This window comes from Meriones unguiculatus, chromosome 6 (assembly GCF_030254825.1).
Source record: "Meriones unguiculatus strain TT.TT164.6M chromosome 6, Bangor_MerUng_6.1, whole genome shotgun sequence".
Taxonomy (NCBI): domain Eukaryota; kingdom Metazoa; phylum Chordata; class Mammalia; order Rodentia; family Muridae; genus Meriones; species Meriones unguiculatus.
Genome location: NC_083354.1, coordinates 96,767,320 through 96,839,408, shown reverse-complemented (window position 1 = coordinate 96,839,408; position 72,089 = coordinate 96,767,320). Strand labels below are relative to the sequence as shown.

The 72,089-nt window shown below is 40.3% G+C and overlaps 2 protein-coding genes across 4 annotated transcripts; both read left to right on the top strand.

Moving 5' to 3' along the window:
• Positions 1-11,546: 11,546 nt before the first annotated feature.
• On the top strand, positions 11,547-20,993 carry Ca3 (carbonic anhydrase 3). Of its 2 annotated transcripts, none has more exons than XM_021663647.2 (8): positions 11,547-11,829; positions 12,256-12,352; positions 13,003-13,200; positions 15,351-15,469; positions 16,785-16,877; positions 17,674-17,736; positions 18,522-18,677; positions 20,165-20,993. In XM_021663647.2, exons 2-8 carry the CDS (start codon positions 12,319-12,321, stop codon positions 20,282-20,284), a joined length of 783 nt encoding a protein of 260 aa, XP_021519322.1. In that variant the 5' UTR covers positions 11,547-11,829; positions 12,256-12,318; the 3' UTR covers positions 20,285-20,993. The 2 variants fall into 2 exon arrangements, with proteins under 2 accessions (XP_021519322.1, XP_060241737.1); XM_060385754.1 differs by lacking the exon at positions 11,547-11,829 and adding an exon at positions 12,491-12,564 and having other exon boundaries at positions 12,260-12,352.
• Positions 20,994-35,788: 14,795 nt separating this feature from the next.
• Positions 35,789-50,025, top strand: LOC110565873 (carbonic anhydrase 2). Of its 2 annotated transcripts, XM_021663646.2 has the most exons (7): positions 35,789-35,929; positions 37,016-37,213; positions 43,630-43,748; positions 44,542-44,634; positions 45,709-45,771; positions 46,923-47,078; positions 49,247-50,025. In XM_021663646.2, the coding sequence occupies exons 1-7, from the start codon at positions 35,896-35,898 to the stop codon at positions 49,364-49,366; spliced, it is 783 nt and encodes a 260-aa protein (XP_021519321.1). In that variant the 5' UTR covers positions 35,789-35,895; the 3' UTR covers positions 49,367-50,025. The 2 variants fall into 2 exon arrangements, with proteins under 2 accessions (XP_021519321.1, XP_060241736.1); XM_060385753.1 differs by lacking the exons at positions 35,789-35,929; positions 37,016-37,213 and adding an exon at positions 39,570-39,761.
• Positions 50,026-72,089: the final 22,064 nt, after the last annotated feature.

Sequence of the window (72,089 nt, the reverse complement as noted above, 5' to 3'; positions counted from 1 at the left end):
TTGCTTTCTATTTCTTTGATAAAATATTCTGATCAAAAGTAATTTGGGATAAAAGGGGTTTATTTGGATTATACATTCCAGTCACAGCCCCTCATGCAGGGAAGCCAGGAAGGAACTGAAGCAGAGGCCATGGAGGAATGTGAATTCTTGGCTTGATCTTCTTGGCTTGCTCATCCTACTTTTGTATACAACCCATGACCACTTAACCAGGGGTGGATTTCCCTGAGGGAGTTGGGGGTCTCCCACATCAATCATTAATTAAAAAAAATCCCAGAGACTTTCCTACAGGCCAGTCTTATGGAAGCATTTTCTCAAATGAGGTTCCCCTTACCTAGATGACCTTAGTTTGCATTAAGCTGAAAATAAGTAAAATTAGTCAGTACATTCACATACACATATAGTGAAATGATAAATAAATAACCACAGCATAGCATTTTTACACACAGTTACTCCTTTTATACTATTTGACAACTATCATCCTACATCTCCTCCATTCAGCAATTCCCTACCTTTGTGGGTTTAAATATTGGTGCTTGCTCATATAAATGAAATATGCAATATCTCTGTTTTTATGTCTTGCTTATTCGGCTTAACACAGTTATACTGACTCCACTCAGTGTGTCTGCAGGTGGTAAAATTTTTCTCTTCTGTTAAAGCTGCATAATTTGAATTCTTTCTCTGTCTGTCTCTCTGTCCACCCACTCCTTGATTCCTGATTACATTTTCAAAGTAACCAACTAAATACATAAAGGAAACTAGTCACATGAACAAATAAACACTCTTTCTAGCATTCCTGTGTCTTGCTATAGCTGAAGTTCTGAGCTGGGCAGGCTCTGGAGAGTTTTCTGACTGTCCATCTCTGTATGCTCTGATCTATAACTTACAGACATCATAAAATGAAGATGATGAGGACTGTCAGTGGTTTCTTAGTTAACTATGTGTTACTGATAGCCACTCCTAATCTCCAAATGAGGAGAAAACCAAGACAGCTTTCAGCATTTCTATTACCTTGTTTTACTGTTATCCATATTGAAATCTTGAACAGGAGTTTTGTTTTTGCATTCTTCCTCTTTGTGTAGCCATATGAACCTTCTCAATGATCTATGAAATTGTTAACTTACTCATATAGAGAAAATATTTTATTAGAGCCTTTGTAATGCAAACTGTTATGTCCTTACTTGCTTTCTGCTGCACCTCCACTCATTCCCTCATTCAGCAACAGTCATTAACAGATGTCAATCAGGCTGTGTCTTTCCTCTCCATTACATTATCCAGCTCACCAGTGCACCAAACTGAAAGCCCAGCTCCTCACTATGACCATTAGAGCTTCCATGACCTGTGCTATCTATTCTCCCTAAGCTTGCCTTACATCACCTTCTCTCTGGATCATCACCCTTCAGCTATAGCATTCTTGGAGTTCCTGTCACTGTGGAGGCTCTTCGTTGAACTCCTCAAATGATTAATGCCTTTCCCAAGTGTTAGTTCTTTGACTTTGTCTCTTCTGGAAGCTGTCCATACTATATTTAAGGGGGATCTCTCTTTTCTGGTCTCCCCAGTACAAAAAAAAAAGAGTCTTTTATTCTAGCATGAATCACAAAGCACTATCTGTCTGTCTGTGTGGGTTTTTTTCCCACTTGTTCCTTGATAGATTGTGGGTGCCTACAACAGAGACTGATACATATGAGTGAAGAGTAAATGTGCTGTATGCATGAAAAATGATTATAATTTTTTCATTAGTATTCTTTAAATATATCTTTTGAGTGTATTTATTTTGTTAAAATATTATTGTATTTGGAATTGATTGAATGTGATATGACGAGGGAAACATAGAATCTCCTGTAATAATAAGCACACTGTAAGTCTCACATGTCACTGGATTTGTCCATCGACATAGAGTGGAGTTAAAGAGATTAAGGATTTATGATAAGATTTGTGACAGCTATGTCTACCAAAAATATCTAAGTTAAGATATCTGCTCAACACAGGGGTCTTTCCTGAGACTGATACTCCAACCAAAGACTATGCATGGAGATAACCTAAGACCCCTGCACAGATGTAGCCCATGGCAGTTCAGTATCCAAGTGGGTTCCATTGTAATAAGAACAGGGACTGTCTCTGACATGAACTGATTGGCTCTTTGATCACCTCCCCCTGAGGGGGAAGCAGCATTACCAGGCCACAGAAGAAGACACTGCAGCCACTTCTGATGAGACCTAATTGACTAGGATCCAAAGGAAGGAAAAGAAGACCTCCTCTATCAGTGGACTTGGGGAATGGCATGCATGCAGAGGGTAGAGGAAGGGAGGGATTGGGACAGGAGAAGGGAGGGAACCACAGGGGGGATACAAAGTGAATAAAATGTAATTAATAAAGAATTAAAAAAATAAAAGATATTTGCTCAAGTCAAAATACATTAAAATTATAAATATATTAAATTTATAAAATAGTTTTTGCACTTTGTGTTTGTGGTAAAACAAATAATTTTATTTTCAGATTTTTTTCTTAAATTTTCACTGCCAAAGAGAGGAATTCTTCCATTTTATTCCATAAGAGACCTTGAGAAAATCCACAAAGGCTTAAGTAACAGCATTTTAGCAGTGGGAAAATGTGGGGATTGCACTTAAATCAGAACTACTACATTTTTTTTTAAATTAAGTTTTGAGATTATGCCAATTCTTATTTGTGCCTAGAAAAATTGGCCAAGTGGCTATTTCTTTCTCTCATTACCCTGGTAGAAAAGGCAGTATTATTCGTTGCAGAGTACTGAGTCCTGGTCAACAGAGGCCATCACTCATTCTCTCAGTTAGATATCAAGGTGGGAAGTCTTTGACTTAAGCCAAAGATGAAAGCTTTGACCAGCTGTGGCTCTCAGCTTTGAGTCAGATCCTTGTGTGAAAGAAAGAATACCCCAGGAAAGTACTGTGAGTCTGAATACAATGACTGCCAAACAGGGAGTCTAGCCTTGTTTATCTCGGAAACCCTCGTGCATCAGTCTGGCTGTGAGCAAGGAATTCTTATGTGAACTTCTGCCCATATGGCCAGCCAGGTTCATTCATCTCATCAGAGTGGGAATTTCTTTGTGAATTGTTTGAGTTCTGTACCTGAAACTTTCTGAAAAGAAGAATACCTATAAGGTCAAAAACAAATGACTACATTTGTGAAACAAAAACCTTTGATTTGATCAGATATGGAATATCTGCCCTCTAATATGGGATAAACTGGCCTTAAGGTTAATATCAACAGAACCTAGAGTTTAATGAGGGACTAAGGGGGAGAGGTAGCAGGATAGAGATGTTTCAGGCCAGCACGAGATACTCTGGTCTTTGCAGCAGGGTCCCACTACCCACTGCTGAACTCACCCACCTGTCTCACGGGTTCTATTTGTCTGCTTGATACTTTCTTGGTGGACATGCTTCCCAATGGTCCCATTTGTTGACCATTTATAAATATTATCTAACTGTATTTAGGTGTTCTGTCCCTGGAAAATGACAGTGTGTTCTTTGCCCTGAGCCTCATTAGGCCTGGCTGTCTGTCCCAAGGACAGCAATTTACTTCTGCATGCCACACAAGTACTTCTCATTCACTTTAATAGGGCATTCCGGTAAGTTAACATTATAGAAATATAAAAAGCAGCTTTTGTTTCTGTCAACTGATATTATATTTCAAGGTTAAAACATATTGATATAAGGAAAGATTTATTTAGTTTCGACTTTAACTTCATCAAAGTCTTCATAATTCACCAGATACTTCCAATACATGAAAATACCAACAAAACAAACAGAACATTCTAGTATAGCTAATTCAGATATGGACCTATGATTCCAAAGACCACAAATTCTAGTCCCACACTGTATTGGCTCCAATGGAATATTTATTCTTGTGTGTATTTTAGATAATGGCATTCATAGAGACGTCTGTGTAAATATTCATGCTGTATGGTGTTTTTCAAGGTCATAAGAAAATGATACTGTATCACTGGGAAATGATGACCTGGACAGCTGAAAGAAGCTGACTAGTTAAAGGCCAGTGGTGCAGCTTGGTCTCACAGCAGACTCTATTGCTCTCAGTTATGTGTTCTGTGCCTTTAAGTATATGTTGCAGTTGCCTTTGTGACTGCATAGCTTAACTCCATTGTGTGCCGCAGTTGCATTTTTATAGTGGTGCTTTTCTAACAAACATGTCTGGCTTAAGGAAATTCACTGAGATTTCATATTAGTTTATTGAAATATCAAATACCAAATCATATGCTAATATGTAACTAAGATTTCAAATGCTTGTAATTTGTAGCCATGGCTAATATTACAATAATTAATTTCTCCAAAAACATATGTCTGGAAGGAAACTATACAGAATAAAACAAAATAACATAGTTATTAAGAACAATGATTCTCAAAAAAAAAAAAACTTGTTTCTTATTATGTCAATATAAAGTTAAAAAAATGTCCACATAGCCTGAGGTTCAGAATGGCCAGATAAAAGATAGCCAAGTGCCTAGCCTGGCCAGGTGGACCTGGAAGAAAAACACCCAAGTGCCTGTTGCGGTGCCTACATGATGGAGAGAGAGGAGAGAAAGCCAAGCACAACGAAGGGAGAGAGGTGGAACTGGAGACTCCATGACCGTGAGGAACAGGCAGGTATGAGGAGCCTGAGCAACCACCTGACACCATGGTGATGTCCTGGCCCAGGCTACCACCGAGGCCCATGTATGTTCCTGCTGCAGGTGACTCTGCGTTGATGTCCAAGACCAGTGTTACCACCAAAGGCCTTTCCAATGTTGTTGGTCTGTGTTGCCGCCTGAGGCCATGTTGCTGTGCTCGGACTGTGCTGAGTTGGCCCTGCACCTGGCTTTTGGCAGGAGAGCTGGCCTGCCTCTCATCTGCTGTTGGGAAGGGTGATATGATTTCCTGCCACCCTAGCTGCAGCAGGAGAGAGTGCTGGTTCTGGGGTCATGAGAGTGGAGAGCTAGTCCTGCTCCTTACTGGCTGCAATTGGGAAAGCTGGTCCTGTATCTTGTCTGGGTAGCACAATAGAGCTGGTCCTGATGTCATGGGGGCAGAAGAGCTGGCAGGCTGGCCAGCTCAGCTACCACCCAGGCTCAGAGTCAGGACTTTGAGTTGACCCACCCCAACATCTACCCATCTATGAACTGCTGGAGGGAATGAAAGGGCTGGTCCTGCATACCCAAAGCTTCAGGATCTCATTGACACAGGGCAACAACAGGATAACCGACAGGAGTCCTCGTGAGGATCCAGTATTGATGGTGTGACAGAAGCCAGAGACCAATCAGACCAATGACTCATTGCAATGAACATTTGAAAGTAAAAATGCTCTACACTATGGAATATTACTCAGCAATGAAAAATAAGGAAATCATGAAATTTGCAGGTAAATGGTGGGACCTGGAAAGAATCATCCTGAGCGAGCTGTCCCAGAAGCAGAAAGACACACACGGTATATACTCACTCATATAGACATGTAATATAGGATAAACTTACTAAAATCTGTACTTCTAAAGAAACTAATCAAGAGAGAGGACCCTGACTAAAATGCTCAATCCCTATCCTGAAAGGCAAAGAGGATGGACATCAGAAGAGAAAAAAACAGGGAACAAGCTAGAAACCTGCCAAGGAGGGCCTCTGAAAGGCTCTGCCCTACAGACTATCAAAGCAGATGCTGAGACTTATGGCCAACTGTCAGGCAATATGCATGGAATCTTATGTAAGAAGTGGGAAATAGCAAGATTGGAGAGGACAGGAACTCCACAAGGAGAGCAACAGAACCAGAAAATTTGAACACAGGGGTCTTCCAAGAGACTCATACTCCAACCAAGTACCAGGCATGGAGATAACCTAGAACCCCTGCACAGATGTAGCCCATGGCAGTTTAGTGTTCAAGTGGGTTACATAGTAATGGGAAGAGGGACTGCCTCTGACATATTCTGACTGGCCTGCTCTTTGATCACCTCCCCCTGAGGGGGGAGCAGCCTTACCAGGCCACAGAAGATGACAATGTAGCCACTCCTGATGAGATCTGATAGACTAAGATCAGAAGGAAGGAGAGGAGGACCTCCCCTATCAGTGGACCTGGGGAGGAGTATGTGTGAAGAAGAGAGAGGGAGGGGAGGAGGGAGGGGCTTATGGGGGGATACAAAGTGAATAAAGTGTAATTAATAAAAAAAAAACCCATTCTTGCAAAAACAAAACAAAAGAAACAAAAGAACCACTTGTTGCTTTCTTTCTTTCTGCCTTTACCAAATTCAGAGGAAGCCCCCTCACTCCCTGCTGCGGTAATTAATCCTTCTGGAGTAATAAATCTCCTTTGTGCTGAGAAAAAAAAAGTAAAAATGCATGGACAAAAATACAGCTTCCATTACAAGCTGATTTTGTTTTTTTTTTTTTTTTTTGTTGATTTGTTTTTATTTTAGAGAAAGTTTTAAAGGGCAGAGGGCAAATATTAAGGAATGAGGAGATGATTGGGATTGGGGTGCATAATGTGAAATTCACAAAGAATCAATAAAGATGTCCAAATAACTTTTCTTAAGTCAATGAATTATAATTAATCATAATTTTGTCTAACAGGTATAGGAAATACTAGTACATGATCGATAGTATTTTTAAAGCTTGGGTTATAGTTTGATTGAAATTATTTTTTTTTCTTGTGGAACATAAAATAATTGTTTATCTTAAACTAAATATGGTAAAATAAAGAAAAAACATAAAAATTTATATTGCATAAAATTTCTTTAAAAACTGTTTTTGCTCTAAAATATTTAAGTTTTTCACATTACTACTCAATATTTAAAACATTTAAGAATAGACTTTAAATTTAATTATTTAGATAAGGAGGGTAAAATAGTAATAAGATGCATTATCCCAATTGAAAAAGTCATCTTATTGTGGGTTAGAATTTTAGAAAAATAAGTAATGGCATTTCAGAATGGTTAATGAAGACGATTTTGTGCCCTGAAATATGGAAGTTGAAAAAAAAATACAGTCTTGGTGTTTGTAACATAAAGCTGTTTTGATGCAGTTTGCGTTCTAAAGCTTCTTGCACTGGGAGCTTCATCTCCAGTGTGATGGTGCTGGGTGGTGGAACCTTTAAAAAGTGTGGCGTGGGAGAAGCTGACTTGGTTCTGGGACTCTCTGCTTTTGCACAGACTAATGCTGCCTCTTGAGAGTGGGTCAGGTTTCACAGGACAAGACTAACTCTCTGGAGGATGACTGTGTTGTCTGGCAAGCACCTAAACAATTGTTCTGTGTGCACTGTTCGTCATTGCCACATGTCCTCCTCTTCCCACATTCTGTCCTCCCAAGGGCCCCTGCAGAACCAAGGCTTTGCAGCAGCTTGTTTTTAAGCCTCTAGAATGCCAGCTGGAGATGTGGGGCCCACCTAGGTACATCTTGAAAAGTGGCATTTAAAATTTAAAAGCCAATCTTTTTCATTTCTTCCTTAATTACATATTTAATTAAATTCATAACATGCAGGTAAGAATTAGCTCCTATAGAAGTGAGGTTGCTGTACTTTTCTTCCCAGGAAGCAAAGCATTTTATAAAATTATGGAAGACAGTAATACTTCTTCTCCCCAGTCATGAGTCATTAAAACTCCAGAAAGTAGCTTAGCCTTGAATTAAGATGGCAGCCTGCTTCTGGGTTGCCTAGTAACCTATGATGTCATCGTGTGTAGCCAGGTAGACATACCTGACAGGAGCCATTCAGTTGCACAGGAGCTATAATTGGTCCTTTGCCTCTTACTCTGTATCTTGCTTTCTTGTGTTCTCTTGCTCTCTCCTCTTTCTCTGTTGGAGGACCCCTCCCATACCCCTATCATGTCTCTCTTTTTCTTCTCTCTCTCCATCTACATCCAATAAACCTTTTTCATATAATATATGTTGTGTGCATCCTTTTTAATATCAATGATTAAATGATTACACCTACTTTCTTCTGTCCAGCTGCCATACTGTTTCAAGTGGCATGACAAGTTTTAAGCCTTCTAAGATGATTTTTAGATATTATTGGAGTGCAGAGAGTTTCATTTTGCTCTGTTAGATTAATGCATTTTGTACATAACTGGTCCTCTGTGGATGAAAGGTTTGTTATGATTCCTGTGATGAAAAGGGCCAAAACATGATTATTCCAAGCAGTCAAAGTAGGTAAGGGGGAAGGCTGCATGTATCAATTTTTATTTCATAAACCCAAGATATGTTTATCGTGTAATGATGCCTGTGGGTTAACACCTACCCTTTGCTACATGCAAGAAAGGCACTCTTTCTTGCCAAATAGGAACAGGAATTATTTGGGGTAGACAGCTTTCCAGAGAGATGTTAAATGTAGAGAGCAAGGAAAGACACTAATTTTGATGAGTGATCACTCTACTACCCTAAACTACATTAACTACATTAACATATTGTCATGGAAGTTTTACAAGAACCTTGTAAGACAGAAACTCATATCCTCCATTTTCTGTAGGAGGTACCTAATCAAAGAAAAATGCAGGAAAACAGCCACCTAAATCCTTCTGAAATTCTATAAACAAACATCATCATTAAATTATTAGAAACAAGGTTTAAGGGTCCATGTTTGATCCTAAGAAACATATTATAAAATTCAATCATTTTCTTTTATTTAATAGCCTCTTACTATATTTTAAAATAACAATTTAGATCTGGAAGAAACCAGTTTGAATTTACGGAACTTGATCAGATCTCACTGGGTGGGGCTGGGAGGACTCCATCCTGGGACTCTGACTCCTAGCGTCAAGTAAAGTGAACAGCCTGACATATCCTGGTTAGGGTAGGCGCTCAGGCAGCTCTCCCCCAGCCTTGCCAAGAACAACTACCAAATATAAGATCTGGTCCAAATACCTCAGCTGTCACTAGTGGCGAACTCAGGAACCAAACTTGCATAGCATTCCCTTAGCCAAGCCTCAGCTGACACTGGTAAGGAGAAAAGTCAAAGTCAGGCTATGCATCACAGTCAGATAACTTTATTAAAATTTTCGTTCTTGCTGTCTATGTTTACATTTCTGTCCTAAAACTTATTCCATAAAAATAAAAAGGAGTAAAAAGTTTATGCTCCTGAATACAATCTTTGAGCTAAATTATTAAATTGCTTCAAATTCTAATTTCTGGTTTTATTTTTTCTAACTGATTTTTTTTTAATTTTTATTATTAGTTAACATTTTATTAACTCTGTATCCCAGCTATATCCTGCTCCCTCATTCCCTCTCAATCCCATCTTCCCTCCCTCATCTCCTCCCTGTCCCTTTCCAAGTCCACGGATTGGGGAGGACCTCCTCCCCTTTCATCTGACCCTGTTTTATCAGGTATCTTCAGGACCGGGCTGCAAAGTCCTCCTCTGTGGCCTAGCAGGACTGCTCCTTTCTTGGGGGGTGGGGAGGTCAAAGAGCCTGCCATTGAGTTGTTGTCAGAAATAGTTCCTGTTCCCCTTACTATGGGAAACCAATTGGTTACTGAGCTACCATGGGCTACATCCGAGCAGAGGTTCTAGGCTATATCCATACATGGTCCTTGGTGGAGTATAATGCAATATATATGGCAATGACTTCAGTTTGTGGAAGATTTGAGTTAATGTATTGCATGATATATTTGCAAAACAGAATGGGTAAATCACGGATAAAATATATCTAAAAGTTATCACTTTCTAAATTCATCTAATAATATCTAGTTGACCTTGCAAGGCACCCCTTTGCCTAGTTTTCTCTCTCTCTATCTCTCCTCATCTCTTTCTCTGTTTACACACTATCATTTGGGGAGAAAAATCCAGAAAATTGCTCACTGCATCAACTTTCCCATGATTCTGCTGGGAGAATGGGAGGAGTTAAGTCTGTAGTTAATAGCTCTTTTAGTTTTCTCCTAGTTTTTTTTTTTTTTTTCTCTTCTACCTGTGTTCTCCTAACAGTCTTTCTTTCCAAGCCAACTCCAAAAGCCTAAAAGCCCTGGGCCCATTTTAGAAGCATGTTTTTTATTCCCCTGTGGACAATTTTGAAGTCTATAGTTAAGTAAGCTGGAATAACTTAGTATGATGCAGATGATAAGGTTGCAGATGGATTTAAAAATTATTTGCAGATGATTTCAGATGAGGTATAATCACAACTTTCTTTCTTTCTTTCTCTTTCTTCCTTTCTTCCTTTCTTTGAGACAGGGTCTTGTTATGTAGCCTTGGCTGCTCTTGAGCTCACTGCGTAGACCAAGCTGGCCTAGAATTTACAGAGAAATAAGCTTGTCTTCATTCCTGATGCTGGTACTAAAGGCGTGAGCCACTGCTCCTGGCTTATAATTACACAGTTTGTTATAAATTATGTTAAGTTATAGTTTTCACTAATTTCCTTCAAGAAAATAAAATAAAAATCCAAAGTATTGTTTTCAAACTTATCATATATAAAGCGACTAGATATTTCACTTTTCAAATTCTACCTAGATTTTTTCTTGTGTGTGTGTGTGTTTTGTTTGTTTTTTAAATTTGCTCCACATTGTTAAGGTGCAAATAAAGCATTTAAAAAGAAACTCTGGGCATAAACAGTAGCGTCATGTTGGATGTTTTAGATTGGGCATTTATAATTCCTTATTTGTCTTACCTCACTACTCAGTATCAAATAACTCTTGGTAACTGTAAGATTTAGCTGTCAGTCTCCTGATCTCAGAGAAGGACTAGAGTCACACCTGATGGCTTACCCCTACCAGCAGTCATGCAGCAATAACTTTACCTATTAACACCAAACACAGCAGCTATCACAGCGAGTTAGAAAGCCAGCCGCTCGTGTGACCCCTTAGCTTATAGCAAAGGGCATTCATTTCCTTGTGTTTGCTAGAATTTTCCAAACTAACTGAGGCTTCCTGATTCCACAGTACTATTGTGTGGATCAAGTGATCCCTGGTCACAAAAATACCCTGGAGACTGACTCCCCTGGCGTCCAGGTTCTGAGCATGGTCAGTCATTCCACATGCCTGGCTGATGAGCTGTCTTTGCCATGATGAGAGATTTCCTTCTCAGGTTTTGTAACCCCCAAAGGAAAAGTAAAATGGAAAAGTCAAGTTTTTAAAAAGTTATAAGAAAAATGCATGCAGAAATCTTGTGCAAGACATTTTCTAGATGAGGTGTATCTTTCTGGTCTTTTAAAAAGATATTCTTGTCCGAACAATATTTTTTTTTATAACAGATGCTTAGAATTGCAAACATTTATTATACTGTATTCTTTTGTGTAAACCATAGCCAGATATTTCTAATTATACCTTTCCCATGCACGCGTAGGATAAGCCAGTTTTAGTCTCCTTTTATGTGGTTTATTGTATTACAAAACACAGTAGGACTGAAAGAAAACACGCGTCCCCTCAAAAACGATTTCGTAGACTCCCCCCCTGCCCCGTTTTGCCTAGTCTCTCATTATGTGTTGGATAGTGAAATTTTTAGATAGCCTACTCATTTTTTGACGGTGCCCTTCCAAAGCTTCGGTTATCGGTTATCATTGGCGTCAGCTCATAGTGTAGCTCAGTCCCAGACTGCTGTACGGTGAGGCAGAGTCCCCTGGGAGCCGGTGCTGTGCTCTCTGAGTCCTGGACAAACTACTCTAGGCTGGATATGAAGCCCAGGGCGGTCTGCCTCGGAGGCTCATTTCCTTAAGGATATCGGGACTGGAGAGCATGCAGTCCCAGCCTCCTCCTCATCTCTGTTCTCAGGATTTTACACTTTTTCTCTGCAGGAGAATCATGCAGGATCAGAGGATCACAGAGTTCTTTCCTGCCACCCTCACCGGATTCTTGCAGTGAAAGGAACCGTAGCGCCCAGAGACTGCAGCGGGTCCTATAGTCGGAGGTAAAAGCAGAGTCTTTTCAGGGAGGCTGCAAGAGCCGCGGGTGGTTGCTGACACAGGACTGCAGCCTGACCCCGCGGCTCCCCCAGATCCCCAAGTGAGTGAGAGCTGGATAGAACCCACACCGGCAACGCCACTGCGGCTCTTAGAAAGCTTGGTCTCTCGGGAGCCTCCAAAGGGAGTAGGAGATGGAGCCAGGGCTCTCGCAAGAGGCAAAAGGGGGGCTTCTGTTCCCCTCCCTCCCCCCTCCCTGCCCCCTCCTGCCACCCTCTCACCCGGACAGCTGTCCAGCTCTTGTAATTCATTGGCTTCCCCTGCCCCGCCTTCCAAATCCAGTTTAGCCCCCTACCTCACCCCGCTGACCTAATAAGGCCATGCAGACTGCGGGAGACCTATATAAAAGGGAGAACTCTTGGGGCACTTTGCAGGACAACGAGAGCAAGAAAAGGCAGGAGCTGTCCAGCGCTGAGAAACACGAAGGGAAGGTGACCATGGCTAAGGAGTGGGGCTATGCCAGTCACAATGGTGAGTGGAGCCAGGCCCCTAGGTGGTGGCCCTTGGAGTTGCGCAGGTGTGTTGGAAAACACGCGCGTAGGAGTAGTTACGAGCTAGCATATGTTAGTTCCATAGGCATTCCATGCTGCTTTTTCCTTTCCTCCCAAGGAGCCTGAAGCTCCGATACACACCATAACCAGCTCTGGGTCTGACGATGTGTCTGAGAAGTCACTCAGCCCGAGGTCAGGTATAGTTGGACCTTAGTTTGTGAAACTGAGCAGCGAGGACTCGGCCTTTTTGAGCATGGGATCCCTTAACAAATTTTGCTTTGATTATGTCAGCCTCAGCCGTAGGTTAAGAGAAGAAAAGTGTCTCTTGAGAGTTCCAAAAACTTGTGATCAACCTATGATTAATTTCAAAGATAACTGTTTTGGGCTACATAATCCCCAAGCCAGGGGAGGGAATGCAGAGACTGCGATACTCTTTGAGCATAGATAAACAAGGTCCAAAATAGGTTTGAAATCAAAGTGCGCTGTTGCTCCATCTGAACTCAAGACCTTTCTGTAACCACTCTTTGATCTCTGTGTATTTTGCTGGTATAAGCCACTAGAAAGAGGCCATGAGTTGTACTTTAAATAAATGTGGGGGTTTTGTTTGTTTGTTTGTTTTTTACTTCCTAGGTCCTGAGCACTGGCACGAACTTTATCCAATTGCCAAGGGGGACAACCAGTCACCCATTGAACTGCACACTAAAGACATCAAGCATGACCCCTCTCTGCAGCCCTGGTCAGCATCTTATGATCCTGGCTCTGCTAAGACCATCCTGAACAATGGGAAGACCTGCAGAGTTGTGTTTGATGATACTTATGACAGGTCTAGTAAGTACAGCATTTTGGAAGGGTCTGTGGGTGTTTTCAGTATCTATTGGCAAGATGCAATTTGAGACACAGTCGAGTTAGCAGGAAGAGGGAGAAGTTTTTCCCTGAACAGGATCAGTTTGTAAAGAATGATATCATGCAATGAAGAATGTCACACTCTCTAGCTGTAGTCACACTGTTGCTGCAAAATGGCCATGTGCCAAAGCTAAAAGATAGCAACATGCTCCAGAGACAGAGTGTGGATAGGGAGGGCAAGGCAGGGAATCCATGAGAACTTTAGACCACTGAAGGACCACATTCTTATGTTTCCTGATAGTATGGAGAACAGGCTCCCCAACACAGTCAAGTAATAAAATGGGCCTTTTTTTTTACCTGGGTGGCTGGAAGGAGGCAGTTAATGGAAGACAGTCAGGCTGCTTTGTGAGTTTAAGTGACCTGGTTTCCATACTACCTCACTGGAGTTAATCCAAAGAATCTCTGTGGTGTTTCTGAATATATGAATGTCCACTTCTTCTTGAGTGTATGTTAGCGTGAACTTGGAAAATTCATGTGATTAAAAAAGACAATCTGTGAAATAAAATAAAAATAATTCGAAATACTTTATTTCAGACAGGCTTAATGGCTCACACCTATAATCCCAGTACCCAAGAGGCAGAGACAGGAGGATTGCCACATATATGAGGATAACCTAATGAGTGCTTCCAAATGAGTTCTAGGCCAGCTTGAGTTACAGAGTGAAACTTTCTTTCCAAAAAAAAAAAAAAAAAAGCAAGCTTTATTTCACTTTCACTGCAAGTAACTCTAAATAAGAATTATTCTTTAGTCATCAAGAATGAAATTTCTTAGAGCCACATTTCTCATAAAGCTAAAATTTCCTTTGTTGATAAATGTGAATGAACATCCTGGTGATGTCATAAGAAATAATGATAGAGTTAGAACTCCCCCCTCCCAGGCAAGGAAGGAAGAGGACAGAAATGTACTGCTTCTTGAGCAATTGCTTCATGTGGTGCTTTCCTAGTTTTCCTTTGCCTTGAAAGCTGAAGTTCCATTAGGAAGGAAAAACAAAAGAAACAAAATTAAAGACCTCTTGTCACATAAAAGCACACAAAATACTATTTTTAAAACAAAAATAGGGGAATTTTAGAGATTTAATATAGTCTATCCAAATAAATTAGACTCATATCTAAATCGTAGCTGTTTTCAGTGGTTGGACAGGAAAAATACAACAAATCAAACAACTTCTTTCCCATTTGATCAAGCCTGTTCAAGTCTAGCATTGTTGCTTTAAGTCTGCACTGTGAGTTTCCTGTGTCAGCGAGAGAAACCAAGCCTTTCCAAAACAGTTGCCAGTATGATACTATTTGCACCTAACTTAGACTGCTGAATCTTGACTTTAGGGTTTCTGTACAGTTGTCATCATCTTTGGAATATATTTGAGCCTTTTAATTACTCTGTAGGCACAATCAATTGAGACCTAAATACAATCAATTGGGTCTGCTGTACAAACCCAAACCAAAAATGCTCATATATACCAGTCCACCCTGACTAGCTTCCTGGGAAAGTTCTGAACTTTTGTTTCATCTGATGTGAGTACACATAGTTTAAAGTAGATGTGCATGAGAGTTCTCTCTTACAATCTAAGAAAAAACATAACTACAAGTAGGACACAAAGAAGGAATTCCTGCTTGCTCAGTGATCCCTGACAGGGCACTGTGAGATGAGCACCATTTCAGTGCTTAATCTCAGTTAATCCTCACAGCAGCTTGCAAAGTGTGGAATTATTATCACCTTCTTAGGGAGTCAAAGACCAGTTCAGAAAAGTTGAGTGTCTTGCCTGAGATCACACAACTATGCAGGAGTGGACTCGGAAGTGGTACCAAAATGGTGTCAGATGTCCAGCAATTCCCTACAGTACTGAACTACTAACCTGTTCTCAGGGTCCTCACAGTATCTCTGATACTCTAATTTGGTTTCTAAAGTCTTAAAATGACAAGGCATTAATATATTCTGACTGCAGGTTACAAGATGGGATGGCGTTGTCTTCCCAGAAGGGGACATCTTTTACTCATGGAGTCTTCTGTAGAGTTCTTGTTTCAGATGGCGCTTTGCAGAGGCAGGCTGAACTCACAAGTCACCTTATTATCTTACAGTGCTGAGAGGTGGTCCTCTCTCTGGACCCTACCGACTCCGCCAGTTCCATCTTCACTGGGGCTCCTCAGATGACCATGGCTCTGAGCACACAGTGGATGGAGTGAAGTATGCTGCTGAGGTAGGAGGAACTGCCCAATCTACTCTAGGTCTCCAACAGCCAAAACTGGGAAATTAGAAACAAATGCAGAACTCTTTCTGCTTCCCGTGTCTCACTGAAGATATTGTAGCTTTAACACAAAGGGAAGCCACCAAATATCCTAGGTCAGAGAGAAGCGGACAAGTGGGTGAGCATCCTCCATGAATATTTCTCAAATTGCATTGAGAAATGGCCATGGTCTGGAATAAAACCAGAGCAGTAAGGCCGCTAATGCATGCGAAGTGCCTATGTGCATCACTTGCTCATTTGATCCCCACCACCATATGTACAAGGTTACAGATAGGCAACCGACACACATAAGGGTTATATAGCAGAGGCAGGGTGCCTGGACTGGTATTTTTGGTACAGGCTGGTTTCAGATAACTCTTTTATGAGTATATATAGTGCTTCAAAGACAGCGTTTAACAATTACAAACAATTTTACTTTCTGTTTGATTAAGAAAGTATGCTTGTACTTGTATGAATCTCATTTGAGGGCATAGTTTGTATATGGAACAAGACAAGCCCCCTCCCATTTTCACTGGAAAGCCAAGTTTGTATAGCATTACACTAGAAGTGAGCAAAAATCCTTCTTTCTGCTCCACCCTTTCTCAAGTCAGATGCTGGTGAGCCCCGAGATGGGATGGCAATGTGGCTGTGACAGCATACCATAGCTGATCCCTTTGGGACCACAGTGGATACTTAACTGCTGGCTAAATAAAAGTCAGAGAAACTCCAAGTACTAACCAGGCCTGGCCCTGGCTGGCTTACAGATTAAATGAGATCACATTTAGGGTAGGATGCCTATTTCTCTACAGCCCAATCTAGGGAGCTGGATTATTAGGATTGTCTTACTGCTAGACATTTCCTCCACCACTGGAGAAAGTTCAGGCAATTTTTTTTTCCAAATGTGGGAAAGGCTTTGAGTGTGATGTTTGTGTATGAGATTACCTCACATTTTTTGAACTTGAATATAAAATTTAAGCAGCTATAAACTAGTCACTTGCCATTCTACATAACTCAATATCGATAACTTGGTTACTGAAGCTGTACTCACGTCCTAAATTAAAATAACCCAGACCCTGGAGCTCAAGTGGAGGCAGATGCCTTCATACACTTTTTATTTGAACTATTGAAATTTCACCAAATTGCTTATTAATGTTCAGAATCTCATCAACTTCCATGAAAATGTTCAGCAACGACCTTCAGACTGCATACATTCGGGTCTCCTGTGTATAATTATGCTCCTTTCCATATCCCAAGGGTTTATCTCACAGTCTGTGTTTGGTGATTGCAGCTTCACCTGGTTCACTGGAATCCAAAGTATAACACCTTCGGAGAAGCATTGAAGCAGCCCGATGGAATTGCTGTTGTTGGCATTTTTCTGAAGGTGAAGTAGACATTGATAGTTTTTTTTTCTTAGTCAGAATGTAGTCCCTTACTAAAGGTTAGGAGACAACGCACTCCATTCCGTCCTTATATTTGAGGCATGTGGCTTACAGCTTCTGAAGAGCAAAGGCTGACATGCGTTCATTTTCCTTCCCCACTACTCTATTTTCATCACACTGGAAACCAGAAAGCCAGTGCTGGAAACTTCGGTGATGCCAAGTGCCTGGCTAGACCTTTCCTTGGCTTGTAGTGGCCACCACCCACAGGATCTCAGGCTAGGGTGGCAGAAGGAATGTGTGTGTTGTTCGGCCAACCCTGGTTTAAAGTGGACTTAGTGTCGTTAACACATGAACTTCACGGTAACCCAATCTGGAGTTTAAGCCAGCAGTGAAAATACGGCTTTTGTTTTTCTCATTCCAAGTGACCTGGTTTGTTCTGGGTTCTGAATTCACCGGGCGCACGGATAGGAAAGACAATAAGTTTGGTTGTAGATACAAAGTCGGCTCTAGCTTTTGCTCTTAAAAAATGAAATGACTTTGCAGAGAGGGTCAAGGACATAGAGTTGGTACAACATGTAATTTTGTGGTTTTGTACTTCAGAGGACTCAAATCCAAATTTAGAGCTGAAAATATATACTGTACAATCTTTCAGGGTGAATAAACTTACATTCGGCTTAGCCTGAGACTGTGGAAGAATTATAAATACCGTTTCTGTGTGGATGGGTCAAATCAGTTTTAAAGATGATCTTCAATTATGGAGAGGGGAAAATACCTCATTGGACACCCATTTTCTTACAGATAGGACGGGAGAAAGGCGAGTTCCAAATTTTCCTTGATGCCCTGGACAAAATTAAGACTAAGGTAAGAGTGAATCATTTCCCCTATGCAAACATGAGACAGTATAAATTGTCTTTTCGGACTTTGGGAAAAGCTGCCACTGCCTGACGGATGATCTGCGCTTGCGTACAAAAGTAAACGCCCTGGCATTTGTTTAGTGTTGAGATCTTAGAGCACTGTCACACCTGTTATTTCATGTGTCAGTCAGAAGGTCAAATAAGAGCTTTTCGGAGGAAGAAGGTGAAAGGTTCTGGGTTCTCCTCTCCTCTCCGTACGACCCCTGTGGCGAGCACAGGATCGCTCAGGTTCTCCATGCCAGCCACCCACCGTCACTCTTTCAATCCTGGTATTGCCCTTTTCTGGTAGCCCTATAAATATTCAGTGTAAACAGTAAGCTCTTAGTTAAAGCTGACAGGCACATTTTCGTTGTCTTTGAGGTTATCGCAAGTAGCTACTTTTAGGAGTGAACACTAGAAGTAAGTATTTTGAGCACGGAGTGTACTGAGGTGAACGTCTTCAAACCAAGCTTCCAAGAAGAAATTCTACTCCAGCCTGTTTCTTCTGTGAGAAAAGACAGAATCGCAGCCCCATCAACCGTTAAAAACAAGGAATAAAAAACTGCAGTGACCATGACAGATAAAGTCGGAACATAATGCAGATTCCTGTCATCTTTGGTTTACTAGTGAAGGGCCTGAACCTGTTCAATTATCTGGTGCTATTGAAATCAGTTCTCATGAATGACCAGGTGAGGCCTCTAGGGGGCGCTGGGTGCACGTGCCCGCTTAGAGCGCTTGCTCTGTGTCTTCCAGGGCAAAGAGGCTCCTTTCACGCACTTCGACCCATCATGCCTGTTCCCTGCTTGCCGCGACTACTGGACCTACCATGGCTCCTTTACCACGCCGCCCTGTGAAGAGTGCATCGTGTGGCTGCTGCTGAAGGAGCCCATGACCGTGAGCTCAGACCAGGTGAGGGAAACTGCAGGGCCCCGAGTGTGAACTGTGGACTATAGACCCACGCTAAAGCTGGAGCACACAGATGCTGAATGCCAGAGCGCTGGTGTGGTCCTCAGACGGCTCACAGTTCGCCCTGTAGGAATGCCCTCAGCCTGTTTACTTCAGTCCAGGGAAGCTTCCCAAGGGTAGCGAGACAGTGCGATCCCTTAAGAGCTGGTGGCGCCCTGAACAATGACTGGGTTTGTGCTCAGTTTGAACTAACATGGCTAGGAGACAGGGTGGCAAACTCAGGCCTGAGGAGGAGAGAGGTTCGGAAGTGACTTAGCAAGACACCTTTTGAGCTTTTACCAATAAAGAAATCGAGGCTCAGAAACAAAACAGTTTCCCCACAAGGACAACCAAGTGCAAAATCCGCATCCTCGTCCGAGCCTGTCTACTGTCCCTGGCCACTTCTCAGTCCTGCCTTATTTCCGTTCATCTAAAGAATGGCCTGTCAATATTTACAAGGCAGGATTTCAGGGAAAGCTAAGTGGATGTGGACATGGAGAACATAGTTACATGGGCTCATAGCCTGGAACACGGATGCCTCACAGTGAACTCAGTTTACCAGTCAGACTGCTTGGCTTAAGATCGGAGCTTGTATGTTTCTTCCATGGTGGACCCAAGAATAAACCAACATTAAAAAAATAATAATAAAATAAAATAAGTATCAACTTTAAGAGTCTCGTCCATTGGTAGAAAGATTTAAAAAGTGGATGGCGACTTTTAAAGCAGGAAAGCTAAAAAGCATTGTGATACCCAAGTTCATATATTTTAACTTTAAAAGTACATGTGTGAGCTGGGTGTGGTGGCGCACACCTTTAATCCCAGGGCTCAGGGAGGCAGAGGCAGGCCGATCTCTGTGAGTTTGAGGCCACCCGGGACTACAAAGAAAGTCCAGGACAGCCAAGCCTACAAAACAAAACAAAACAAAAAACAAAATACGTGTGTGTGCGTGGGCACATGTACATGATGGCCAGAGGACAACTTGCAGCCCTAGGCCATAAGCACCTTTACACACTGAAACATCATGACTACCAAGGCATAATTTTTCTATGAGAATTTTTTATTTTCTGATCCTTTAAGGAAAAAGAATTTCACATTTTAATACATAGACCCATTTTAATTTCTCTCTGGTCCTTTAAAAAGTAGTTCCCTAAATACTTGACTTTATTGCAAAGCGCCAGCCTATTAAGGATTTTTCTTATTTGCAGGCATATGATAAATCCTCATCCCCTTCTAGATAAAGTGTACACTTCATGTTGACCCCTCAATTTAAAACTGAGGAGAAATTCGGGCAGGGAAATGTATTATCCAGAGAGCGGGGAATGCTGGATGTGAGGAAATGTTCATGTTACGAGCTGGTGCTTGCCAAGTCAGGACCTATCCCGGGAGCCTGGGTTTGTGGTTTGCCTGGCTTAGAAAGCCGGTGGTTTCTGACTGTAGGCTTCTTCTTGCAGATGGCCAAGCTGCGCAGCCTCTTTGCCAGCGCAGAGAACGAGCCCCCGGTGCCTCTGGTGGGGAACTGGCGCCCTCCGCAGCCGATCAAGGGCAGGGTGGTGAAGGCCTCCTTCAAGTGAGGCTCTGGGCTTGCCCTCTTCAGGAAAGGAACCTGCCCCTGAAGAGTCAGCTTGCCTCATCCTGGTGCTCCCTGCTTTTCCACACCTATTGGAAAAAGAGACGCACTCACGTGAAAGCACAGTGCCTTTTGACAGGTTCTAACCCAGCCGCATGCATTTCACACCTAACCTTTGTAATAACCACCTTTTCTATAAACGTAGTATTTCTAGTATGGCTTCAGTGAAGAAGAAACAGATGGAAAAGACAGAGACACAGAGTAGTGTGTTGCTGAGCATATTAAATTTCTCAGAACCTCAGCGCTCCTGTTTTCCTGCGGAGTACTGATACTACGGAAGGGATGGCTTAGGCTATGTATATGGGTGCGGAGGTGTGCGCCGGCCCTACCACAGTTAAATCGAAAGCACACGTTAAGAACATCGTGAACTTCAAAAGCTGAATTGAAAATGCGTTTTTACCTCAGACAATACCAGCCAAACGCCATCACTCATTAAAATTTTTGCCTACTACCAAGTTCTTCTGGTTTTAGTTATCTGTAAAACATACACCCGCGAGACCAGGTGTTTGAAAATTTTTGCTCCAGCATTTAAATGTCTTCTTCATAATGATGATTTTCTTTGCCCAAAGCAGGGTCATTTGTTTTTTTATTTCACTACTTTTATCTGTGCATGCCTATTAAAAACAAAATAAACAAACAAACAAAAAAACTTATCTCTGGTGTCTTTTGGATTAGAGGCTGGAATGAATGGTTCCTAGAACAGGAAGGAGTGAACGAGGACACTGAAGACAAGAGTTGGCACTGATCACAGAAACAATACACAGGGTGCAAATGCAAGTGTGTATATTTTCTATTTAAATTGAAATTTTAGATTAAAATATTTGTTTTAAGGTTGCACATGAAGTGACAAGTTCCAGTGTGGCATTTTCATGCCATGAGTCTTTATACTTTCTTATAATTCAGCCCCTCCATCAATACCCTTTCCTTTCCACAGCTGCCCACCAAAAGTCCCCTCTTCTGCTTCAATGCACATGAACTCCATTGTCCTTCCCCTTTTAGATTTATCTCTTCCTCCCCACATAATTCCCTTTCTAGTTTCCTTGCATTTCCACACACATATATAATTTTAAACCGAGGTTTTATGTATGAAAGAAAATATTCAGTGTCTGTCTTTTTGAGTCTGGCTCATTTTCTCTAATAAAATTGTGTTGTGTGTGTGCAATTAGTGGAAAAGCAGTACAAATGACAAAAATGGATGAAAGCCAGAAGGACAAACTTCTCAAGTGTGTTTTTTGTAAGCGATGTAGCAATGAAAGACTCAAGTTCTGAATTCAGATGCTATGAGACTCGGGAAAGGAGCAAGGAAATTCGCAAAGGCGTCTGACCAAATTGCAGACCTGAGCAATGGGTGTTGATCTATCTCATCATGTGAATATTCCCAGAGGGTCAAGTCAAGGTTGACTAAGAGTTCGGGACATGGGTTAGTGCAACAAGCTTTTAGGCTTGACAGAACTTTTTATATCAATTTTTTTAAAAAATGTACCTCAACATGACATGTCCCAACAGGGCAGAAATGTGTATACTTGACCTTTGGTACATTTAATGCCTCTAGAAACAAAGTCCAGTTATACAGCCAGGTTTTTAGGTTATCTTTCATCGCTTCAGTGGTCCGTATGTTAGATACAGTAGAATAGGTCAGCAATAAGCACATTACCTCGAGGAGTGAAAACAGTCCTAGGTCAGGGGAGCCCTGAGACACTGGAAGTCAAATCATGTGACAAAGTCCTGTGAGGCTAAAGTTATTTAATAGATTACCACTTGGGTGAGGTAAAACCAGGTTGGTCAGTGTGAAGAGGATGTGTTAATTAAATCCCTTGAAATTAGGAGGTGTGGAGCTCTGATCATTAGTGGTAATACACAAACCGTTGGTCTCAGGGCATTTAGCCTGTAATGTTCAGAGCCTGTAAAGAATACATTCATTATTTACGCTGTGTGCAGGAGGCACATGCTCTCACGTGGTTAGAAATGGTTATTTTTCTAGTACGCAGGCTGGACAAGGCTGGAGGAGGCTGTCTTCCTGGACCCTAAGCTGCAGGAGGGCATAGCCACTGTTCATAGCACTGTCATTTGCCTTGTTATCTAAGACTGTGTCCAGCAGAAAATAATGACTTGCTAAGTTTTAGGTGAACAGATAAATGTAGAGGGGTCCAAGGAAGGCTCAGCCTCTGGAACCTCATAGCACTGTGAATATTAATACTAGTACTGCTTTTATTCACCTTATTTTACATCTTCCTTGGGAAATAATTTCATTGACTTGAGGTAGAAAGTTTACAGGACCCAGTCTGCTGTCACTGTCAGTGATCAACAGTGCAGGCAATAATCACCTATCTTAAGCTCCCTCCCAGCTTCTCACTGCTCCTAAAGTGTGGTGCCTTAATAAACTTCTTTTGGAGCATTGAAGAAAGAAAGGCATGATTATGCACTCAAGGGACCATCATTTTCCAGAACAGCTCCAGGTCTCCAAACAATTGCCCTTGAGGCTTCTGTAGCTTTCAGAGCAGTGTGCCAAGAGCTGCCATCTGAAAAAGATTCTGGAACCTGCCAACCTTATTCTTCAGGCTGTAATTGCAGGTATCCTAACATTTCAAAGTAGGGAGAAGCCAATGTAAATTAAGTGTTTCATAATGTTCAGATAATGATATGCTTAAAAGCCTATATAGAGGGTGATGCTGGCCAGGGGTGTTAGGCTGAGCGGTACAAATAAATTTTAGTCCTTATATTTGTAAAATGGAGAAATACTGTATTCTGAGAAGGCAAGTAATAATTGAGCAATCCGATGTAAAATGTTTCAAAATGTAAAATGAGTGAATCATTTTGCAGATGAATGAGAAAGAACTATTCTGCATAGATAGTATAAAACTCTAGTTCTCAGCATCTAACTGTGGCCACTTCTGTCCAGTGGGGATGAGCCAGCCATAAATACGTGGAAACATTTGAAATGGTATTACACCAGATACCAGAATAACAACTGACACAAGCAAAATTGACCTTAAAATCCGTATGGTCCAAAACCACATTAACTGCATCTACTGAAAATTAGTTTTCTATTTTCTTCTAAGGCTTTATTCAATATAGGAATGACTCTGAACATACATAGTATATTATTTAGTATAAGAATAATAAAAGGGGTAAGAAAAAAACAATGACTCTGTGTGTTTGACTTCAGTTCATATTTAGTGTATGTAAATTAATGATTTTTAATAAGTGACTTCCTGGGTAGTAAGAGTTGACCCAGCCATGTTTACATGTTATTTTCATTTTGAACACTAGATGGCAATAAAATCTGTAACAAAAATGTCTCTTAAAAGCCATCTTGTGTTTCAATCATGTTGATGTCTAAATTGCCAAGTTATTCAAAGGTTTTTTTTTTTTGTACTGACATTTTGTTTCTTTTGCTTACATGTTTGCTATTATCTAGTAATAGTGATCGACCAAGAAGATGAAGAATGTTTACTTATTCTTAAGAGTCTTAGCTGAAAAAGGAGGACTGAAGGCTAACAGGAAAGCACTGAGCTAAGAGTGAGACCAATATGCACTGAGCATTTTAATGTGTAGAATGACGAGAAAATCACACAGCATCTTCTGGACAAGAGACCATAAAGGTCTGGAATCTGTGTGCCTGTGTAACAATCCATCTACTGAATCCATCTAGTGAAGGCTATTTTAAGAATTAAATCAATTCACTTAAAATACAATGAAGTGTCTTTCTGAAAAATTGCTCAGTAAGGGTTAACCCTAACCTTTTTAACATTTATTTTACTTAAACCTAGAAAAAAATTAATGGCTTATTACAATCCCAAAGGTTATGTTTTTTTCTTTTTCTTTTATTTTTTTTTATAATTTATTCATTTTATATCCCAATTGTATCCCCTGCCTCCCCCTTTCTCCCATCCTCTTCCCCTAGTCCACTGAAAGAGGATTCTCCTAAGAGAAGCGTTCTCCTCTGCCATCTGTCCATAGCTTATCAAGTCTCATCAGGGCTGTCTGGATCTTCTTCCTTTGTGTCCTGGCAAGACCACATGGCCAGGGGCAAATGATCAACGAGTAGGCAACCTGTCTCTCATGACAGAGACAGCCCCTGCTCCTCTTACTTGGGGGACCTACATGGAGTCTGATTTGCCAATAGAGCAGGGCGTCTAAGTCCTCTCTCCATGCATGGTCAAAGGTCATGTCTTAATGTAACTTTGCAGTGTCAAGAATCTACATCTCATTTGTTCAGACTATAGGAAGAGATATGAGAATTCCCATTTACTTCTGCTTATTATTTGATGAATTTCTTTTAAATTTATGTTTATGTATGTATATAGGTAGGTAGGTAATTATGTGTTGTGTGTGTGCACACAGGAATTCATGCATGTGCTGTGTATATGTTAGAGTGTTCTCATGAATGTCAAAGAATAACTTTTGGGCAGTTGGTTCTTTACTTTCACCACATGGGCTTTGGAGGATCAAACTCATGGTCTTTAAACTTGGCAGCAGGATACTTTTCCTTCAGAGCCATCTTGCTGGCCCAATGATGATATTTAAAAGCAATAATTCATGTGCCAAATATTCAGTGAAGAAAGATGTGGTCACACTGAACCAACACATCACCTAAAGAGGTGGTTTCTAAAAAGACTTAATAATTTTCCTGGAGAAGTTTCTGTGAAGGAACTGTGTTTTTACTGGAGGAGGTGAATAATCAGTGAGACATCCAGAAAATCAAGCAGGGAACAGAGGCTACAGAATTATAATTTTCATTTCTGTTTGACACTGGCTTTTCAAATGTCATGAAATAGGGTCCCCTACAGTGCTGCATGAGGTGGAAAAAAATCCATCTTAATAACAAAGGCAGAAAGCCTCCTGGGGTGAAATTAATTTTGAGCATGCCTGGGCATGTCCTAAAGTGAGGATGCCAAATATAATTTACAAAAGTGAAGAAGGGCTTAATGCTTTGAGGGGTTTCAAGTCCAATGGAATGAAATGAAGCCAGGCAGTCTAAGCATAACACCTATGAGCAAGGGGTTGTCCAGTGCTAATGAGCTATCTTCTGCTGATGTGAGGGTGCTTAGCAGGTGGAACCTGTGAATGCCTGGCCAGGTAGATAATCACAGGTGATCAGCCAGAGTAAAAGGAGTTTAACAGCACAGCCCCAGGGGAGAGTGCACTGCGGCAGCATGAGCCCAGTGATCTAAAAGCTAATTTTAGCCAGTTGAGAAGCCGCTCTGTTGTAAACAGGAACCAGGTTCTCCCTTGTATTTGAATCAGTCCCAGGCAGAGGAGCCCGAAACGTTAGGGAAAGTATGTTTTACCATAAAGTAAGGAATTTATCTGTTCCATCTTGCCTGTAAATTTCTACCGCACTCATGTGCTCATTTGAAATTTGGATGGTTCCAAACACATTTGTTAAAGGGAAGTCATTCCCTAAGGGCCTCTCAATTCCCATGGAAGTATAATACAAATGGAAATGCTGCAAAGTACAAAGTTCTCAGAAATCATACTTCTGCCTCTCTGTGATCAGTTTAGAGCAGGACCTCAGGTTACTAGGGGCATACCCGGATGGCACTAGAGCCCCAGAGAGACCGGCAAGGGTGAAGTAATTGTGCAAGCCAAGCAGAACTGATGTTAGAGCAGGGCTCAGTGCTGGGTAAAGAGGACAGAGAAAGGCTATATGCAGTTCAGTGAACATAAAGGCCTCAAGTTCTTGCTGTCTGTACTAGTTTGCGAATAGCAAATGTAATTGAAATCTCTATGCGAAATAAAGGTCGGTGTGTGTTGGTGTGTGTTGGTATGAGTGCGACAAACAGTGGGCACAGCAAGGTTTTGTGGCAGTATAGACTTGGTCCGTCTCGTTACTCCGAGGCCTGAGGACCTAACTTAGAGATCAGGCACCTGTCAGACTACAAGTATTTGTTTAACGGATAAAGGATGAATGGACGGTGAAATGAACTCATAGACATATTGCTTGCTGGTCTTTGTTGGTGCTCTGGTAGGAGCTCTTTCCTCACTCTTTGAAGGTTAAAGACACCTCACAGGGTTTTTGGAAGATTGTCTATGAAAAAAAAAAAAAAAAAAAAAAAAACCAAACAAACATGGGAAAGGGCTGTTTTTCGTGTATACAAGCATTTGTTATTTATGAATTTAAAACTAAATGCAGTAAAGAAGAGATGTGTTTTAGGAGATATAAAATGGAATTCTGTCCCAGGATACTTATCTCTTCTAGCACCTGTGCTCCTGCGTGCATTGGAGAGAGGGGCTGGCAGAGTGCCTATTGGATTCCTTGTAGTAGCACTCATGTGCACTGTCATCCTGGGGAAGGTGCTTTCCCATTCTTCACCCACCTACCCCAGAAGTTTCTCTTAATCTCCTCAGTACTCACTGTAGTTCTCCAGCTGTTTTCCGTTTTGTGTGAGGATGGTTATAGCAATTCCACATACATGATTTAAAAAACTCCTCTTCCTAGGTCTGATCATTGCTTTAAAGTCTGAAACCTGAGCTTAGAAGGCTTCTGAAGATTCAGTAAGCACTCCTAACAATGCACTCCTCTAAAACAAAGAGTTCAGGGAAATACAGCCCTCCCCGCCCCAATTCAGCACAGACCACAAATACTATTAAATATGTTCATGTACTTAGAATTACTACTCAGTACCTTTTTGTTGTGTGTGTATGATACTGGGCCTTAAAGTTGTACTCTACCATGAACTATGTCTTGGCTTTCATTATTATTATTATTAATTTTGAGTCAGAGTTACATTAAATTACCTAGGCTAGCCTTGAACTTGTAGTTTTCTCACTCAGTCTATCTGGTGGTTAAGACAGCAGGTCTGAACTGTGAGACTTATCTTAGGCTTTACTTTTTAATATAGCTGAGAATATTTTTGGAAAAATATAAAAATTGAAATTTGATCCCAGATAATCAGTTAAGAGAAAACAGGATTATTTTGGTGTGGGAAGGTTGGGTGGGCCTTTGTGTCTTAGCTCATAAGTTGATTTGTAAGCTTCTAGCTGCCTGTTGTAAATCCTATTCTTTTAAAAAAAATCTTTAATGACATTTCATTTAAAAAAAAAAAGTCTAATTTCTCCTCTTTACATTGTTTTCTTTACAAAGGGCCTGTTGTCAACATTGTAAAGCATGCTGAGCCTCTTGTCCTTAGCAGCCTAATTGATACAAAACATAGATTAGGCCCCAAGAGGGAGGAAGAGTTCCAGAGGAGTTAGAGAATATGCACAGGCTCAGAGAAGAAGGGACATAGCTAGAAGTAATGCAGTTAGCTGAGCAAGCATTGAATATGAGACACACGCTTAAAAATACACAAAGTGAATTTGTTGTTTTTTGTTATTGATTTGTTTGTTTGTTTTGTTTTCTCCCACAGCCTAGACTGGCTTTTCTACTTACTACTTTGCCTCTTTCTTTCTAACTTTCTCTCTTTCTTTCTTTCTTTCTTTCTTTCTTTCTTTCTTTCTTTCTTTCTTTCTTTCTTCCTTTCTTTCAACTTATTTTTTACTTTATGTGCATCGGTATTTTGACTGCATGTATGTCTTTATGAGAGTATTGGGTCACCTGGAACTGAAGTTACAGTTGTGAGCCACCATGTGCTGCTCGGAATTGAACTTAGATCCCTTGAAAGAGCAGCCAATGCTCTTAACCACTAAGCCATCACTCCAGCCCTACAAGTAACTTTGTAAGGGCCACTTCTCAGAAGCATTCCATGGTCTTCAAGTGGGTTTATATGTCAAGAATATAAGAGGTCAAAGGAGATCAATAAACTACCTTATTACAGGCTGGAGAAAAGAATAGGAAGAGAAAGGCAGCCTCTAAGCATCACATGAAAGAAAGGCTGATTTGGGCTGTGGCTACCAAACGGAAAGCGTATCAGGCATAGGCCTGGTCTGCAACACAGGGGAGTGTTCAAGAAAGATATCAGCACCCCTGGGAGGAGTCTTAGATAGCAGGGCCTGGGGCAGGTGGCCTGCAAGACATGGTTCTGCGTCGGCAGGCCTGGGAGCCTGCAGTGGGATCCAGGCTCATTTTGGATGATGTAAGCCTTGAGGCACACAATCAATCCTTAAACAGAACTTTTTAAAAACCGTTACATAGGCATATAAACGTATATATCTGAGTATCTGTTATAAAATAAGTGTGGACACTTGTAGAGGGTGAAAAAAATTAATCATAAACACAAATTTTCTCCTCTCAACTGTGGAGTACCTTGTGTAGACAGCTGGGTAGAGTCTTCTGCTTACAAGAGTAGCTGTGGTCTCCTGCCTGTCTGTCCACTGTTCTATTCCGTGCCTTCTCACTCTGCTCATCCCTTTTCTTCACAGACCTAGCAAGTCAGCACCTGAGAATGAACTAAAAGGAGCCCTGTGCCATGAATACTAGAAAAACAGAAAATCCTGTTATGGTGGGAGAAGGGAAGCATGTGGTTTAACTGTCTGGCTTCAGCCTTTGGTGGTTGTATATTGAATTTGTTATAACTCTTTCAGTTTGGTCAGGCAGTGCAAAAAAAAAAAAGTGGGGGGGAGTTTAAAGGATGTCTGTTGTTGGGAAGAAAAGAAGGAAGAAATAAGAGGAACAGACGTAGAAAGAGGAAAGAAGAAAGCAAGCAAACACATTTTCATCATTTTTGGGGCCAAGTGACATTTAGTATATTTCCTCTGTCCACTGAAATAATATTTATTCATTTAAATGTGTGTATTTATATTTCAGACGCTGTACTGAGGTGGGGAAAGAGAGAAACAGAGACATGGAAATACTATTGATAATTACACAGTATGATCTTGAAAATTTTGTGTGAAGTGCTTAAAACGTGAAATTTATTGTATAAAGCAAAGATGCTTAAGGAAAGGACTGTCAGGGTTCAAAGTCAAGAGCAATTTTCTCAGTTTATAAGCTTAATATTTTTTACTGAATCCTGATTTTGAGTACTACAAAACCTTTTTGTGTGAATAAAATACATTTCCGTCTTGCTGTGTGAATAAGCATAAAGCAGGAAAGCTACATTTGTGAAATGTCGTGTCCACTCACAAGCACTGCAGGATTGTGAAGGTGCTGTCTGGGTGCCTCTCCCTAGCCAGCAGGGCTGGTGACTCTGGCCTCCCGCCATTTAGCAAGAGGAATCATTTAGCTGTGAAGCCTTTACCCCTGCATGGAAAGTGTTAGCTTGCTTGTGTTAGTAAGAGGAAGTCAGAAATTCCCCAGAGTGGTGATTTATAGGTAAAAAAGAAGTTTGGTCATGTGGTGAAGCTAATGCTCACCAATTTGGGCAGCACTGGGTGCCCATTGAAGCAGCATAAACTGACAAGTTTTCCTAGGGTACAGTGGTAGGGTTCTATTCTTTTCCACTCAACCCAATGAACAAAAGATAAATGAGGGAATATTATGGCCACGGCATTGTTCTAGGTTTCAGATGTTCTTGAATGCAAACATAATTCTAATTTTCATAATTGTTTTCCAGGCCTTGAGAAAAGAATTACTTTATAGATTGTGTGTGTGTGTTTGTGTGTGTGTGTGTGTGTGTGTGTGTGTGATAAAATGAACCCAAGACTTTGTACATGTTAGGCAAATCCTCTGCCTCTGGGCTCTACCTCAGCCCTTCCCCATGCAGACACTCTTATGTCAGACTGTCACAGCCCGGCACAATGGGCATTCTCCTTTCTAAGGGGACACATCCCAAGACTCCTAGTCCAACCTCAAAATGTAGATAAAACCAAACCATGTACACCATTCTTAGCCCTAAGTGCACTGCAGCTTTGGCACACAGTTCCAGAATTAATCTGTCCTCTCACGTTTCATGCCCTGGTTACTACTTTTGTGCTTTGGGTCATCATTAAGTAAAGCAGGTGTTGCTTGGACAAACTTCTGCGAGACCTGGACAGTCGGTCTGATAACCAAGATGTCTGCTAAACAGCTGGCAGGTAGATAGCACTGGCTATGCTAGGCAAAGGTTGGTTCATGTCCCGGGCAGGATCAAACAGAACATTGTTGGATTTTGTGAGAATGGTGTATGAGAAAAATCTTATAAATGGCTTATTTCAGGAATTTTCTGTTTACTGCTCCCTGTATATGTCTGGCCATGGGTAACTAACTCTAATGAAACCATGGGTAAGGAGTGCTCTACGGGATAGGTGGCATTGGGAGCTAAATAGTGTTCAGTGCCTTTTCTGTACATTGTGGCCCATGTCGGGAATCTTTGGTATTTATCCACTGGACACAAGCCACACCACTCCTGTCTCCCAAGCTGGGAACACCGGAAATGTATCCAAAGTATTATGTATGGTGTGGCAGCTGCTCTGAAACAGCAATACTAAAATGGTATAATTTGCCCACTTCAGTCAAATATTCTCATTTAATATTTCACTCCAGTTCTGCTTAAAATGGAAACTTGTTGACAGATTTGAGTTTGTTGACTACTCTGGATGGATTTAGTTTTCATAGAAATCAAATATTACCAGGTATCACGAATAAGCAAAGACGTTTTGAAACGTTCTTTCAGTTTAGAAATGTACATACCACGTTTCTTAAAATTGAGAGAACAGCTTGCTAAGGGAAGTTGATATAAAGTTACTGTTATCTCTTCCCCATATTTTAGTTAGAGCAGCTTTGGCAGGATGTCCTAAAACTGCTTGGCATGTTGACATAACTCGGCTTTTCAGAGAGGGCTGCACATACACTCGGAAAACATTGTTATTTAGGCTCCATGGAGCAGGCCCTTTGACAAGGAGGAATGCACTGGCTAGCAGGAGACCAAAGGACAGGGGCGTGAGGGTTAAAACTGGACTTGCCAGTTTGGTTCATACCTGGCTGTACTGCTTGCTGGCTGAGTGACCTGAGGTCAAGAAGCTTATCTCTATTCTCCAGTGTCCCTGCTTCGATGTGGACTGATGTGAAGCGTTTAGAACTGCATTGGTAGATAAATGCTTTCAGACAGTTATTGTTTTAGAACTGTATTGCTAAATGAATAGTTTTGGTAAGTTATTTTAAGAATGTAAAAGTTCAAACATGCTAAACACTTTTTTCTATTCAAGTTAGTGACACAGACACAGAAAAGACAATTTATTATTTTTTCAGTACAAAGTATTATAATAACCATTATATTATTTATTCAAGGAAGAAACCACACCAGGTCTTTGAGATCTTCCAGACTCTTCTTCCTTACAATGATATTCTGGAGCTAGAATTCTCTCTCATCAGTTTACAGAGGAGGGAACATCACAGAAAACTGCCTAACTTGATGAAGGCTATGCTCACACTGAAAACTTGATTCTAATTTCACATATCAGTGCTTCTTCCCTATAAAAACAAGGACCCTAACAGTGAAGCTACTAATACAGGAAGCCTCAGCTAAGCCACATAAATTAAGTTTATCTGCCAATACCCCTGGTTACGCTTAATACATTTCACATATGAACACAGAAGCTTGAGGAGTAGGATAAATCATGCAGGTTTATGCATGATTAAGAAAGGCCTAGAGACCCAGTACAAACCCACAAAACCTGGCTCTCATTCCTTTAGAGGATTGCTGGGCAATTAACATACCAAAGGGAAGCCCAGGACAGAGTTATGGCTTTTCATAGCAGAGAGACTTGCATTCTTTTTCTGGAGGTAGTTATTAGGAAAGGCAAACAAAAAGGTGGGACTAGCAAGGGTCACACAGACCCTCCGTCTGATTCTTTTCTGTAAAATAAAGTTGTAACGGGTCATCTCAAAACTTTTATTTGTCTTAGTGATAGTCTGTGTCATTCATTCTCTTCCTTACACCTGCCAACTGGCTTCCTTATACACTTAAACAAAAAAACTCTTCCTTGGTACAGTGGTCTGTAAGGCTCTCCTGGCTGCAAGTCCTGTCTGGCCCTGATGCCACTACTTGTCTTCTCTTTTTCTTGATCCCAATGGTAAAGCTACAAACTTTTCTATTCTAGATACTTCTTTATCGAGGCCTTTATGCTTATTTCCTGTGCTTGAACTGTTTTGTTGCTAGTCATTCCTTAGTCTCTTCAGGGGCTTCCTTCAGCAGCGCATGCAGGATCTTTGGTTCACACTCTACCTCATTCCTGTGTCAAGAGCTTCACTCTTATTGGCACTGTTGGAATTCACTTTGCCTGTGTTTGTTTTCTGTTTCCTGCAGCCTCCATCACTATTCATTATGAACTCCAAGAAGACTGGCATCAGGTTTCCATGGCTGCAGCCCAAAGTAGCAATTTAAACCTTGGTAAACAAATAAATTTACCTATGTATTCTCAAAATTTATATGAAAAACATTGATCACTTAGCAGGGCTCAAGAAATACAATAGTAAAATGGTAACTAATAAGCTTTCATTGTTGGCATAATGATAAAACCTTTTATACATGTTATGACATTTAGTTCTCATCATCATCTATGACATGAGTACTTAATTTTATAGGTGAGATGCTTGTGTGTGTGTGTAGGTGATATATATGTATGTGTGTATATATATATATATATATATATATATCAATTCTTATGTATACATATAAAAACTTTTTCCAACACCATAAAGCTAGTAAATAAACTCAGATCAAAGCCACTCTAATTTTAACACAATCCTATTTTTTAAAGAGCAGGCTTCTTAAAGTCAAGCTGCTGCTGTCTTCATTTGGATTAATGAAAACACATGAGCTTTACATGAGCAGTTACTGCATGTGTCCTGAGGCTCAGCCTAGGTGAAGTGCTTCAGGATCTACCATCTGAAGAGTCAGAATGTGTCTTTGAGTTACTACTGCTGTGATAAAACTCCATCACCCAAAGCTACTCGGGGAAGAAAAAGTTTATTTTACTCATCAAGTTATCAAAAACGGTGAATGCAAGACCTCAAGCAGGGCAGACATGAGGCAGGAACTGACGCAGAGGCCACAGAGGCTGTGTAGGAGTACTGTTTATGGGCTTAATCCCCATGGTTTGCTCAGCCTGCTTTCTTACAGAACCCAGGACCCTCGGCCCACCTCCTCTAACAATCCCTAAATAAGAAAACACCCTACAGCTGGATCTTAGGGAGATATTTTCTTAACTGAGGTTACCTCTTCTCAGATGGCTCTTGCTGGTGTCAACTTGACATAAAGAATGTGATACCACTTGTACTTTAATGACTCAGTGTAAGTGTGTTAGAATGGATGATCATGTCCCAAACATTCTTCCTTCCCCCCGACAAAGAAAATCCAGAGAGCTGGACGCTCTCTCTTTCTCATACCCAGATGTTTACCTTTTGTATCTGTTGCTTTCTATTTTGTACAGCTCTCTCTAGGCTGTTATTTACTGATGGCTTCAGGTGGCAGGTGATTAATGTGCACTCACTAACTGAATTCTTACAGCAGCCCTAGCTGGATGTGATTATTCTTACTTCACAAATGAGCAATTAACAGCACATTGAGGTGGTGGGTTATAAACAGATGATTAGATCGTTGTATCAGATCAGAATGCTGCATGACAGAGAGGAGGATAGGGAGATGTCTGCATATAGAGCTCTAGGAGCCCTGAGAAGTGAAAGGCACCCAATCTCCACAAAAACTTAATACTCCAATGACTATGAAACTACCTGTTTATTTCATTAATGACTGAATAATCATATATATATCTTTGTAAAATCTACTAACTAGCTGTGTTTGAGATAAGTCAAATGCTTTCTCATTTTGTTTTCAAATTTTGTTCTCATTGATCATAAAGACTTTTTATTAGAAAATTGGAACACCATTTTAATATGATGTTTTCCTGATCATCATTATACATACATACATACATACATACATACATACATACATACATATGGGGATGGGGGCAGAAGGAGGTACATTTCTTCCCTCTAAAAAGACATGAGCACATAAGCACAGGCTTTATTTTTAAAAACCCAGTGTTAGTCTCTGGCAGCCAGTGAATGATGACAGTCTAGGAGGAATAGTCTCTAGTACAACAGAGCTAAACAGTGACCGATCTGTCTACATGACAGTGCAAAGCCATCTTCACCTGGCAGAAAGAAAATGCTAATAACTACTGGAATTTGAAAAAGAAATGGATAGGGAGTATAATGCGTGAGACTCTTGACTGTCCAGGGGAGGCCAAGGGCGACTCCCCAGCAGGAGCTTGGCGCCCACTAAGACGTGCTAGGGATGACTACCCAGCCGCAACCAGAGTTGGGGGGGTCTCAAGTCTTGAGCGGTACTTAATCAACATCTGTTCTTGTTTCCTGCGTGATTTACTATCACGTACTTCACAGGAAATGGGAGACACACAGCAAATCCTGCAGTTCTAGTGTCACAGACGGGAGTCTTTGTGAACTGCGTTTTGTGAGTGTTCCAGAAATCTAAAAGTGATTGATGCCCCTTTACCAAAATTTTCCTTTCACATCAACATAAGACCCATGTATACAGAGAAAGACTCATGTATAGTCTAATGTATACATGTATTTTCTGGGTCTTAGACTAAGGACAAGGAGATCCACACGCACACCATCTTTGTGTGGTACTGGCTTGAATAATGCATATGAGGATTCTGAGAACACTCAAAATGTAGTCACATGATATTTTTCATTCTATTACACATATATTTTAATATATAAGTAACGTGATGTCTAGGCGCCCCCATAGAAACACACACAAAAAAATGCATCCTGCTCAATTTTAATTCTACATACCATGGCCTCAAAAAAAAAAAAAAAGTTCTCAGAGTCACAATGGAGAAAACAAAGTGTTAGGTGAAGTGTTGAAACAAAAATGCACAAACGGAACACTTTGAGGTGTGTCCCTAGAACGGCCTAGGTCCCTAGAAAGTCATAAAGCTACTTTTCTTTTTTCTTTTTCTTTTTTAAAAGTCACTTTGATAAGTTGTTTGGTGAGGCATGCCAAACACAAATTCCTTTGCCAGGCAGGGGAAGTTCTCATCTCCTTTGAAGACATTTTAAAAATCCGATTCCAGAGTGTTGTTAACGTTAAGTCAACACGCAACTGGAGAGTTCGGTGCCTCCGGTTAATTGTGGGACAAGTGAGAAGGGGGGCGCCCTGTCTGAGAGGCCGGGTCGTCTTCCCGCAGCCGGGCAGCAGGGGGCCCCCCGCTCCCCGCTCCCACTTCGGGGCTCCCGGCTCCAGGCGCCTCCAGGACGCTCCCCGCCCAAGGTCAAACTCGGCAGCCGCGTGCGTGCGGGCACGATGGGAAAAGAAGCTGTGGTGTGCGGGCGGGTGGCGAGGGCTTTGCTCTCAATGGGGCCGGGGAGTTCGGGCGCCGGCCGGGAAGGCACTGTCGCGCCCGAGCGCGGGGAGAGCGCGCGGCTCCGGCAGAGCGGGTCGGACGCAGTAGCGGAGAGCAGCCGAAGGGCGCCCCTCCCCGACCGAGCTGCGGGAGCCCCCGAGTACCAAGGCCTCCGCCCGTCACCTCTGCCTGTCACCTCCGTCCGCCACCTCCACGGTCTCCTCCCCTCGCTCAGGTCCACCCGGTCCCTCCCTTGGGCCGCCCAGAGCACCAAGTTGGCGGGAGCCTATAAAAGCCGGATCCTGAGACCCGCGACACACACTGTAAGACCGCTAGACAGACCTCAACTGCGGCTCCGTCCCAAGTGCCGGCGCGACCATGTCCCACCACTGGGGATACGGCAAGCACAACGGTAAGTGCGGAGGCCGCGCGCTCCGGGCCGCGCGCTCCCGGTCTCTGCTCCGGCACCTGCCTAGCACCGCAGCTCCCCGTAGCGCAGCTTGGTTGCCGGGTCCCAGAGCTGGGATGTCCCTGGCGCCCGACTTAGAGCGCTGTCGAGGATCTGACCTCAACCCTGCTCGGCTGCGCACAGGGGCTGGGAGGGAGAGCCCAGCACGAGATCACAACCGGTCACCATATGCCAACTTAGGCAGGATCGCGCAAGGGTTGTTACGAACATTTTAGTTGTAGGTCGCAGAAGGACTAAGGGGGGCGGGGGTGCCTGCCCCCTCTGCATCAGTCTTGGCCGCACCTGTGGCTAAAATTCCCAGCGCACTTTGTCATGGCATCCTCTGGAGCCGGTTTAAATCTAACTGAGCTGGTTCCAGAGTTTTCCTTTGATATCTCTACTTCCAGTGTTACAGGGTCGGTCATAGATAACTGGAAGTCTTCCTGATCAAAGACCTGGGTGCCCTAGGCCAGATGAGGGGAAAGGAAGGTGGACGTGGCTCGCTGTTGACTGTGGGCGCCCAAGCAGAGAGCCAAAAGGAGGTGTCTGTGCCTGAGTCTTGGTCTAAATGGTCTGGACTGTCACCTCGTGTGACAGCAGGAGGCATCCACACGTGCTATAATGCTGTAGGGAGAACTTATATCCCAAACTCAGTAACAAGAGCATAGTCCCAGCCGGACCACATCCCTGTCAGTAGTTCTGTCCAGCTTTAGTTATTGAATTTGGGTAAAAAGACCTCAAAACTGTTAATGTTTGTCTGACATTGTCTGTTAAAAAACAGATATATATATATATATATATATATATATATATATATATATACATCCTAATTTTCCCACTGACCTTTATGAGGTAGACTTGAAATATTATTACCCTAGGTTACAAATTAGGGGACAGAGGCACATTTTATTTTCGTAAATCTTACAGTGCTATTATGAAGTATCACCTCCAAATTTGGAACTGGGTGAACTGTGTGTACCATCACTGGTGGCTTCTATTGGTTTATCTCTCCTCACACTGATGGCTTCACGACTGTCTTCTGACCTCCAGGACCAGAGCACTGGTACAAGGAATTCCCCATTGCCAATGGAGAGCGTCAGTCCCCTGTGGACATTAACACCAGCACTGCCCAGCATGATCCCACCCTACAGCCACTGAGCATATGTTATGATCAAGCTGCTTCCAAGAGGATTCTCAACAATGGTCACTCCTTCAACGTTGAGTTTGATGACTCCCAGGACCATGCAGGTCAGTGTCGGGGAAATATTGGGCCTTTAAGCCAATAGTTATTTTCCATTTTAATGGAAGATAAGGGGCATCAGTAGGAGGCCCCTGCCACCACAGTTTGTTTCCAGAGCCTAAGATGTCACTTTGATTTCTTCCTTAGGCCCCAGAAGTAGGCTAATTACTGTGAACTATCCCGGGAGCTGTTTTCTCCCTTGTCAGACTGTCAAATATGTAGGGCATCGGGCAATGTGCCTTTGTGAAGTCACAGAAAGCAAACCAGGTCCTTAGCAATGCAGAAACCAGGGAACTCACAAAACTTTTAAACTTTTAAGATTCTTTTTAAAACATTTGTCCTCCAGGGTTGACGATACCCATCCTCATTAAGAACGTTTTCATGTGCACTGTCTTTAAGTCAGCAGTGTGCAAAATGATTATTGTCTGATGATTTAAAATGTTGAAGTTCTTGCTGAACATTGTGTGCATGTGTCATTGTCGGCATAGCTTGCCAATGTAAAGATAGCAGTATCTCATTCAGAAATTTATTCCACATGTGAAGATTTTTCAGAGTTGTTAGGACATGCTTACCCAGTTACTGAAAAAAATCCAATTACCATAATTTATTTGTAATAGGGCCTATTGACAGCATGCTGGTGAATGCTTTTCTGCTTGATTTAGAAAATGGAGGCTGGTACCATTTGGACAGAGTAGCTGCGTTTATTGGTTGCTGGCTGGTTTAATTGCCAGTGTCCTATTTTCCTGAATGTTTTTCTTTGAAGGTCACTGGATAAACGGGGGTATAAACACATTATGTTTGGTATGGTTTGGAGCAGGGTTGTGTTAGAGGAAAAGAATAAAAAGGAAATAGCTACTATTGTTGTCAGAGTTGGAAGTAATGGCCACGCTGACTACTACTAGCATGTTATATAATGTGTAATTAAAGTGTTATAATCAGGTTGACCATTATGTTTCTCATATACCTCAGGCAGAATCAACAGTTGAAGAAAGGCTCCTTTATTCGGGGTGAGGAAACACATATGTACACAGAGAAAAAGACTCTTTGAAGAGGGGGGACTCAAAAAACAAACCAACAAACCTCTAGTTTTTTTCTTGAAGTCAGAGAGCTTCAAAGCCTTTGAAGAGTCTTCCTCCCTCATTTATGGTTGGTTAGTTTGAAGACAATTAGGATGGTTGATTGGCCCAGAACTATGTGACCTGAGCAAGCCATGGAACTTTCTGAGCCAGTCCATCAGCAGGGGCATGCTGGTGGAAAATGGAAGTCTTACAGAGTCTTTGTCTGAAGTCTTGAGAGCGATGAAGATGCTGGCCATCTTGAGAATTCGCCACTTTTATTACCTAGCCATGACCCTCTCTACCTGTCTTTTAACAGGGAGTTTTGCTCACTGCTAGTCTACTGTCATCACTAATATCAGTTCATGCCTTATAAGCTAAGGGTCATGAGGGCAGCTGAGCCTGATTCCTTTCCTCTGTCCTCGGTATCCAGCATTTACTGTAGATCAGTAAAGTAGGATATAATATAATAGGCTCCCACTGTAACTTTGATACATGCAAAAAGAAACTGTTCAAGAGACTGTGGTTAGAGATCCAAGAGGTCATTGAAATGGATTCTTTGTTATAAGACTTCTCTGAAGGAGAGTTTAAGGGCCTAGTACCAAAGACTGCCAACATGGGGGAGGGAGGTCTGAAGGGAAGAATGGGTGTCACAAGTCAGGGTTTCAAGGCTTTGGAGAATAGGATAAAGGAGATGGTTTCATAGCCGCCTGGAGCCTGCAACCAAGCTCTTGAATTCCCAAGCAGCAGGCAGGCAAGTAGGATAGTGGCTACCAATTCTTCTTTTGATTTAAATTCATCCCCCAGTTGGGGATACCTGGATTTGGAAGTCTATTAGCTGGAGATTCACAATGTCCTTAGTTGGGTGAGAAGGGAAGTCTGTCACTTTGGTACTTGCAAAAATGATGTAGTCCTACGAACTGTAGAAACAGGAAGGAAGCTCAGTAGTCGACATGGCACTTCAGTAAAGAGTTTCCAGAGTAAATAAGGTTCATTCAAAGGAACAAAGGATTTGGGTGCTTTGCACTCCAGAAAAGGGAATTAGGAAACTCCAGGGGGTTAAAGAGAATACAGGATGTGTGACTCAGTGTCCTAGATAGCAGCAAGGTCTAGGAAAAACAAAGTTCAGCAAAGAAGATTAGAGTTCTCCTTTGTCCATGAAAGACTACTTTGTAATTTTGCCAGTGTCTCCTATCTCTTTCAGTTACTTTGGTTAAACAAGAATCTAGACTGTATTAAAATGCTGATATAAAAGGAAAACCCACTTACAGAGTAAGTTAAAAAGTACTGTGCCATATGGAGAAAATACTCTTTAGATTTTCTTTTAAAAGATTCTTAGATGCTCAAAAGTATAACAAATGGTAGTGATGGTATAACAAATGGTCAGCCCACAACATGGGGGAGAGAGAGAGAATATTACTTGCTGAGGCTTGCTCTTTGCCCTTTGTCACTTTCCTGGAAACACTAACTAGCACCAGTTTAAAAAGAGAATCTTCAAATGGTAAGTATCATCAGTGTTTAAAAAGCTGATGTAATTTTCGCTGCACTTAATTCTAAAAATATCTCATTTTGGTTACTTGATATTTTGCAAATTAGCACCTTAACAGTGTTTTGTTGACTTATTTTTTTATTTTAGCATTTTAAGATTTTTTTATAAAATTAGTTTCTGCATTTAAATGCATCGGTTGTTTACCCCCCACTCTTCCTCCGTGTGCTGACAGCCCAGCCTTCTAGAACTTATCTTGAATTAAGGCCTTGCAGTGTGTTCTGAATGTTATCTTACACCTAGACTTAAGTACCTGGTGTCAGAAACTGAGCTAGTTGGGTCTGGTGTTGTGTCTATTTAACTGGAGGTAATTAGAGGTAAATTCTTTTCAAACACGGAATTAAAAGGTCTTTATTCTGAAGTTTGCACTAAAGTTTTCAAAATTCCCTTAGAGTCAATAATCTTACATTAATAAAAAAATTGCTAGTAAGTTCTTTAAAGTTTTATTAAGAAGCAACCTTCTCTGCTTGAGATGTTTTCTTGCCAGCTTTTCCTCATACAAAAGGAGTCAAAGCATTAACCACTGCTAACTTATTAACTCTTGCTGATAAGCTTAAAACTCTGCTTTATTGCAAAGTTAGGGAAAAGCACTGGGAATAATGTTGGAATTATTGGGTTACCTGACACATCATGTTCATCCCAGTTACTTCTCCCTTTTAAAAACAGAAACAATTTTTGTTTGTTTATGCCAGTTCAAGAAGAAAGAAGAAGGCTGAGTGGTTTCTCTGTGTGCCTTTGAGGCCAGCCATTGTCTGGATAACATAATAGAGCTTTGTACCTGGGTTCTGCTTGACTTTCCAGGGACTAATTTTGAAGCTGTAAATTTACTTTTCACAAGGAATCAATTTAGGGCCTGTGGTTCCTGATGTCAGCAGAATCATTAATACCTAGGATACTGATCGGAAGTTTCTTACAAACTCTGAGTAATGAAACTTGCTCCTAAACAGTGTCAAGTTTAAGCCTATGTAATCTCTGTATAGTTTAAACTAAAACTTCTGCACACTTTTTATTTTTAACTATTTAGAAGAAATAGAATATGTGCAACCCCTCTCAGATTTCCTTGCACAGCTCCAGTTCTAGGATTATTTGGTGCTGTCAATGAAAAAGTATGCATTGTTTAATCAATAGTAAATCATAAGCATGAATTTTAAAATTTTATAGTATTTGTGAAAAAAATGTTTTAAAAACTGACATCTTATCTGTGGAAAGCATTCATTTGTCTGGACAGGAAATTGCTAAAATGTTGGTCTGTGAACAACACATTGGAGGATGTTTACTTGTAATTTGGGATTAAAGGAGATTACTTATCCCAATGGTCTTTAGATTCAGGTTCTAATGGATCTTAATTAGCAGCAGTGACTAGAAAGAAAAATAGTGAAAAATGGTAAGTTTTCAGTGATTTTCTATGGGTTTCTAACTTATTTCAGTGGTATAGAATCTTCTGTTATAACAAAAAAATGCATAATGATTTACTCAGGAATTCACTATAAGAAGACATTATTATGTGGTGTTAATATTGTGTTTAATTGATGACAAATTATAAAAGTTAAAATTGGGACAAGTTCCTGGTCTTGAGAGTTGAAATTTAAATTAAAATTTGAAAGTCTTCATAAAAGCTACTATAGAAAGCCCTCTTTCAGTATCTACCATCTAATGGGACATGTTACTGTAGCACAGTGAAACATGGACTCTGTTGAACCCTCAAAATGCCTGTATTTTATAGAGGATAAGCATACAGATACTAATTTCTACTACACTGAAAAAATATTTTTGCATGAGAAAAACAGGTTTAATTATAAAGCAAGACAGTTTTAAAAATGGTACACAGCAATAAGAATAAATAAATGTATTTTGGAATATAGTATAAGCTATATTTAATCAAAGTGTTGTAATTTCTGTTTCTGAAACAAAGTGCTCCGTCTATCACAGATAAAGGCATTATTTTAACAATGTTTTCCAAGTGCTTAATTAAGTCAGCTCCATGCTAACAATTTTCTGAAAACAGAATTGCTGCTGTCTGTAGTAATTTAGTTCTAAGGACTTCATAACTTTTTCTAATTCCAATGAACTTCTAATCTACATAGCAACAAGTTTTATGGTAATGTGGATGAAAATAGCTATCTGGTGTTAAAGATTACCAGCGGGTATGTTTAATCATTGAATTATTTCCTTTAATTTCACAATGCCCTTTAAAATAAAAGTGTCTATGCACTCAAAACATATTTATATTTAAAATAGTCCCTAAAACAAATGAAAGGCAATGGAATTTTAAGGTTTGAAAAGGGGAGAGTAAGAACTAGTAGGAAAGTTTATTCATTTTCGTGTATGAGATGCTGGTTTGGTTCTGTCCTGGGGGAAAGCAGATGACACACTTAGATCTGTGATGCCTGATGCTTAGTTCATTGAATTGGATTTGCCCCTTTGCTGATCCAATAGTGCTATAAATGACATTTTCTGCATATGAATGGTCAATTCATTGTGAGCCTTGAGGAGGTAATGTAAAGAATTTTTTTTACCCTAACAGTAAAGTGCTTTGTAAAGATGATTTCATTGTTAAGCATGTATTATTAAGAAAAAAATATTCTTTCATTTCTGGGAAAACAAAAACAAAAAATAGTATAGGGGGATGGGCTTAATTTTTTCCTTGCAGGTTCATCAGATAAACATACACAGTAGCTTCTGTGTTTTAAGGGACATAGCCTTAGCATAGTACATATGAGTTTGTATTTCTTCACATTTGTGTGATCTGACACCATTTATTTCTATTTTCTCTTGGCCTATCGGACAGTTAGCAGCCAGTGATTGTAGTGATGCTGTGGAAAGACCACACTGCACATCTCAGCCAGTTTCACCATTTACTTTGAATAGAAGAATAAGCCTTGCCACCAGCTAAACATATTTAAATGAAATGAAGCAGACAAAATGTATTGTATAGACTTTGTCCCTACGTTTTAGAGCCACCATAGAGTTAAGCTCATTATTTTGTAGAATTATAGTCCAAGGCCAAAAAAATGTATCTAAAGTAACAGATGCTTTAATCTAACTCCTAGAAAAACAAAATAGTAGAAGTGAGTTACTTCTGAAACCATTTAACTATATTGTTTACATGTCATAGATACATACAAGTAAGGTAAAGGTTTTGGGTGTTTGCTTCTATTGTAGTTCTCTTTCAAGATACACTCGTCAAGCATCTATGAAAAGAAAGTCAAGGCATGTAGCTACTATGATGATTTACTAACTAAAGGCAAGTTAATTTCAGGATAGAGAAACTGGGATAATTCTATAGTTAGAATTTTAGCTTATAGAAGATAACAAAGCACCTTGAACTGCATATAGGGATGTCAGACAGGTCATTAGTAATGAAGTAAATAATTTAATGTACATATTTTACAGAGTAGGAAGTTTATGAGGTTTGAGTCAATTTTTCAGTGGACAAAGCCTGTTAGCAATTGCATTTTACAATATTTTGAATTTTTTTTTATTTTTTATTTTTTTACAAATTCTGGTCTTTTTGGAGTGAAAGGAAGTCAGGATAATCTTTGGATCATGAGGAAAAAGAGGCCCTTAGGTTCACAGATCCTCATTCCACTGGTCCTTTCACTGATTAGTGAAATTACAAATCTCCTTTCTCCAGACCATCACCTGAGACCCTACAAAGAGACACACCAATGTGCTCAGCAAAGATGAACAAGGCATCCATCCATCAGCTAGCACAGAGGAGAATAAAATGCAGCTGAAACATTTAATTTCTCTCTCTCTGTGTGTGTGTGTGTGTGTGTGTGTGAGTATACAGAGACATTACATGCATACATTGTAATTTCAGTGCTCAAAGGAGGACCCCTCAGTGATACCTACAGGCTGATCCAGTTCCACTTTCACTGGGGCTCATCTGACGGCCAGGGCTCTGAGCACACTGTGAACAAAAAAAAATATGCTGCAGAGGTAAGATTTCTCATCCACAGAAAAAAGCCTATTTAGTCTTGATTTCAGCTTAGTCTTAGAAGTCTAGTTCATACCAAGTGACCAAACTCTTTGCAAAGATCTTCACATCAGTTTCGTAGGTGTTTTGTCATCATCCAGTTAAGGCTGTAAGAACTTCATTGATTTTGTTTTATTAAAAATTCATAAATAAAATCTGTTCCCTTTCTCAAAATTCTACATTTTCTTGTCTTAGAGTTGTTCTTAAAGTGATGTTATTATAAAAAGTATTACTAGAACCCCTGCACAGATGTAGCCCATGGCAGATCAGTGTCCAAGTGGGTTACATAGTAATGGGAAGAGGGACTGCCTCTGACATAATCTGATTGGCCTGCTCTTTGATCACCTCTCCCTGAGGGGGGAGCAGCCTTACCAGGCCACAGTAGAGGACAATGCAACCACTTTTGATGTGAACTGATAGACTAAGATCAGAAAGGAGAGGAGAACCTCCCCTATCAGTGGACTTGGGGAGTGGCATGCATGCAGAAAGGAGAGGGAGGGTGGGATCGGGAGAGGAAGAGGGAGGGGCCTATGGAGGGGATACAAAATGAATAAAGTGTAATTAATAAAAAATAAAAAAACCAAAAACAAAACAAAACAAAAAAGTATTACTGAATTAAATCAAGTTTTGCTTAAAATTATCCACATTTTCTCTTTAATAACCTTTAGCTATAAAGTGAAGAGTAGTCATTAGACAAGATCTGTTGGCTTCTGTCCTGTAAATCACTTCCTGTGGTTTTGTCTCCCATGACTTTAGCTTCACTTTGTTCACTGGAACACCAAGTACGGGGAGTTTGGAAAAGCTGTGCATCAACCAGATGGACTGGCTGTTCTGGGTATTTTTTTGAAGGTTAGTTAATGGTCTAATCCCTTGTTTTTTTATGTGTTCAAGAATGATTGACCAGACAGAATGTTTAGAATAAGGAGAAAATTCTAAAAAAGAAAAAAATGATTTGGGCACTAAAGTATTTTCAGGCTTAATTCTCTCTCCATCACTCTATACTTTCCACAAGCAGCCTTACCAGGCCACAGTAGAGGACAATGCAGCCACTTTTGATGTGAACTGATAGACTAAGATCAGAAAGGAGAGGAGAACCTCCCCTATCAGTGGACTTGGGGAGTCCACTGAAAGACACTTTGAAAGACACTTTGGGGTTTGTCACCTAGAAACCAGTTAGATATTAATGTGAAGAACAGACAGAGGTAAACTGAAGATGACCAGCATAATATGACTTGTTTTAATCAAACTTCAGTGAAGGTTCTACTCTATACTTTGGGAATAGACAGTGCTAAATTGAGACCAAGTTCTGGTGGGTCTGGGGTGGTTTCAGGACAAGACCTCAGTGTTGGCAAATTGCAGGAACTGGAGTATCTCAGTTGGAAAGAGGGGTGTAGAACACTCTGGAATGGACATTCATGAATGAGTCACATGCTGAATGGAAGTAGCAGGATCTCAGGAAGTCATCCAAAGACAGAAGAAAGAGATGATAAAACTTCTCAGGATATAATCCTGAGAAACTGCAAGGCTCTAAAGTGGGGAAAATTGAAAATAAAAGGGAGTCAAGAGATGTTAGGAAGGCTAGATAGTGTGGGGAAATCAAGAAGAGAATTTGTATAAAGAGGATAAGAGTGTGAGTTCTCTCGGGGACATCAACTGAGTTAAGCTCTTGAGTTCTTTCAGCTAAGCAGAGTTGATGGGAGACATAAGGCAAGGTAATTCAGGGGAGTGAGTTACAGAGAGAGAAGCACAGGTAGACTAGAGATTCAGTGACAGCTGCAAAGCCTATGTTGTCAGTGTTTACAAACAGTGGATATCGAAGAAGTAGATTTTACTTGTTCTTCAAGAAATATGATAGCACTGCTCAAGTCAAAACTGATGTAATGCCAATTGACCCATGAGGTCTTATAACCTGCTTCTCTGCAGATCGGACCTGCTAACCAAGGCCTTGAGAAAGTCCTCAATGCACTGAATTCCATTAAAACAAAGGTAACTCTTTTTAATACTCTTGATTTAAAAATCTTCCTTTGATCAGAATGAATAGTCTTATTGATGACATAGTGTTTAGATGAACAGTTTAATGCAGGTAAGTGATTACTTATATATAATATTTTTTTTCTTTCTGCAAAAGTGAATTCTGATTCTCATAAATACTGTGGTTTGTAATGCTTTGCTATTAGAAGCACACGTATGCAAGAACCAGAGAACACCAAGGAGCCAGAAAGATCATCTAAATAAACAACTCAGTGATTCATACAGAAAGTACTTGTGGGAAGTCCAAGAGATCCAGAGATGTTTGGGATGGATAAAGATATGCTCCATGGAAATGCACACTCCATGACCTGAGTTCATACTTTCTATGCTTAACCCCTCTGTGCAGCACTCATGTGTTGAAGCTTCTGTGCATCTGCTTACATGCAACATTCACTTGCTCTGACTGATCATCCCTGTGTCAGGCTGACTGCACAAGGCTCATCATCAAACTGATGGCACCCAACTTATTAAATGTACAATTTTTGCACCTTTCTTGCCCCACTTAACTCATTTGTGATAAGCCCAACCCATCTTCTACATGTTCCTATTCTCCTTCCTGTTTTCTAATTATTTCTAGTCCCCTTCATTTAATCTCATCTTTTATTATTTCATTTCTGCAACAACCTCATAATGAAAACAGTAGTATGAAATCTTACATTTCCCACCCCGTTACTGCCTTGAAAGTGCTGTGTCCAGAGCTGAACATTGTGTTTAATTCTAGTAGAGCTGTGAGAAATCATTGCAAACTTATCACCTTGCTATCAAAGATTTAATAATAATATTTCTGTTATTTCAACCTAATCACCTTTACCATTTTAGTGGTAACAGTATACCTTTAAATGCCAGATATGATCAGCTAAAGGCAAGGAAAAACCTAAGGAATTGTTTTGGTGACAAGATGAAACATAGTAAGTAATTTTTCATGCTCTCACTTGCCAATCTGTTTCCAAGTGAAAAGTCTGCTGCAAGTTCTCTTCATTTTGTTTGTCAATAAACCTGGAACCTCTGTACAAAAGGCTTCTAGTGACAGTTGCCTAGACCTGTGCTTCCTGCTCTCTCCTCCCGTGGATGTGCGGTTGACAATCTGCTGTGCATTTGGCCTGCAGGGAAAGAGCGCTGTCTTTGCTGACTTCGATCCTTGCTCTCTTCTTCCTGGAGAGTTGGACTACTGGACGTACCCTGGCTCTCTGACCACTCCACCTCTGCTGGAATGTGTGACCTGGATCGTGCTCAAGGAACCCATTACTGTCACCAGTGAGCAGGTTGGTTTTCTAGGGAGAGTTCTCTTTGAGTGGAGGCAGAAAAAGCTTCCCTTCCCAGCCAGATCTGGCATTTAATCCTCCCGTGACTTCTCACACTGTGGCTGCTGTCACAGAAGAGCTTGGCAGTGAGCAAAGATTTGCTACTATTAGCCAGGACCTTCGACAGTCCGTCAGCAGATTGTTTAATCTGTGAAATTGTTGGTTACTGTGAGGGTTTCATGAGAACGAGATCTGCTTATTAGCTTATTCTTTTTTTGACAGCTAGAAGGAAAGAGGATATAGAAAATAAGATTCCATATTGAAGGTTTCATACACATCAGTGATAATTCCCAGCCTCCTGCTCACTGATGGAAGTGTTTAGCTCAGTCTTGTGAATGTGAGATGCACTTTGGAATACTAACAAAGGGAGAGTCTTGGCTTGGAGAAAGAGCATCTCTCAAAACAGCCCACTGCTTCCGAGGCTCAGACCAGGTGTTCTTCCATTTCCTGAGCAGTTTAGTTTGTGGAGATTGAGTGCTCCATGCAGCCCCTAAATCACCTGAAAGCACTGATGGGAGGGACAACAAATGGGTTTGTTTCCCTCTGGTTTTCTCAAGGTACAGCCAAAATGTAGGAAATAGACATTTCTCAGGAACCACAACAGGTCAGATCCTGGTAATATAAAAGACAGCTGCAGCCAGTTTTGAAGTGACAATTATTTGAGTAACTGTGTAACTTCAACCTGAAAACGTTTGAAATCATGAGGGTTCAGACCTGCAATATGCAGGAGAGATCACAGTGCCAGACTTTATTTCACTGTCTGGAATTTGCTGATAAAAACCTGTAAGCATAGGAAAATGGAAGTGCATTCCATCCAGTTCCTTGGGCAGCACCAGGTATGGCTGGGAACATACTTTCTTTTCTGTGCTCTCCTTTAGAATATTAATGTATTAATGCTAAAAATAATTTATACCTGTCCTTTGAGAAAAATCAGTATACAACTAGAAACTCACATGTAGCATAATCAAAGTGGGCTTCACGGTGGTATGCTTGGTTGGTATGTGGCTTGAAAATTAAACTGGGAGTTTTAACAGTTGAGCAAGCATCCTGAAGTAGCACAAGGAAAAGATGAAAACACCTCTAATTGTTGTAAAGGTGGTGCTTGAGCTATGGCACAAAACATTAGCATTCCTTTTATTTCTTACCTAAGAACAACTTCTATTATTTCAGAGTCTGCTATCAATAGTTGCTTTGACAGGTAGATTTATTGTCTGCATACACCTTAGTGCCAAGCACAGATAAGTGTGGAAAATTAGTTTATTTGACCTTTACTATTAAAAACTGCTGTTAAGCTACACATATGATTTGTGTGTTTTGTTAAGATTCCATAGTAAAGATATATTTGCATATCACGGAACACAAGATTTATAGGTCTTGCTGCACACAGCTCAGAGCCACAGATCTAGTTCTTCTTCTGAGACTCCCATTGTTTTGCTACACTTCTTGCTCTGCAATCTAGGTCGTTGAAAGCACTCTTGAGCATCATTTCCAGGCACACCCACCTCTGAGGCAACCTCCACTGGTTCTCCGGGAACATAGAAGCCTTGTTTTAAAGAACAGAGATGCTCAACAAATCCGTCATATCTTACTGACTAGCACTGAGTTCCTTGCTCATTTCTAAGTCAGATTCTAGCAAGAGAAAATGTTACCATAAAATATTAAAACTCGTGGATTTGCCTACAGTGGCTTCAAGGGAAGACAGATGTTAGTTTGAGAGAGTATGAGGGCTGGGAATGGTTGGTAGATGAACAATATAAACAATTTGTTGTATTCTGCTACCTTAATTTTTCATACACAACCTTGTCTCTGGTTTTAAAAGGATGAGTCAGGTTTACCAACATTTGAGTATAATGTGAATGATGGAAATGGACTATAAGTGAACTATCTATATCAACTTGATCAAAAAGCTGTAGACTGAGGAAGTGGCTCAGTCAGTCTGTAAAGGGCTTGCCTTAAGTTCCTTTTCTTCTTTCCTTTTTATTTTTTTTCTTTTCTTGTCTGCCTCTGCCTCCTGAGTACTGGGATTAAAGGTGTGCCCAGATTTGGAGGCTGCATTTAAATCTAGAACATGCCACTTTAGTAGGTGATATTGTGAAATTAATTTTTTTTAACTTCATTGTGCTTTTTAGATGTCTCATTTCCGCAGACTGAATTTCAATGCAGAGGGGGAACCTGAAGAACTGATGTTGGATAACTGGCGTCCGGCTCAGCCACTAAAAGACAGAAAACTCAGAGCCTCCTTTAAGTAAAATGGTCCTGGAGGTGGCATCCAAACAACAGAAGTGCGGCACCTCTCTGTATCTAAGCACAGTTCTACCCTGTGATTTGGATCCCACCTTTTTTCTGGTGTTGTAGGCCTTTCATCCCTTGCCTGTTGTGCTTACTAATAAAATGTGAAGAACAAGGCCCAGGTGTCTCATGCAGTGATACTGTGGTGTCAGGCTTACGGCATACCTTCTCAGTCACAGTAACCTGATACAAAGGACAGACATGGCCTCTTGCCTTTCTTCAGAGCCATAGAATGATGGGTACTCAGGCCTGTTTGCTAACATATTACTTTTGAAACATGGAAGTAGAATGGTTGATTATAAGTCGATATTGTGAGAAAAACAGAAAATTTAGGTAAATCAGGTAAAATAGTCGAGTTTTATGATTATGAATTAGATAAATGTTCACTATTCCAAGATGTTATATTAAAGAAAAACTTTAAAAATGCTTATATATTTGTAGCAAAGTTTATCTTAATATAAATATGTTCTAACTTCATGACTTGATTTCTAGAGGTGCAAATGAAGATGTAAAAATTGATATAGTTGTAATACAGAGTATATTTCCCTTCAGATAACATCATAACTTAATGGATAATGTATTTTAGATATATTCTGTAATAAAATTCAGAATTCTGTTCTGCGTTGCCTTATTGTTTGTGTGACAAGGACATAAATGGAAGAACAAATATCTATGTACAGGGTCCATGTCAATTCATTATTGATAGTTTGACATCAGACCTGCTTAAAATTGAAGCAAAATCCCTGGAGCCTCTACCGTTTGCCAGCTCTCCTTTGAGTGCTTTCTGAGCATATGTATGATCATATGTGTATGAGCATGTGGCATCCCTGTGAAATTAATTCAGAGAAAGAGTCAGGAATGTCTATGTTGCAAACCGAGCAGCTTCTCCCCAAAATTGCTCTTCCATGCCATTTTGCCTTATCAGGAAAGCAAAGCCATGGGGACCATGGACTAGAAACCTTTTTAACTGTGAGTCAAGCAAACTTTTCTTGTTCTTTTACGGTTGTGTGTCTCAGGTATTTTGTTATATAAGGCCACATAAGGGTAACTAACAGATAGCTTTATTGATTTTCAGCTAGTAAGTTGTTTGTTTTATAGAATGAGACAGAACTAACTGATGGTTGGAACTGAAAGATTCACAAATAGAAAAACCACACAACTTCCTTTCTATGCCCTGCCATGCTGGCTTCTGGCTACAAACAACTCCCGCTGCCTCCCATTAAATGATATTCTGGGGAACCTCAGGGTATGACACTGTTAAGGACTTACCTCGGGAATGAGAAGCCTGTAAGGATGGGTTAGGAATGGAAAGCACCCTTTCTGACAGAGGTTCAGGTAATCTTGCACTCTCTAGGCAAGGTCAAGATGTTGAGAGTTTTCCACCTACATCTGGCTTTGGTAGGAAGGTTGCTTCATGGAGAAAGTATGGATCCCAGTTCATAGCACATGATTCTGGCTCGTTTGACAGACAGCACTGCTATCCAACAAAAGGACTGTCTACTGCTTTGTTACTATCGAGTCACTTGATCTCTCTTCATCCTTCCAGGTTCCCAGTTCCTAAAACCTTTGAAGTCTGCGCACTTCATGATCCAAAGTCAAGCCACCAACAGAAATGTCATTCAGCCCATTGCGTTCACTGAGAATTTCAAACACACACACACACACACACACACTGTGTTGGCAAAATGTGTGTTCATGATAGGTAAGATCTAATATGGTATGTGTCTCTACTGGTGATAACTGGTTTGTTCTAGTACCATGTAGTGGGATTTACTGTTGTCCCCATATCTGTTCCTAATCATATCCTACAAACAGAAGGTCTGTGTATTTTAGACAGAGCTGTGTGAGCTGGAGTTATCAGCAAGTAGTGCTCGTTTACCTGGCACATGTGCAGTACGTTGTGGTCCAAACTTCATTCACCAGCACCATCCTTTCTCCTCAAGAAAGCTGAACCTACCCTCACTATAACGCTTAGAATCTTGACTGGGTGAAAACTAAACTTATTTGTGGGTATAAGGACAAATATAGTTAGGGAATGGTCTTTTTTTTTTAAATGGTGGTTGTAGGATCTTCTCCGTGATCTGTGACTTGACTGGCCCTGCGCAGTTGGCTAGTTTTCTAGTCCCTATTGCTGAGTAGGTCTTCAGTCCAATTAGGGAGCTGATGGTTTTAACTAAGGTATTTGTGCCACTGAGCTCTAAGAGTTATGCTATACTGGTTATTGTTGTGGTAGAAATGTTGGTTGTTTTCCTCCTTTGGAAGCTTGCATTGAACCTTCTGGAACTACAAAACCTAGCACTCAAGTCAGGGTCCTGTGTCTGGAGTGCAGGTTGTTTTCAGAAATAGGGACTTTAAATTTACGTACTTACTTGTTTATTTATTTATTGTGTGTGAATGTGCTCACATGCATGAATGTAGGAGTATACTATAAAACCCATGTGGAAGTCGGAGAACAACTTATGGAAGTTTGGTCTCTCTCTTTCTGTCTTGTGGGTGCTGGAAAGAGAAATCAGATTGTTGGGCTTGGCTGCAAACACCTTCCCACACTGAGCAGGCTCCCTTCCCCTAGCACAATTCGTAAACGCAGAATGTAAATCAGCCTTATGATGTTCCCTTTCATGACTCTTCTATCCTGTCTATTAGAAAGAGTACTACTTTACAAAACATAAACCGAATGTATCTGTAAACATAACTTGAAAGAGAAATGGGTATTAGATAAGGTAAGCTAGGCTGAATGAGGGGTGGATGTGCTGCATTTAATCACACATATCCTGGGACAGGCTGGCTTTCTGTCTCTTAGCTCTTAGTTATATAATTTTGTTAGGCCCCATTTTCCTCATCAGTAAAAGAATTATGGTACTAAAAATACCTACGATTCTTGAAAGATAATCCATTGAAAAGACATACTCTCATGCTCAGAAAGCACTAAAACCATCATAGACAATTAGTAAGGTTTTAAATGTCACTAAAAACAAAAGCTTTCAGAGTTAGTGCAACCCAAATCAGGCGCTTCTTGAAAGCAGCAATGGTTGATTCCCTGTATCTCCTTTCCTCACTTTTCCCGAGCACAGAGCACCACAATGGTTGTGCTTTCCAGTAATTTAAGTCCTGAGTACTGTGTTAAATATTTGTAAGTGTAATAATGAATAGGCACTGGGCAGGCAAAAAGCAAATGATCTTTCCCTTTGTTTCAAAGTCTAGAAAGCCTGTATGCAACCAGAAAATGAAACCAAATTATTCCCTACTTTACTGCTCTGAAAAACACCACTGAAAATTATATTTAAGCTGATTTGAACCATTCCTCCTGGTCAAGTAATCAATCCTTGAACTGTGCTGCCTCAGAAGAAGACAACATGGAGGCAAACCTAGCAGCCAGGGTCTCTGTCTCTTCTCATATTTGTTTTAATTTTTATTTTTTAAAAGATAGATGCTTATTCTATTTCAGATAGACATTTTTATACATTTTATTTTGAAATTTGGTGAAATTAGCTGAGATCCCGTCACAGCTTATCTTGGTCTACAGTGACATGAAAATGTACATATTTACTTTGAGAAAAAGGTTATTCTATACAAATCATTGTTAGCTCTCAATATGTAGGTTATGTAAGAAACAAATTAAGATGAGAACTCTTTAATAAAAGAAAGAAATATTTCCTTAAATGATAACTTAGAGGCTCTGGTTCCAACTGTGTGACCTTAAACAGGTTGCTTAATGATTCACATCTGTTCTTTCACGTGAAGAACAGGGGAGGTGCTTTCAGGGGGTTGATAGAAAAAAATAAGAGCACCAGTGTTATTTGGCTCATAGTAAGTGCTCAGTAAACAGTTCTTAGAAAAACAACAGTCACAAAATAAGATTTATTGTGCAAGTAAACAAACCTTCGGCTACAGCCACAGCCTCGGGTGAGGATTACATGAGCTTCTGTCTGTCTGACCTGTAGCAAAGAAGCAGCTTGAATGGGATTGGTTTGGCCAGGCTGTGATGTTGAAGTACTGGGCTCTCTGATTAATTACTGTGAGACTAGGAAAGCTAGTCAACTGTCCGAGGCTTCAGTTTCCAGTTCCCTAAGGGAATATAATAAAGGCCCCCTTGCACAGTTGCTCTGAGGATGTAGAAGTCAATCTGAATATAGGAAGTGTTCAGCTCAATAAGAGTATTAAACTTTGAAGCAAATTCAATAACTCATAATGTAGGAAGTAGATTTTTTTTCTTGGACTTTTTGAAATTAATAACCAAATAAGGAAATGTGTGGTTGATTTTACCTTCCAACCAACCGTGACGAGTGGTGAGCCTGTGGAATGCCTCACGCCTCTGGGAATAGCTCGGGGAAAAATCCACAGTGAAAATATCCAGCCTCCAAGAGATAGATACAGGATTCCGTGACCATCTGGCAGTCTCTGACATGAGGTTGGGAAGACAGAAGTGTCTAGTTCCCTCAGTGTGGAGATAGAGCTGTCAGTCATCAGGTTCTAAGCATGGTTGTCCGGGTGTTGTCAAGTGTTTGCCTTGGGTTCATTTTTATTTGCTTACTTCTCAGTTGGTTTTGCTGAGTAATTACAAAATAGTAGAGAAAGCCTTATGTTTACAATGTGTTGTTTTAAATGCCATTGTCTTTACAATAACTAATCTTCAATTGAACATACATTTACATTTTAATTTTATGTATATGTGCATGCTTACGTGAGTTTACATGCAACATATGCAAACTCATGTGGCACTGGATCCCCTGGAACTGGAGTGATAAATGACTGTGGCCTGTCATGTCAGTTCTGGGAACCAAATCTGGGTCTTTTGAAAGAGCTTTTAACTGCTAACTTATCTCTTTATCTTTTAATATTTATGTCTTAAGTAGACTTAAAATGTGCTCTCATAAGAATGTTATAACCAGGCTTTCAGAAAAATCTTAAAACATTTACATTAGTGTTTACATTTTTGATGTTTTCATTCTATCTGATAAAATTTCAGGATGCCTTGTCTGTGAAAGATTCTTCTCAGATAATTTTTTAGACCTTAGATATGTATGCATTTATTTAAAAACACCCCTTGGTTCATTGTTATTCAATGTTATTGCTTGCTGACATAGTAGGGAATCAAGAAACTCAATGCACACAAAATCCATAAGTGATGGATTGATGCAGGTTCCTGATTCTGGGTTTACTGCCTCTGCTACCAGTCAGGGACTGGGTTTGAGAACCCATGGAAGTCTCTGCCAACTTGTAGCTCCCAGCAAATCCTGACAGCTATATGGCCTTCATGCATACATCCTTCACTCAGCTGTGCAGGTTGCTCTTGACAAACCATTGTCTTCTCTATTTCTGTGCTTTCCTGGCTTGGAACTGTATGTGCTCCCAAATGCAACAGGCCATGTTCTTTCAACATTCACACATAGGCACACATACACACCATCTGCACACACAAAGTCAATGGTTTCTGGGGATCTCCCACAGCCCTGGGGCCCATTGGATCTTCATGCAGGTGTAGCTTAGACCCAGAGTCTACCAGTTCTCATGATTTGCCTTTGTCATAGAACATTGTGGTGTTAATCACCTGTGGCTCCCTAATTTTTTTGTTTTGTTTTGTTTTGGAAAATTGGAATCCTGATGAATTCAGTGTTCCCATGACATTTTCCACAGGCACGAATATTTTCAATTTTTAAAAATCTTAATTCCTTTTAACATAATATCTAACTCTCTTCCACAGTATATCAAGTTACATTTTTATGGCTTCACTGAAGGGGTGGAGCTTCCTAAATCCACTCCCCAGTAGTGCTTGGTCATCTGTACTGGCTGTCTAGGGCTTCTATAACACCAAACCTGTGTGAACTAATATCTCACAAGTGGGTAGATGGGAGTTGTTAAGGTATTTGGCAAACCTTCTAAGGATGGTCAAGGAAGACCTGACCTGTCTCTAACTTCTACAGGATATTGTTAGCTCTGTGCAAGTTTGTGCAAACTCATTTTAATGAGAATAGCATTCACATTGGATTTTGAACATTCTTTCCCTGGGATAAGCACATCTGAACAAACTGACACCATTTCCAAAGAAGAGAACATTAGGGAAAACTGACAGTTAGAACTCCAGCTCCAGCACCTTTTTTAAAAATATTTATTATTATCATTTATTACAATTTATTCAATTTGTATCCTGGCTGTGGCCCCCTCCCTCCACTCTTCCCAATCCCACACTCCCTGCCTCTTCTCTCCCCATTCCCCTTCCCCTCCTCCACTGATAGAAGAGGTCCTCCTCCCCTTCCATCTGACCGTGGCCTATCAAGTCTCATCAGAACTGGCTGCATTGTCTTCCTCTGTGGCCTGGCAAGGCTGTGCCAGTTCCTGAGGGGGAGGTGGTCAAAGAGCCTGCCACTGAGTCCATGTCAGAGATAGTCCCTGCTCTCCTTGCTCCAGAACATTTTTATCTTTAGGGTGAAGGTCATCTCCTAACATTGTCTAAAATAACCTTTCTTGTAAGAAATATTTTTCACGAAAGTGAAGTTATAAATTATATTCTCCAAAAAATTCTAAGTAACAAGTGTTACTTCTTGAGAACAGATTTTATGGATTATTTAGTCATGGCAGTAGAAATCCAATATAAATTTTAAAAGGGAAATGTACAATGTAGAGCCTTGTGTATTTATATGGTATAAACTGAAGTCTTTTACAATAGGCAGGATTTTTCAACAGAATATTTGTGTAGATGCCAAGCTAGAAATAATAAAGTTACCAAGATATGCACATATTCTGATATCTTTAAACGTATTTTGTTACACATTTTTATTTTTTATAAAGCAAGGTGTCTCTTGCCTGCATCTTATGCCTTACCAGCTTGTCTGTTATCTTAGACTGAATGTCTAGGAGATAGATTGTTTTCTAATGAAGGCAAAGCTATTTCTGTATCATGAACAGATGATATTGCTGCCAGTTTATCAAGGAAAGTCCTACTAGTCTTGTTAGTTGACAAAAACATTTCATGTTAGAATTCAACACAAGCTGGATTTGAACCAACTCACTCTAGGAAAAACCCATTTTTGAACTTCATTAAAATCCCACTATATTGGTACATATTTTTTAAAGAATACTGAATAAATACTTTATAGAGTTTTCCAAACAAAAATAAAAGTGTCAAACTTGAACTGGGAAACATGCATGATGTTGGTACAAACTAAATCTAATCATGGGATCAGAGATCAGAGACCAGGTAGCCATGGCCCCCCTGTCAGACCTATCCATTTGATCTCTTATTTACATGGTTTCCAGTTAAGGAAAGCTGACTCCGGGCTGAAGAGACGGCTGAGAGGGTAAGAACACTGACTGTTCTAAATGTCCTGAGTTCAATTCCCAGAAATCACATGGTGGCTTATAACCATCTTTAATGAGATCTGGTGCCCACTTCTGGCTTGCAGGCAGTATACTGTATAATAAACAAATCTTTAAAGAAAGGGAAAAAAAGAAAGAAAGAAAGAAAAGAAAGCTGAATCCTGTTTTTTTTTTTTTTTTCGGAACATTCAGGGGACAAGTGTTGCACTATGGAAGACTTAACTCAAATTTTGAACAAGAAGAATCTTGAAATAAAGATTTATACTCTGAAGAATTTTCCATGAACTAGTGAGCATGAGTGTGCTGGGCAGATTCCCTGCATGTGCTGGGTGGGGGCTGCACAGAGAATTGTCTAGTAGAGAGAGAGAACAAATCAATGTGTGATGCCCACAAGACAAAGGGCACATGGGAAATCAGGGGGAAGCTAACCCTTAGAGCTTTCTGGGTCTCTACTCTTTGTGTTCCTCTTTGTGAATCAAACTAGCCTGAGTTGTTATTGTTTCATGAAAATTACCTACTCATTCAACAAGATGGCATTTTACATCCATGGTCAAGCCTTCCCTGGGCTCTGAGGGCACTGAGTCCTTCTGGGAACTGAGCTCTGAACTTGGATGGCCAGTCTTCTAGGAAAAAAAACCCTGTAAATATATATATATATACATATATATATATATGTATATATATATATATATATTGAACAGAAGCCACTTGTGTAATTTACACTAGTAAAGTACAGATGTGTTAGTTACTTCCTATTCTTGGGTTCATGACACAGTTTGAATGAGTTTGAGACTGAGTCAGGAGTGGACCCTTTCTTCCATTGTAGCTCATGCTCCCATGAATGCTAGATGACAAGCAGCCACACCTAAGCTTCAGTGGACACAGTTTAGCAGAAGTCTGGGACTTTCCACAAAATTTATTTCTTCTCAAAACAAACTAACAGCAACAACGAATCCACCAAGAAGTAAAGCATCATGCTGTAGCCTAATGACAAGATTTTGCTACTTTAGCCATCACGTAATACTTTATTGTTACAGTCAGAATTTGGCTAGGCCATGCGTACATTCAATCTGTACATCACATATTATTTCAGGGAACTGACTTTTCTGAGTCTCACTTTGGCTATGTTGGAAAATGTAGAAAATAGCTCTGAAAGACCTTTTGTGAAAACTGAAAGATCATGTATTTTCAAACACTTAGCTCCTTGCTGGCACATATTTGAGTAATCATTTTTACGCTCTCTCCTTCTTTCCCCTTTGTCCTTTCTCTTCTTGGTATTAATAAATTCACATTTGTTCTTACAGTCTACTTTCAGCACCACGTTTAAGAACCAAGACCTCAAACCTAAATGGCAACATATTTCACTATTCTGAAGTAGTCCTACTTGACGTGACATTTATTTCATGCATGGTGTATATACTGACCTTAAAGAGAAGACAGGCAGAAATCTGGATAGGTTTCTTTTCTTTTCTAGGTATATGTCAGACATGAGCTTTAGGATGAAGTTTTTTGGGATCACTTTTAGCTTAGCTTCTTCTATAATGAGGTATATGCTTAGGAAAACAGATTTTTTTTCTGGAAATGACAATTTCCAATTATACAACGTGCAGCTGTACTCCTTATAATAGGTGTGGATCGCACCGTAAGTGTGTACTATTCTTCTACAGTCATCTCCAGACCCTTTCCAGCCCCCAAGCTGCTTCTCCAACAATTGATTCTGACACTTTTTCAATACCAGAAAACTGTAAACTGCAGTATTATCGTTTTATGAAAACTAATGGTGTGATGCTGAGTAAATACTTCCAGATACCAAATAAAATATAGGTCAGTTGGTTGGATGCTTGTTGGAACAGTTGAGGTTGAAGTTCTGACCCATTGCCTTGAGCTCTTTGCACACCTGGGTGAGTTTCATCATCCATATGATCCAGGTGAACTTGTAAATCTTTCTTCCAGGCAAATTTTAGCAATGCTGTCCATACTTGTCTCCACTTCCTCATTCTCTTCCCCTGTGGCTCTCTTGACTCAGCATTCTGTAGCACTGTATCAATTAAATGGTGCTAGTTACCATTATAGCTGCAGTGACCCAAACAGATCACAAACATATATAAAAAAAACAAACAAACAAAAAAAAAAAACTAGTTCAGCTTTCTCTATCCTCTTCCATGCCACGGCATACATCTTTCATAATTTATTCATTATATATCTGATTGCAGCTCCTCCCTCAGTTCCTCCCAGTCCCACCCTCCCTCTCACTTCTCCCCATCCACTCCCCGAGTCCACTGAAAGGGAGAGCTCTCCTCTGCTATCTGTCCATAGTTTATCAAGTCTCATCAGGACTGCTTGGATCCTCTTACTCCGTGGACTGGCAAGGCCGCACCATCAGGGGCAACTGTTCAAAGAGCAGTCAACTGAGTTCATGACAGAAGGAGCCCCTGATCCCTTACTTGGGAACCCACATGGAAACTGAGCTGCTAATTGGCTACATCTGAGCAGGAGGGCTAGGTCTTCTCTGTGCATGGTCCTCGGTTGCTGTATCAGTCTCTGCAGTACCCCCTGGGCTCAGATTTTTTAGCTTTGTTGCTCTCCTTGTGTGGCTCCTGTCTCCCTCCATGTCCTTCTTCCTGTCCCTACGCTCTTCTTCCAAAGTTTGGCTGTGAGCCTCAGCTTCTGCTTCGATCCCTTGTTGGGAGAAATTTTTCAGAGGACTCTCTATAGAAGGCTCACGTCCTGTTTCCTCTCTTCTACCTCTTCTGATGTCTATCTTGTTTGCCATTCTGAACGAGGTTCAAGCATCCTCCCTTGGGTCATCCTAAGTGTTTAGCTTCTTCAGGTCTGTCGATTTTAGTACAGCTATCCTATATTATACGGCTACTATCCGTTTTTAGGTGAGTATATACCAGAATAGCAAAAACAATCCTTTACAATAAAAGATCGTCTGGAGGTATCTCCGTTCCTGATCTCAAGCTGTACTATAGAGCAACAGAAATAAAAACTGCATGGTACAGGCATAGAAACAGATTTGTTGATTAATGGAATCGAATCGAAGATGCAGAAACAAACCCACACACCTACAGATACCTGATTCTTTACAAAGATGCCAAAACCATACATTGGAAAAAAGATAGTATCTTCAACAAATAGTGCTGGTCTAACTGGATGTCCACATGTAGAAAAATGCAAATAGACCCATATCTATCACCCTGAACAAAATTACAGTCCAGTGGATCAAAGATATCAATAAAAAAGAAAACACACTAAATATGTTGGATGAAAAAGTGGGGAAGAGCTTTGAACTCATTGGCACAGGAGACAACTTCCTGACTAGAACACTGACAGCACAGGCTCTAAGATCTACAATTATTAAATGGGACTTCATGAAACTGAAAAGCTTCTGTAAAGCAAAGGACACTGTCAACAGAACAAAATGACAGCCTACAAACTGGGAAAAGATCTTCACCAACCCTACATCTGATAGAGGGCTAATATCCAGAATATATAAAGAACTCAAAAAATTAGACACCAACAAACCAAATAATCCAATTAAAAGGGGGGGTACAAAGCTAAACAGAGAATTCTCAACAGGGGAATATCACATGGCAGAGAAACCCTTAAGGACATCCTCAACATCCTTAGTCATCAGGGAAATGCAAATCAAAACAACTCTGAGATTCTATCTTACACCAATCAAAACCAGAATGACTAAGATCAAAAACTCAAGTGACAACACATGCTGGAGAGGATGTGGAGAAAAGGAACCATCCTACATTGCTGGTAGGAGTACAAACATGTACAACCACTTTGGAAATCAATCTGGAGCCATCTCAAAAAATTGGGAATAACACTACCTTAAGATCCAGCTATAGAACTCTTATGTATATACCCAAAAGATGTCCCACCATTCAGCAGAGACATTTGCTCAACTATGTTCATAGCAGCTTTATTTGAAATAGCCAGAATCTGGAAAAAAAACCTAGATGTCCCTTAACCAAGGAATGATGTAGAAATTGTGGGACATTTATACAATGAAACACTATTCAGCTATTAAAAACGAGGAAATCATGAAATTTGCAGACAAATGGATGGAACTAGAAAAGATCATACTGAGTGAGGGAACCCAGAAACAGAAAGACAGGCATGGTATACACTCACTTTTTTTTTTCTGCTGCATTAACCTATACTTTTGGGACTAAAGAGTAATTTGCTATCTATTTCATACTAGACTATGTCTAGTCCTTTGTTCTAGTTTTTCGTTTGTTTGTTTTGTTTTGTTTTCCTGTGAAAAACTACCCTAACAAAAGGCAACATAAGCAAGAGAACATTTTGTTTGGTTTATAGCTGCAAGTTATAGCCCATCATTTTGGAGAAATGAAGGCAAGGCATCTCATATCTATAGTCAAGAGGAAAGACTAGTATATCCTTGCTTGATTACTCTCAGTTATGTTTCCCCTTTCTTGTACTGTTTAGGATCACTTGTCTAGGCACTGGCATCACTCACAACACACTAGGGTTTCCTACATCAATAACAATCCATCATAGACCTACCCTCTATCCAATCTGTTCTAGATAATTTCTCCAACAGCACTGTCTTCCAAGGTGACTCTAGTTGTTTCAAACTGACATTTAAAACTAACCAACATACTTCTTTCTCTGTTGGGGCTCTTAGTAATGGAATTCTCCATAAACCTTTGTTTCTTTTCCAGTCATACTGTTTAGCTAGGTGATCAAGACTTAAATGTTAGTTTCAAGCTCCTTTAAAAGTTCCTTCCAGTACCATGAACACTAGTCAGTAGAGGTGAAGGCTCTAGATAGGCACCACTTGATGTCTTCTCGATTAAGTTTTGTATATCTTGTCTCCAGCATCTGTTTTTTTTTTGTTTTGTTTTGTTTTGTTTTTTTAGAGCAACCAATACCCTTCAAAATAGCTTGGGTTCTTTGGGGATATCCAAGAATCTCCTTTGGCCAACAACTCGATTAGATGTATGTAACCCATACTTTGAACTGGAGGTTTGATTTAGTGATGAGATTTTGTTTTCATACACATATATTTTAAGAAACCTATTCTGTATTAGGTTTATATCTCACCCATCCAATGACCTTTAGTTTTAGCTCTCCCTCTATATATTCCTTCCCCTTATCATCATTTTCCTTACCCTCCTCATATGATTCTCTTGTTCTAGTACATCCCCCATCCAAACATAACTATCTAGTCTATTTCCCCTTTCTGTGGAAATACATCTCTCTGGGAGATACAGCTCTCTCTCAGTCCCTTACTCTGTATGTAACATCTGTGATAATATGAATTTATAGCGTGATTATTGAAGACTTAAAAGCTAACATCCATATATAAAATAATACATATTGCATTTGTCTTTTGGAGTCTTGGTTACCTGACTCAGGGTAACCTTTTCTAAGAAAGCTCCATTCATTCACCTGCAAGTTTCAGCTTTTTAAAGTGCTGAGTAATATCTCATTGTGTAATATACCATATTCTTTTAATCCAGTCAAGTTACTCTGCATGCTACTAAAGAAAGGAAAGTGAATACCAACACAACTACAAACCCTTCAGTTTACATTGGTGATTTGTCTGCAAGGTATGCTGGTGGTATACTGGCACAATGCTTGTAGGAGTAACAAATCAATATCTGTTTGGATTTAAGGTCCACTCCATGAGATGGAATCGATTCTTGACAGTGCCTGGGTGGCCCAGATCCTGAAACTCGACAGGGCAGAGACACTGGGGAAAATTTAAATTTCTGTTCTGCTCAAGGAACTGTAACCACAAAATGACTCCTAAGGACATTCTGCTATACTTACAAATCAGTGTGTGGCTCAGCTATCACCAGAGAAGATTTGTCCTATAGTAGATGGGGGAAAACAGACCCCAAACTGTACAATGCGCAGAGAGTGAGAGGCCTTGGAACACTCAGTCCTAAGATGTCTCTGTCAAGCCTCTCCCCTCAGAGCTCAAGGAGCTCTATGCGAAAGAAGAAACACTGTAGGAGTGAGTACAGACTGAGGACACCAAGGAAACAAGGCCTTCCAGACACAGCATATGAATATGAATTCAGAGACTTTGGCAACGTGCACAGGTCTATGCCAGATGGGATCCCAGTGCAGAGAGGAAAGTGGACCCTATCCCAGAAGCTGTGTCCTAGATAACCATTCTCATTTGTTTTTCTCCACTGGAGTCTCACTGGAAAAACTTTTTTTTCCTTTATTTAAAATTGTATTTATTTTTTATTAATTACAGTTTATTCACTTTGTATCCCAGATGTAGCCTCCTTCCTCATCCCCTCCAAATCCCACCATCCTTCCCTCTTTTTCCCCCTGTGCCCCTCCCCAAGTCCACTGATATGGGAGGTCCTCCTCCTCTTCCCTCTGGCCCTAACCTATCAGGTCTCACCAGGACTGGCTGCTTTGTGTTCTGTGGCCTGGTAAGGATGCTCCACCCTCAGGCAGAGGTGATCAAAGAGTTCATGTCATTGAGTTCATGTCAGAGATAGCCCCTGCTCCCCTTACTAGGGAAACCACTTGGAGACTGAGCTGCCATGTGCATGGGTTCTAAGTTACCTCTATGCATGGTCCTTGGTTGGAGTTTCAGTCTCAGAAAAGACCCCTGGGCCCAGATCTTTTTTTTTATTCTGTTGCTCTCCTGTGGAACTCCTGTTCCCTCCAGGTCTTTCTATCTCCCCCTTCCTTCATAAGATTCCATGTACTGTGCACAAATTTTTGCTATGAGTCTCAGCATCTGCTTTGATACTGTACTGGGTAGAGTCTTTCAGAGGCCCTCTGTGGTAGGTTCCTGTCATGTTCCCTGTTTTCTCCCTCTTCCAATGTTCATCCCATTTGCCTTTCTGAGTGAAGATTGATCATTTTACCCAGAGCCTTCCTTCTTGTTTAGCTTCTTTAAGTATACAGATTTTAGTATGTTTATTCTATATTATTTGTTTAATATTCGATTATAAGTGAATATATACCATGTGTGTGTTTCTGCTTCTGGGATACCTCACTTAGAATGATCTTATATAGTTCCCACCATTTGCCTGGAAATTTCATGATTTCCTTGTTTTTAATTGCTGGGTAGTATTACGATGTGTAAATGTATTTCTGTATTCATTCCTCTGTTGAGGGAAATCTTGGTTGTTTCCAGATTCTGGCTGTTATGAATAAAGCTGATATGAACACGGCTGAGGAAATGTCATTGTATACTTGAGCATATTTTGGATATTTGCCTAGAAGTGGTATAGCTGGATGTTGGGGTAGCACTATTCCTAATTGTCTGAAAAAGCATGAGATTGATTTCCAAAGTGGTTGTACAAGTTTACATTCCCAACAGCAATGGAGGAGGGTTCCCTTTCTTCATGTATTCTCACTTGAGTGTTTGATCTTGGCCATTTTTATGGATGTAAGGTGAAATCTCAGGGTCGTTTTGATTTGCATCTCCCTGATGGCTAAGCATGTTGGTCATTTCTTTAAGTGTTTCTCTGCTCTGAACCCCATTTTTAAAATTGGATTACTTGATTTATTGCTTTTTAACTTCTTGAATTCTTTATATATTCTGGATATTAGCCCTCTCTCAGATATAGGGTTGATGAAAATCCTTTCGTATTGTTCTGATAATACGGTCTTTTGCTTATAGGCATCTAATTCTTCTATGATTTTTTTTGAAAATATTTTCTGGGCCTTTGAGCTGGGAATCTTCTCCTTCTATTCTTATTATTCTTAGATTTGGTTTTCTCATAGTGTCCCAAATTTCCTGGATGTTTTGCATTAGAAACATTTTTGAATTAATACTTTGTTTGACCAGTGTCTGAATTTCTTCCATCATATCTTCTGTACCTGGGATTCGCTCTTCCATCTCTTGTATTTTATCGGTGAAACTTTAGTTTGTAGTTTTTGTTCTCTTACCTAGATTGTCCTTCTCCAGGATTTTCTGTTTGAGTTTCTTTTTTAGCTATTTCTATTTTGATTTTAAAGTTTTGAACAGTTTTAATCATTTCCTTCATCTGTTTGATTGTGTTTTCCTGTATTGCTTTAAGGGGTTTTATTGATTTCTTCTATCACCTTGATAAGATTAGATATAAGGCCATTTTTCTTATGCTTTAGTTGTGTTAGTATATCCAGGGTTTGCTGTTGTAAGGTGGTTTCTGGTGGTGCCATATTGCACTGGCTCTTGTTGATTTTTTTTTTTTTATGCTGGCCTTTAGTCTTTAGCTTGTCCTTGTGTTGGTGGGTGTCTGGGAATGGAAACAAAGTTGTGGGCCAGAAAACTAAGTGCAGGGAGAAGGTGCAGTTTCCTGCTTTTGGGAGTGGTGTAGTGGGATTGCACACACGGGATTGGTGGGGAGGGGTCTCAGTTGGTGGGCAATGATGGCAGCAAGCTTCTGGGAAGGCAGACAGACCTGTGGGAAACAGGGACAGGACAAAGCTCACTGCTGCTGAGCTTTGGGAGAGGAGACCCAGCAGGCTGGGGATTGGGGCGTAGGGGGACCTCATCAGAGTATTACTTTCTAAACAAGACTTAATGAAAAATTTGGATATCACATCTGAGTGCAATTTTTCCCTAACACTTTTCATTCAAGCATTATCTCTTCTGTTTTCTGTTAATAACATGGAACACTTCAGCATGTCTCCCTACCTCTATTTTGCAGTTAATTTTTTACATAGGATCTGTAGTCAGCCATCTAAATAACAAATACATACTTCCCTCCATGACAAGAAAACTCAATTATTTTTTAATTAATTAATTCAATTTGTAGCTGGGTCATAGGCCCCTCCCTCCTTTTCTGCACCTTCCCATCCTCATCCTCTTTCCCCTATTCTTCAGAATAGGGGAGCCCAGTCCCTAGGAAACTCATTTCTTTATCATCAAGGCTGGTACTCTGGCTTGAGCCTTCCTGTTCAGACTGTTCTCCATGCCCTAATGTGCTGTAGTCTCCTAGGCTGTTGATTTGTACTTGGTGACCTTTTCTGGGATTTCACATACCTGTCACTGGTTGTCTCAGCTGGAAGCACGCAGAATGGAAGTGCTTTCACTGTCTTAAACCACTCTCCTGCTAAACTTCACGAGTTTTGCCGTGTCAAGCCTTTTTAACACTAGCACTGGGAAAACAAGAGTGAGGGCAGCTCAAAGTGAGCTCTGCTCCTGCAGGGTTACACAGTAAGACTCTGTCTTTAAAAAACCAAAATGAAACAGAAAACGAAAAACCAAACAACCAAAACCCAAAGCCCATAAACCAAAATCCAGTCTCACTTAGAGCATTATCCTGATCATTCTTCTTATGTAACTTCTGCAGCATTTTTGGCAAAACACCTCCCGTTCTTTGGAATGCCCTTATTTACCTATCTGTTTATATATTTAATTCAGGGTGGTTATTGGTCTTCAGTTATTAGGCTTTGGTTGTATGCCTTTCCTCTGTTGCATGGCTGTTGGAAGGTTAACTGGACACTTTAATCCTCCCCCACGGTGTGGTAGAAAAGCTTAATGAATTGGGATCTTTTCTGTTGTTCTTATTTGCACTTATAAACAGGTACTCCATACTGTTAGCTATCATAATTACTAAGACACCAATTTTGACATAGAAAAATAGTCATTCAGTACCACTAAAAATGCTTTCTACCTCTGAAGCAGGTGACATAAACTTTCTTATGTATTGCTTATAAAAATCATGAATCCCTTCAGAACCAGATTTTAAAGCTGTGGAAAGGAATATTAGTGATTTTCAATATGATCCAGCCTTTCAAATGAAAGTCCATTTAAAGGTGAGAACAGAAATCTACAGTGGTAGTGTGATCACAATTGCTTTTTCTTCTTCCTGACTTTCTCTTATTACTTGTGCTGTTACTGTGGGTGTATGGCAGAAAAATGTGATAATTTGGGGAAAAGTAGATTTTTTTAGTTTGGCCTCTAGTAATCTATCTTTCATATACAATTATTTGAAGATTTTTAATAGTGAAAGATACATAAACTTACCAAGAATGTCATAATACCCATATTTTTACTGCCTTCTATTAGCAAAACTCAGTATTTCTTTTCCTTTGTTTTCTCATCTCAGTTACAAATGTAAAACAACAAAAACAAAAACACATCTAAGCATTAAACACATTATAAAATCAAATTATTCTTTTGATCCCTAGTTTTTTTTTCATCAGTCTTAATACCATTCTCTTTGACAACCCAGTACTTTCAAGAACTGCAATTTATTCATTCTAGGCTGTTGATTGTGTAGGTACTGTTTATCTTTGGCTGATATGATGTCTTGTTCACGTCTACAATTACATTAAATATTTACCTCCGAAATCTCAACCATTCCCTTACCCTTCCCTCTTATCAAACAACCTCACCTTCTACTTAAGTGAGAAGCTGAAGGCAATTTGGCAGGGATAGCAGCTTCCCCTAGTAGGAACAGAGGTGAGCCAAGTGTGAGCATTGCCTCACAGAGACACAGCTTGCTCATTTCAGTCCTTCCACATGGTTAAGCCCACTTCCATCGATTAATTTCTATTGTGAATACTATCCCTGTCACTACTTTAAAAATCACCAGTGTTTTCTCTCTTCTACTTCATTCAGAAGTAGATCTCACTCACAGGCAAAAGCTGACTCCTACAACTTTCCTCCCATTTTCCCCACATGAAATGTAGTCTTCTTTCCCTTTCTTTTGTGACCTTTTCACCAAAAAAAAAAAAATATCCCTCCAGAATGGCTTCCTCTGTTTAAAACATACAAGTTGTTTGGAGAGTTCACAGCCACTTAAGACCACTGAGAAAACCTTAGGAACTTTTAAGACCAACAAGCAAGAAATTTCCAAGTCATTCAGCTTGATTTCTCTACATCTTGGAAACAAGCAGCAGATTCACATCCTCTGGTTCTGTTGGGTAACCAAGGACTGACTCTTGCCTATGTTGTTTGGTGATTCTCAGGCCTGCCTCACCAACAGTGCTATAAAGATAGTCCATGCCTGGCACTGGGAAGTTGGTTTAGTAATCCACCAGTTCTTGGAGCACCGTTATGGAGCCATTCAGGGTAATCCCTTCAGTCTTTCTTTTGGAATTTTTAATTGGCTTAAATTATATAAATTTCCCTCACTTTTTTTCCATATACACTTTGTCTTGCTTAACTTCTCTTCTCTTGCTCATCTCCCCTACACTCCTTCCTGAACCTACTTAAACCTTTCTGCTTCCAGTATTACCATCTCTATTCTCCTTTTACATATGTTCTACTTCTTCTCCTTGCCATTCACCCCTCCCACTGTCCACTTCCTGACATCCACAGGTAATCAAGGTATTTCATTCTGTTAAACAAACAGAACAAAATAGAAGCTAGAACCCACGTGAGCAAGAACACATGATGTTTGTCCTAGTGACTCTGAATCATCCTCACTGAAAATATCTTTTTTTTTTGTTCTATCCATTTAGCTTCAAATTTTGTAATTTAATTTTTCTTTAGAGCTAAGTAAAATTTTGTTTTGTACATGCACCACATTTTCACGGTCTATTCATCAGTTACTGGACATTTAGGCTACTTGCATTTCTCAGCTATTGTGAATCCAGAAACAATAAACATGGATGTGTGAGTATCTTGCAGTATATGCCCAGGAGTGAAATAGATATTTACAAGAGAAGTGTGCAACTTATAGGAGAGAATCTGGGAATTATATTAAGTGTCACAATGCCTGTTTGACAATAAAATGCTTTGGGAAAAGACAGCAACTCAGGAATAGGCAGAGAAAGTGACAATGTTGTTGTGAATAACTGTTTTGCGAATTTTTCTATTTCTTTGAAGTTTTAGCTCAAAATGTACATATACAAATGTGCTTCCTGTATATACATCTCCATTCAAGGTTCATTCTTATCTCTTATTTTCTCTTTCTTTCTCATGACAGTTTAAGAACATTGTGGCTAAGCACCCTACTTCCCTTTTTACTGACAGCAACCAGACTTATGCACATACATTTCCTGAAGCTGATCTACCAGAAGCACCTTGCCATTCTGACATCTTCAAGTTTGTTCTCCAGCTCATTGCAAAGGCTGATTTGCCCACAGAAGGAAAGAGGGCAGGAAGCATGGTGGGGAGGGTGGGACTCTATAAAGACTTGACACATGTATATCAGGTCTGGCTTACATGTTTTGTTCACTTCCAGAGAGTCCTTCTGAAGAGCTCATGCCAGCTCTGAGGACCATAGAACCTTTCACTGAAGCAAAGGGTTTCATGTTTGCTCATAGTTTTGTCAGCCAGAACAAGTAGGATGTGTTTTGGTCTTCCCATCTGCCTTGTTATGAGAATTGAAAGATATTTGGCTCAGGAGTAAAATGGGCCCTTAATTAAAGGCCAGCCACTGGCATGACAACCTCAAGCCTGGCATGCTAAGCTCCTCCATGATATACATGAGACATGGCAATTCTTCTTCCCCAAATACTGCATCCAGTCCTCCCGTGTCTGGCTTCCCAACTGCTCTAGTCCCATCATTTTCCTATACTGCAGCAATTGCTGGACTCAGTACCATCTCTACCTTTCTCAGCTGTTCATTTTCCTAGTGGCCAGCCTCTCCCACACTGGCCTCACCCATTCTCTGTGTGACAACTTCTTATTCTTCATTAGCCTATGACTTTACATGTGTTGAGTGTGTTCCCATTATAGGATAGATTTCCAAGAGTTAAAAAAAAATCACATTTAAATTTTTACTCCTAATCTTTACTTCCTTTTTTTGTTTAATAATTTTTTTGAAAACTTCATATAAGAGCACTGCTCATCCCTTCTTTCATCAACTACTGTGCTCTCTTCAAAATTAATAATCTCTTCTTTAAGTGTAATTGTTACACACACACACACACGAACATATAACCTACTGAATCCACTTTACTATCTTCCAAGTAATAAGCACATAATAGATACTACATCGATCTCCCAGAACAGCCTGAAGAGTCACTTAAGTTCTCTTATCTCTGGCCATTCTGTTCTGTTAATTCTGGTTTTGATACATTGCTGATCTATTCTTCTTTTGTTCACACCTAAACCTTCAGACCATAGGGTCTTCCTGTACTTTACATTCTAGTTGCTGTGTCAGCAACAAAAACAGACTATGTTATCTCTTTATTTTTTGTACAAGTTGTCCAGCTGCTCACCTTCTGCACAGCAGAGGCTGACATGTTCAGCTAATGAATCAGTAATTGCAGTGGTCATGTGGATGGGAGAATTCACAGTTGCTAGATTTCATGCCTCTGGAGACAGTAAACTTCATACCACCTCAGACAGACATAGTCATAGTATGTTGTCTTGTTTCCAATCATGTTCTACTAAAAATCTCCAATTCCAGTATTGTATTCTGCCTGCAGGGTCTAGATTCATAAGTTTTTACTCTTATGTATATACATGGGTCATTTTCTTTGAATCCTTTGAGAGTATCCCTTATAAAATGACCAATCAGTCATTCATCAATCAGTCAATCAATCATCCATCCACCCATCTGTCTATTTTCTATATTTCTAATTCTGTTCTATATTCATCTATGCTACTATGACCACACATTTTTGACCTGAAATGGATAGCAAGACACATTTTTAGTGTCTTCTTTTGGGTGCACCCTGTGCTCTTCAAACTTCATTTGTCTCATTTGTACCTTCGTTATCTTCCCTTCTTAATGGGAACTCCCTCCTAGTTTTTTTGCTCTTTTCATGGTTCAATCATCCTAGTCAGGCTCTTTGTGACTCACCTGAATCCCTCCTACTCCTCCTCCTCTGCATATTTGAATAATTACAAAAAAATTCTATCCCTAAGTAGTTTGAGTCAGTGTCCTATTTCCGATGTGATACTGCTTCCCTTATTCATTACTCATTATTTCTTTCATCTGAAGTATTACAATCGCCTCCTACTTTTGTTTACCTCCCACTAATCTCACATACTCATTATTTTTCCTGAGAAAGTTACAATAACTTTTTGCCTTCCTTTTATCTTTAGGAGCTCATGAATTCATCTTTCATCCTGTCACTGGCACGATTTGTCTAAGGCACTATAAATTCCAATCATAAGGTTTCCATAATCCACCTGCTTTCTTCGACATAGCGTCAAAGGTTTGAAGTAACACACACAAGATCTGCCAATACCAGTTTGTCCGCCCTGGACTCTTATTCCTAGTAATATCAAAGCAGATGTCACTCCATCCAAACTACTTTCCACTACTATTCTAAATTACAGTCTCAGAATTTATAATACTGTGCTATGCCAAAACTACCCTAATGGCTATCACTTGCTTATTCCCCCTCCCGTCTGACAATTCATTTGCCAGATGGCTTCACAATTGCTTTTTCTAAAGCACTGATGCAACCATGTTATTTTCCATTCAATATTATTGTTTACTAGTTAGCTTTTCCAAAATTAATTCAAGTACCCAATTACTTAACAAATAGTGAGCACTGTTCAGAGTTCTCAGCAATGTAGCTTTCTGTTCTGGGGTCAATTAATGCTTCAGTTTCAGATTCTTTCTGCTACTCTCCATTCTCATCATTCTTTTTTTGGTGTGCTTGTTTTGTGCATTACTGGGGATTGAACTCAGGACCTCCCCCATACTGGATAAGTGCTCCTCCGTTACTGAGCTATACCCAAGCCTGTCACTCTACTACTATAGCTGGTACAAAAAGTAAGCTCCATCTTCCCCTTTGGAATTCAGGTTAAAACTTCACTTATGATATTACAGCTGAATCTTTTATGTAAATTTTCTTCAAAACCGCTCCAGATATTGCTGGTCCTTATTTATATCATGTCTCTCTTTAAGTCTCAGAACTGCTATCCATGAGGACCGAGAACTGTCCTCCTGGTCCACACCGACACCCAGTGTCAAGCATAGCATGCAGTATAAGTAGTTTTTGAAGAGAAGGAACAAAATCTTCATCAACAATTTATGCTTATTTGTATTCTCTATCACTGTAAATGTTTCACATTTGTAACAAAACAGGCATGTGTTGGTAGAGTACAGCTTGCTGCCAGTTGAGCTATATTCTCTCAATAGTGAGGGTATTCCAAACACTTCCATCTCCAACCTCTTCCCACAGCCACTTCTTAGAATCCTAGTCTGTTTCCCAACCAGATGCTTCCTCTCCATTCTCCCATCATCGAATGGACAGAAACACGACTCATGACTATATACTCTCATACTTGTGTGCATCTGTCAGTGTGTAAGATGTAGAACACATGCTTTTGGTATATGTGAGTTCCTTAAAGCTATGGACTCTTGTCTCCGGGTCTGAGGTAGACAAACAACTAAAGCTGCTGTTCTAAGCACCTGCATACCAGCTACCATATTTGATTGTTTAAAGGAAGCTTTATCAGGCAGCTTAGTGCAGCAGAAAGCCAGATATGTTAAGGACTTGTCAAGG

Bases quoted from the DNA above. Each gene is read 5' to 3' on its own strand.
- LOC110565873 (XM_021663646.2), top strand. From the start codon at position 35,896: ATGTCCCACCACTGGGGATACGGCAAGCACAACG. The intron at 35,930-37,015 runs GTAAGTGCGGAG...TCTGACCTCCAG, and splicing joins GGGATACGGCAAGCACAACG to GACCAGAGCACTGGTACAAG. The intron at 43,749-44,541 runs GTAAGATTTCTC...CCATGACTTTAG, and splicing joins AAAAAAAATATGCTGCAGAG to CTTCACTTTGTTCACTGGAA.
- Ca3 (XM_021663647.2), top strand. From the start codon at position 12,319: ATGGCTAAGGAGTGGGGCTATGCCAGTCACAATG. The intron at 13,201-15,350 runs GTAAGTACAGCA...ATTATCTTACAG, and splicing joins TGATACTTATGACAGGTCTA to TGCTGAGAGGTGGTCCTCTC. The intron at 15,470-16,784 runs GTAGGAGGAACT...TGGTGATTGCAG, and splicing joins GAGTGAAGTATGCTGCTGAG to CTTCACCTGGTTCACTGGAA.